Below are 71,079 nucleotides of genomic sequence, written 5' to 3' on the forward strand. Positions count from 1 at the left end.
AAAAAAAAAAAAGAAATCATGGAGGCCAGAAGGCAATGGGGTCACATATTCAAAGTGCTGAAAAAAACTTGTCAAGCAAGAATTCTGTAACTATCAAACTACACTTCAGAAATTAAGTAGAAATTAGATACCCAGATAAACAAAAAACTGATTTGTTACTAGTAGACCTGCCCTACAAGAAATGCTAGAGTCCTTCTGGTTGAAATGATAGGACATTAGTAACTCAAAGCCGTATGATAAAATAATGAGCAAAGCAAAGGTAGCTACAGAGGCAAATGTAAAAGGCAGTATTATCATATTTTTGGTTTGTAACTCCTCTTTTGATATTCTACAGTATTTAAAAGACAAATACATAACAATAATTATAAGTCTATGTTGCTGAACATATATATATATATATTATAGAGGTGTAATTTGTGACATTAAGAACATAAAGGGGGTACAGAGCTATAAATAGAAGTAGAAATTTTTACACAATTAAAGTTGAGTTGGTATCAATTAAAATTAGACTTTTATAACTTTAGGATGTTATATGTATTCCCCACAGTAACCACTAAGAAAATATCTATAGAATATATATACAAAAGCAAATGAGAAGGGAACCTAAACGTGTCACTACAAAAAATAAATGAACGAAACACAAAGGGAAATCAAGGACAAAAAAAAATCTATAAGACATGTAGAAAACAAATAGCAAAATGTCAGAAGCCCTTCCTTATTAGAAATTACTTCAAATGCAAATAGATTAAATTCTTCAATCAAAAAGGCAGAAAGATTGACAGAATAAATAACTATTGGGCCAAAGAAGAAATCACGAGGAAAATCAGAAAATAACTTGAGACCAATGAAAATGAAAACACAACATAATAAAACTTATGGGATGTAGCCATAGCAGTGCTAAGAGGGAAAGTTGTAACTATAAACGCTTAAATTTAGAAACATCTTAAACCAACAACTTTGCTTTACACTTTAAGGAGCAGGAAAAAGAAAAGCAAACTAAACCTAAAGCTAACAGAAGGAAGGAAATAATAAAGATTAGAGCAGAGATAAATAAAACAGAGAATAGAAAAACAATAGAGGAAATCAATGAAACCAAAAGTAGATTCTTTGGAAATATCAACAAAATTGAAAAATCTTAAGCTAGACTAAGACAAAAAGAGAGACGACTTAAATTAATAACACCAGAAAAGAAGTTGAGCACATTACTGTCGATTTTACAAGAATAAAAATGATTATAAGAGAATGTTATTACCAATTGTACATCAACAGGTTGGACAGCCTAGATGAAATGGAAAAATTCCTAGAAACACACAGCTGCTGAAACTGAATTATAAAGAAAAAGAAAATCTCAACAGATTTATTACCGATAAGGAGATTAAGTCAGTATCAAAAACCTTCCAACAAAGAAAATCTCTGAATCAGATGGCCTCACTGATTAATTCTACCAAACATTAAACATATTAACTCCTACATTTCTCAAACTATTCCAAAATATAGGAGTAGAAAATACTACCCAACTCATTGTATGAGTAAGTGAAAGAATCCAGATACAAAAGGACAAAGATTCTATGATTCCACTTATATGAGGTACCTAGAATAGGCAAATTCATAGAAACAGAAAGTGGAATAGAAGTTACTAGGGGCTGGGGGGAGCAGAAAATGGGAGAACATCTAGATGTGTAGGGGAAGTCTTTGTAAACATCAACACAGTCAAGGGACCTGGGATTAAATTATGTATTGGTTCCACCATTTATTGCATGTGTGACATGGGTCAAGTTAATTAACCTTTCCAAATCTCGGTTAACTTATCTGGGAAAAAAAACCTAGGATCATAGTCACACCAAATTCACGGAGCAATTGTGAGGGTTAAATGAAATAATATATACAAAGTGCTCAGCAAAGAGCTTAGCATCTAAAAGGTGCTCAATGAATGTTAGCTATTACTAACCTTAGAGTGGTTTCTGGCACATAACTCAATACGTTTCTGTTGAAGGAATACATGCAACTGCATATTTGCTATAATGATGAAATTGATCAAAGTCACAGTTGGGGGAGAGGATGGGGTCCAGAAGAACTTATTGGAAAGACAACAATATGACAGAACAGAGCCCAGAAATATATTCTGTATGTATCTGACAATATGATAATACACATATGACAGGTTTTTATCTGTACATCAGTGCTACTTCTTGGATCAGCTCTCTTCCAGCAAAAGAAACCACAATTTTCATGCCCTTTTCCTTATTGCACATTTCATCCCCTTCTCCCTTAAGAAGGGACTGGAAATCTGGCAATAAAGGAAAAATTACATATATGTACGCCTGTATCTTAAGGGTAATTTTTGCCTCTTCCCATGAAACTCTTACCATATTTTAAGCATCTAATAAATATTTAAAATCAAGTCTGACCCGTGAGATTCTCAACTAACATTTGTTGGATGATTGAATTTATACGTGAGCAGTTACTATATTCCCTTCCTCTACCTATAGGGATGTTCCCCATAACACTTCATCCAGAGTTCCATTTTTATTTATCTACTATTTATATCTGACTCTCTCTCTTACACCCAAGTGGGGCTTGAACTCAGGACTCCCAAGATCAAGAGTCACACACTCTAGTGACTGAGCCAGCCAGGCACCTCTCTGATTCTCTCTTTTAAAAAAAAATATTTTATTTATTTATTTGACAGAGAAAGGGAGCACAAACAGGGGGACCTGCAGGCAGAGGGAGAAGCAGACTCCCCACCGAGTGGGGAGGCCTACATGGGGCTACAGGATCACATGCCCCCAGGATCATGACCTCAGCCCAAGGCTTAACTGACTGAGCCACCCAGGTACCCCCCTGATTCTCTTTTTTAAAAGGTTTTGAGGGGTACCTGGCTGGCTCAGTCGGTAGACTCTTATTGTCAGGGTCTTGAGTTCGAGCCCCACAATGGGTGTAGAGATTACTTTAAAAAATAAAAAATAAAAACATTTTGAAGGAGCTTTCAGTGTTACTGCACAAGATAAAAATAATTAGGGGATTGGGAAAGAATATGGTTATTTAAGATAACAGAAAGATCAGCATATGGCAATAAAGTTCACAGTTGTTAGAGGTGGGTTGTAAAATTGGTTCTGAGCTTCCTAGCAGCTATCCCAAGGGAAGTTAATTACATAATTCACATTGTCCATATGATTCAAAACACAATTACTCAGCTATTTCAGTTACCAAAAAAGGAATTTTTCCTTTGAATTATTTTTTTAGATTTTATTTATTTATTTCACACACACACACACACACACACGCAGACGGAGAGAAAAAGAAAGAGAGAGAGAGTGTGTATGTGTGCGCACAGGCAGGGGGAGCAGCAGGCACAGGCGGAGGGAGAAGCAGGCTCCCCACTGAGCAGGCAGCCCTAGGTGGCGCTGGATCACAGGACTCCGGGGTCATCACCTGAGGCAGCTGCCTAATCAACTGAACCACCCAGGTGCCGCCTTCCTTTTAATTATTAAAGAACTATTTTGTGATACAATTCCCTTCAAGAATATACTACACTACACGAAAAATGAGTTTCGTTGGTCTATTTTGTATTACAACCCTTGATCTGAAGATCAGTGGACGGGTTCCCAAAGGGACCAAAACAATTTTGTCTACGTCTGAAACTGATAATTTAGCTTCACCGAATGAATATCTTACTCAGAAGAAATGATTGTGCAATAATTAGTCTTCCAAAAATATTTATCCCTATGATTACGTTTAGATATGTATTAGGCAGTAGAGATTTCACCGTTATCATCTTTAACAGGCACCGGTAATGTCCCTTAATATTATCCCTATGTCTTTAAGGAGGATACCTTTGACATCATTTTATGAAAGTTCTGGAACCTTCAAGGTCACATGACTATACAGGAAGCCATTTTACAAGCTCAAGCGGTAGACCATGGAGCACCCTGAGCAACGGCCTCCGGATCCGTTAGAAAATGATTCAACACCAACAGTTTCAACATCAGAAGTAACCAGCTCACGAGATCCCCAAATTTCTGTCGACGAAAGGACTGGAACCGTCGGCGACCAGGACGCCAAAAATGCGAGCTACCAAGACACCGAAACTCCTGCCGACCGTGTCACCCAAGCTGATGCCGACAGCTGCACCCAGCTTGGTGCCACGGCTCCTCAGGAAAACTTACCAGAAGGGAAAGGTACGTGGCTTTACTTTTTTTTTTCCTCACAGGTTAAGGATATTTTGGGGGAGCAAACTGCTAAAAGTTTATTTGAACTGAGACTCGCTTTAGGAGAAACAAGCCGAGTCACTTGCGTCCCTGTCTGAAAGATGTACAAGGGTGACTCTCTTGAGGAGAAGAGAGCAGCTAATTATGTTAGAGTAGTTTGGGCGCGGATTCTCGTTCTTTAATGGTTTTGCGCGGTGGCATATTTGTCACCAGGCGAGGTCGTCTCGCCATGGAACAAATCGGTCCTACCTAACGGCTTCGAGGAGCAACCGAAGGTACCGCCCCTTTTACAAATATATCACTGTGTACTGGTAAGACTCCCGCGGCCACCCCGAAGGTCGCCCCCCTGTAAAAGGAATTTGTTTTGAAGCTTTGCTCAGCAAGGTCCCCGCCGCGCTCCGCGCCCCGCGCCTTTCAAGCCTCCCTGGCTCGGGCACGCGGTGAGCCGGCCGCCTCCTCGAGGCCACCCGCCGGTCCAGGCGGCCCCGGCCGAGGAGGCGTGGCTAGGCGGGGAGGGGCGGCGTGCGCGGCTCCTACCTGTCGCCACGCCGTCGGTCCGCAGCCCGCCTCCACGCCCGCTGCCCGCGAGCCCACTCACGCCCTTGCCGGAACCCGCTCCCCCACCCAGAGAAGAGAGGCGGGTTCCCCCCGTGCAGCCTTTCCGGTCCTGGCGCGAGTCCGCGGAGGAGCGGGTGAGTCCGGCGGTCGGAGGGTTCCCGGCCGGTTCAGCGCCTGGCTCCCGTGCGCCGCGCTTTCCTCCCCAGCCCGCCTGGACGGCGAGGCGCGAAGGCTGGGGACCCTGGTCCCCGCGGGAGGTTTCCCTGCGAAATTGGATCAAAGCCTAGGAGCTGGACTCTTCCTTGGAAGCTTAGTGCCTCTGGGATAAGGATGGAGTGGTCACTGCCTCCGAAGTGCAGCCAGCGGCTATGAACTAGAGAAAATACCAATTTAGACTTGTGCTGACTTGCGCTGCCTGGAGCATGCTGTTAGGCACCCTCCAGCTAGCTATATTTCAATTCCCGATTCTGATTCCACTGAAATGAGATAGAGCTGGGGGTGAATGGTGGAGAGCGGTCCTGTTAGTTCAATTACTTATCAAAGAGTGCTTGTCTGAAAAAAATGGGTGCCTTTTTCTTAAAAGAAATACGATACACCCGGTTCATTGGGTAAATGAAGGTAAAAGGTAACAATTTTTTACAAATAATTAAACCTCATTTCAGCTAGGGTTGTCCACCTTCTCTGAAATAGTTTTGATTCTTACATTCTTTTTTTCTTAGGAGAGGAGTTGCCAGAAAGGCATTGAAATGAACAAAACGCCCTAGTCTTAGTTCTGCTGAAAAATCTAAAAGTTACTTCTGATCTGATAAAATCTTGCTTAGCAGCTAGTTCTTCATATAATCTGTATTTCTGCCCTCAACCTTGTATTTGCTACTTTTTGTTCTGTTAGGCAGTGTGCCCAGCCCCAGGATTTTTATTTAATTTACTTTATTTTAATTACATTTTTTTCCTTAAGTTCACATTAGGTTTCTGTATCTGTGTGTATGTATGTATATAACTGTATGAAGCAGGAAGATAAGAAATGACTATCACAATCAATCTCTCCCTCATCCTGGGTGTCTCCTTTTCCACTGCTGACCTCTCTTTTGCTTTCTATGCCTTTCTGGTAGTTTCTGAAGTCATACTAAAGGACTGGTGAATGATTTCACCATAATAGGGTCTCAGACTCACTTGCATGTGTTTTTAGAAATGGTTCCAATGCTATTAAGTGAGATTCAAACGGTTTGCAGAGTATTGGGAGCTATGATTAACTGGAGATTTTAATCTAACTTAAGGTATAAGATTTTATAACTTGGTGTATAGCATAAAATCCTTAGAGCATAAGAAGACCTTGTCAGGTTTCATATATGTATATTGCTTTCTTTCCACCTTTTGAGAAAAAAATTTCCTCAGAAGTGTGAGCCCTAAAACCCAACATGCAAACCACTTACAGATATATCCCAAATAGATGGAAAATAAGGTTAAAAATAAAGAATGTTATTTTTAAATAACATTTAATATAACATATATAATATAATTTAATATAAATAGCATTTAAAAATAAAGAATATATATTTTATATATAAAAATAAAGAATGTTAAGGAAATTATTCACTTTATAGAAGGGTTTTTTTTTAAATAAAGGGATCTATCTTAGGATTCCTTTAAATAACTTTTAGGGGTATTTCAAGTAAGTGGTGATTGTGAGATTAAATGAAATAATAGACCTAATGCACTCAGTGCAGTGCCTGGCATATAGAATGTACACAGTAAATGTTAATAATGAATTGATTAATTGGATTTTCCGATCTTTCATATCACCCCTTCAAGAAAGTGTCTATTCCATAAACTTAAGTATACTCATATAGCTGGCCTAGCCATAAGAACTGGACTCCTAACTTTTCTCCAAAAGAGCTCGGAGCCGTTAATACCAACTTCAGAGTTATAAAAGCTACCTGCTCTCCCATGGGCTTAATTCCTATCAATCTGTTAAAGTGAATGAAATATTAAAAATTATGCTGTTTTCTTCAAATCATCGTAGAACATGGTTTTGGTTGATTTGGCCTTTGGTTGGTGCTCTTCCCTGGAGAGGCATATAGTTTGCTTCGGTAGCCACCACTGAGTTGATGAATTTACCTAAGAGTCCAAGAATATCATTAAGAAGACTAAATCATGTTTCATAACAACTGTTACTTCATTTGTAATCATGTAATTTTGGCTATCCTTGGAAAGTCTGCATATGTTGGGAGGGGAGATAAGGTGACTTTTAGAAATAATCAAGTAACGTCAAATAAGATACTTCGGAGTGGTGCACACATCATTCCAGTGAGGGTTATGGGCGAGATCTTGTAGAATGTAACCAGTGCTACCAGAAGTGGCCAGCAGAGGGAGCAAGACGAGCTTTTGGTCACTTTCTGTCGATTTTGTTTTTGCTTTCATGAACTCAACAAAGAGATGAGTAAAAGCCAGGATGAACCTCCTCACGAACTTGAGAACCAGTTCATATTGCGTCTGCCTCCGGTAAGAAACCCTTGTATCTCAGACTTAATATCTTCAGTGCATATGTATTAGCTCTGCTTGGCTTCTGTGGCATTTCTATTTAAGGTATGCTATAAAAACTAAGAACATTTGTTTCCCAGGAATCACGTTCTATTCAACAGTCCTATCCTAGTGTGTACTCTTTTAGCAGAATTTCTTTCATCCTGTGCATGCTGCCTATCATGTGGGCTGATTTCCTGGCAAACGGCTGTGACAGTGAGGGATTCAGTCACTTACCAGAGGTGCTGACAGCCTGTTCACTGGACAGCCAAGATAAGACTCCTTTAAAATCCTTTCCGTCACCTCCAAAGGGTCAGTGAGAGGGACCATAACTATTTCCTCAAATTCATCACCATGCAAGGCTGTTGAAGCTCATCTCTTAACATTGTGTTAGGGTCTCTTCTCCCTTTGATACCTGCATTCAAGTAGTATTTAGTCTAAGAAAGCTATATTAACGACAGGTTTCAGAAAGGTATTTTCCCAATTAGGGCTACTTAATATACCCAGTAAACTGCAGCTAAGTCTTTCCTTAGCAACTACAACTGAAGGGCAGCAGTGAGAGGCAGGAATGTAGAGCTAGAAGAAGGCATTAACAGTCGGTACTAAGAAGCAACACTGAGACATCCTGACCTGACTTACATGGTGCACAGAATGTCATGGTGCATGGCATCGTTCTTAACATTTGCAAGGTTTAAGATTTTATTTAAGGGAAGACTGTCTGTGACATATCTCTTCTATTAGTTGCCAAGTAGACAATTCTTCCTTCTGATTTTTCAACCTCCCTTCTTTTTAGGAACATGCATCTGCTGTCAGGAAGATCATACATTCTGGAAGTGTTGCCATGAAGGATAAACTCAAAATTGACTTATCTTGTAAGTAGCTAATATCTGTTTACCATACATTGAACAGTAATTTATTATGGGATTGCTATGTGCCAGACACTATACTAGATACTAAGGATAGGACAAAGGACAGAATATGGTCTCTGCCTTGATAGACTCTAAGAAGTCTTTAAGAAGCCTTAAGTCACTTTCATAGCTTCTTATTGTGGAAAGGAAGTAGAAATTATGTAATTTGAGGTGATTATTATAGTGTGTGTAAGGAAAAACATGGAGGCCAGCTGTGTGATTTATATACTGCTGTTTGTCTTCTACATACAGGCTTTGTAATTTCTGACTGTCCAGGGGAATGACAGATGAATACTGTTCTTTGTTTATAGATGAGACGTATCTTCCTCTCTTTTAAATAATATTTATTAGGCATTTTAAATACAGAGAAGTATATAAAGAAGAAAATTTAAAATGGTCTATGATACCATCACTCAGGTAGCCCTTATTAACATTTTTAAAAAGATAATACAAGTTCATGGTTAGAAAATTCATGAGAGACTATAGACTCTGAGAAACAAACTGAGGGCTTCAGAGAGGAGGGGGTGGGGGAATGGGATAGGCTGGTGATGGGTAGTAAGGAGGGCACGTATTGCATGGTGCACTGGGTGTTATACGCAACTAATGAATCATCGAACTTTACATCAAAAACCAGGAATGTACTGTATGGTGACTAACATACTATAATAAAAAATATTATTATAATAAAATAAATAAATAAACAAAATGGGAAAAAAAGAAAATTCAAATAAAACAGAAGAGTTCAAAAAGGAGAGTGAACGTCTCCTTTGCAGTGCCCCCACGTTAACGCCAAAGAGAACTAACATTAATCGTTTCTCCTCGTGTTTACTTACAGACAAAATTTTTATGCACAATACCAACATTTAAATCATCTATATCTTTAAAGTTACTTTAAAGAATTAAAGACACAAAAAGGATCATGTCCAACATCATTCTACATTTTTCTTTTTCACTTACTATTAGACAATTTCACTTGAATCATCTTGTGTTAAAGGATATTCATGTTTGAGACATCTGGGCAGGAATCAGGGTTGTCAGTATATGAATATATATATTCCTACCGTATATGGATATTGTGTAGAATAAAATCTTTGTGGAGGTAATTAGAGATTATAACTTCAGATTTACTAGCACCATTCTGGGATCAACCCTTCCTTCACTCGACCCTTTGAAAATATCCATGTGCAATGACATGCTTCTAATAGTGTCAAAATGAACGGGTTTGAATGTAGTTTGCCTTTCAGGAGGAGAATGAAACACTTACCACTCCATCCTAATTCAGTTCACAATGATTACAAAGAAATTTAGCTACTTTTGATCAAGTAGCATAAACATATACCCTGCCTTCTTTTCTCTGGGAAGTTACTAATTACATACACAATTCTAGCTTTATGAGAAATAGTAGGTTTTGCTGAAAGACTAGTCTGTCCCACGTAAGTCTTCATTACTCAAACTCTAGGAATCTTAAGAATGCATTGGGAAGATGTCAACTTTACCTTTTCCTACCTCTCTTCAGCTGATGGACGTCATGCAGTTGTTGAGGTAGAAGACGTCTCACTAGCTGCAAAGGTGGTTGATTTGCCGTGTGTTATTGGAAGCCTGAAAACTCTTGATAAAAAAACTTTTTATAAAACAGCAGATATTTCTCAGGTATGGACAAGTTTTCTTAGTCTACTAGCTCTTACATCCTTCAAGGAATCCCCTTCTCCCTACTTTTCTCTTTCTTTCAGTGCTCCTTCCCTCTTGGTGAATGGCTGCTGATCATTTCTAATTCCAGCTCAGTTGCACAGGAATACAATGTCATGCTCTGGTTTGGTGTTTGATCCATAACTTTTGACTACTTAATTTCATCCAAATAGCTTTTAGATAATAAAGGTTTGTGTTTGCCATTTGTGATGATTTTCATCTGAAAAAAAAATGAGGATCTGGGATCTTCTTCTGAACTTTCTGCTAAAGCCAGATGCTGTGAACTCTGGAGATTTGTATTCTTTTTCATCATCTCAACTGTTGATTTCTTGTTTGCCTTCTAAATCAAAATGCTAAGATATATTTGTTTTTAACGTATTTCCTCTGCAGTGGTAAGCATTTGAGCGAAAACAAACAAACAAACAAACAAAAACAAAACACAGAATCCATATACAATGCTGCCGAGACAGACAGAGAAAATGAATGTGCATGTGTATTAATACTTGGTTTCCTGGAAATGCCAAGTAACATTCTCCTTACTTCTATGCTCCGGGATTTCTGGTAGTAAAAATGATCACGATTCATTACTAACCCAAGCTCTATGGCCACAGTCAACTTCTCTATCTTTGTTAAATGTAGATGCTTGTGTGCACTGCTGATGGTGATCTCCACTCTCCTCCGGAAGAACCAGTTACCTCTACTGATCTTAAAGTAATCAGGAAAAATGAAAAAGAGAAACAGAAAAAATATGTCTGGAAGCATGGCAGTAAGTCACCAGCCCCTTGCTCATTTTGGCTGCCTACATTTATCTGCTGAATCCTAATTACTTGTGAGCCAGGGACCTGTTACCACACTTAGGTGTTTGGTTCATTAGGCATCCAGACACTCTTAAAGGAACAAGTCATGTCATGAGCCAGGGGCTTATAGCATGACCTTTCTCTTTATCAAATTCAGATAGATGTGTGACTACCAACAGTCATATATACATTTCACCATGTTGAATTTATTTTAGTTACTCCACCACTTAAGAATGTCAGAAAGAAAAGGTTCCGCAAAACTACAAAAAAGGTTAGTTGCATGCTACTTCTGTGTCTCCTGGGTGGATTGGAAGAGGATTATGAGTGGGGAGGAAAGGGAGACAGTCAGTTGGGGATTAATTTGTTCATTCCTTTATATGTTCAATAAAGATTTATTGTGAGCTAAATGCCAGGCACTGTGTGGTAGCAATTGGGATTATGTAGTGAACAAAAATCAGACCTGATCATTTAGGGATCTGGATGTGTCGTGAATTTGAAACTTCTGCTAATGCTTTCAGTTTTCAATGGCAAGATCTAGCTTTAAAGTGAACGTGTCTAGAACCTGAGAATTGAGAACTGCGGTTATATTCCTAACCTTACTTCAGACTTGTAGAACCTTGGGCAAGCTACAGGATTATTGTGGCTTGGCTTCTTCTTTTTTAAATTACCTTTTTATTTTGAAATAATTGTAGGTTCACATGCTGTTGTAAGAAATAAAAGAGAGATACCACGTGCCATTTATCCAGTTTTCATCATTGTAATTTTTTGCAAAACTACAGTACATAATCACAAACAGGAAATTGATATTATACAATTCACCAATCTTATTCAAATTTCTCCAGTTTTACTTGTACTTGTGTGTGTGTGTGTGTGTGTTTAGTTCTGTGCAGTTTGATCCCATGTGTATGTTCATGTATCCGCCCACACAGTCAAAATACTATGCAGTTCCATTACCACAAGGATCCCTCATCTTGCCCTTTTTAAAAAAGATTTTTTAAAGATTTATTTATTTATTTGAAAGAGAGAGAATAAATGAGGAAAGGGGCAGGGGGAGAGATTCTTCGAGCAGACTCCCCGCTGAGTGTGGAGCCTGACACAGGCGGGGCATGATCTCAAGACCCTGAGGTCATGACCCGAACTGAAACCAAGAGTCGGACGCTCAACTGACTGAACACCCAGGTCCTTCTATAGTCACACTCATCTCCCTCCTACCCCACTCCCTCAGTCTCTAACCCCTGGACATCACTGTTATGTTCTCCATCTCTGTAATGTTGTCATTTTCAGAATGTCATATAAATGGAATCATACAATGTGTAACATTTAATACTGGCTTTCCCCCCCCACTAAACATAATACCTTAAGATCCATGCAAGTTGTTGCATGTATCAATAGTTTGTTCCTGTCATTGCTGAGTAGTATTCCATCGTATAGATGTACCATAGCTTGTTGAACAGTTCACCCATTGGAGGATGTCTAAGTTGTTTTCAGTTTTTTACTATTATAAATAAAGCTGCAAGCAGGTTTTTGTGTGAACATAAGTATTTGTATCTTTGGGATAAATGCCCAGGAGTGCAATTGCTGGGTCCTATGGTACTTGAATGTTTAGTTTTATTTTGTTTTCAGAAGGGGGAGGGGCCGAGGGAGAGGGAGAGTGAGAATCTTTTAAGATTTATTTATTAGAGCACGTGCGGGTGGAGAGGGGAGGAGCACAGGGAGAGGGAGAGACTCAAGCAGGCTCCTCACTAAGCACAGAGCCTGATGCTGGGCTCGATCCCCCAACCCATGAGACCACAACGTGAGCCGAAACCAAGAATCAGACGTTCAACTGACTGTGCCACCTGGGCGCCCCGAGAGAGAGAGAATCTTTTTTTTTTTAAAAAGGTTTTATTTATTTATTCATTCGACAGAGAGAGACAGCCAGCGAGAGAGGGAACACAAGCAGGGGGAGTGGGAGAGGAAGAAGCAGGCTCATAGCAGAGGAGCCTGATGTGGGGCTCGATCCCACAACGCCGGGATCACACCCTGAGCCGAAGGCAGACGCTTAACCGCTATGCCACCCAGGCGCCCCGCGCGCGAGAGAGAATCTTAAGCAGGCTCCATGCCCAGTGCAGAGCCCGATGTGGGGCTTGATCTTACAACCCTGAGATCCTGACCTGAGCTGAAATCAAGAGTCAGACGCTTAACCACCTGAGCCACCCAGGTGCCCCTTGAATGTTTAGTTTTGTAAGAAACTACCCTACTGTTTCCAAAGTGGCTTTAACATTGTACATTCCCACAAGCAGTGCACGTGTGATCCAGTTACTCTACATCCTCACCAGAATTAGGTGTTTGTCACTATTTTTTATTTTAGCCATTCTGATTGATGTGTAGTGATCTCATTGTGGTATTAACATGCATTTCTCTGATGGTTAATGGGGTCAAACATCTTCTCATGTTTTTTTTTTTGCCCTCCATATATTTCGCTTCAGTGAAATGTCTGTTCATGCCTTTTGCCCATTTTCTAAATGGATTTTTTATTATTGAGTTCTAAGAATTCTTTTCATATTCCAAATACTAGTCTTTTGTCAGATATGTAGAAATTTGAAAATATTTTCTCCTAGCCTATAGTTTGTCTTTTCATCTTCTCCACAGGATCTTTAAAAAAGCAAAAGTTTTTTGTTTGATTAAGTCCAATGTATTGATTTTTCCTTTTAAGGATATTCCCTTTGTATCAAGTTTAAGAACTCTTTGCTTAGCCCAGATCCTGAAGATTTTCTCCTATTCTTTTTTTCTGAAGTTTTACATTTTACAGTTAAGCCTGCAATCCATTTTGAGCTAATTTTTGAAGCTTTTGAAAATTTATTTGAGAGAGAGAGAGACAGATTGAGAGAACGAGTTGGGGGAGGGGCAGAGGATGAAGCAGACTCTCCACTGAGCAGGACGCCCCAGATTATGACCTGACCTGAAGGCAGATGCTTAACCGACCGAGCCGCCCAGAAACCCCTAGTTCAAGGTTTTTTTTTGTTTTTTTTTTTTTTTACATTTTGCATGTCCAGTTGCTCCCACACCATTTGTTAAAAAGACTATCCTTCCTCCATTGTATTGCTTTTACACCTTGTCAAAAATCACTTGAGCCTATATGTGTGTGTCTGTTTCTGGGTTCCCTATTCTGTTCCATTGATCTATATGTTGATCCTTCTACTGATATCACAGTGTAGCTATGTAAGTCTTGAAATCAGGAAAGCTTCCTTATTTTTCTTTGTCAAGGTTGTTTTAGCCATTCTAGAGCCTTTACCTCTCCACATGAATTTTAGAGCATGTTTGAAGCTTAGAAAAAGTTTTCTATGTCTATAAAAAACCTTGTTGGAATTTTGATAGGAATTGCATTAAACCTATATATAGATCAATTTGGGGGGAATTGACAGCTTTACTGCGTTGAATCTCTCATTCTATGAACACAGTCGCCTTGGCTTTTATACTGTCAGTCAACAGCATTTACTGCGTGCCTACTAAACGTAAAACTAAGTTAAGAATAATTTTAGAATTCTTTAAGCTTTAGTGAAGTAGAACAATCGTAATATAACTTCATTGTTTATTGTGTTTTATTTCGTAGCTCACTGATTGCAAACAAGTTGAAGAAATCAGCTTTCCTGAGGTAGAGCAAACCTAATATAACTTTATTGTTTACCCTTAGTGTGTTTTATTTCATTGGTTATTACTTTCAAGCAAATCAAAGAAATCATAAAGGTTACTTTTAAGCCTGCCTTCTCATCTCTAACCACTACTGCCATACACAGACACTGAATTTGATTCACTTAAAATGGATTCATCGTTTAATATGTGATAACTCCCAGAGGAAAAGATACAATTTGGCTGGTGACTCTGTATTCTAATCTGTTTTTTTCTCTGGTACTTATTTTAAAAGCCATTTCTTGGAAGCCAGGGTTCACTTTTACCAGCAGTTGTTTGCAATTGCTTATTCCCCCTCAAAGTTCTAATTTCTATTTGTGGCATGACGAATTGGTTGCTGTGGAGATAATTGTCTAAAATTGGATTTAAGGGAGAACATGTAGCTAAGACCCAGTTTTTATAGGAAAATCTTTAATAATAAAGATGTGGAGAAGTGAACTCTGGGATTTTGGATCTTTAGACCAAATTACTTCTAAATAACAAATAAGGAATTGTAGTTCTTTGTCAATATGGGTCCGGGCAAATAATTAATAACTGAGCCCTATGGGCTGTGCCTCTGAGAGAGGTCTTTAACACAGAGTTGCAGATTGAAAAGATTAAATGTCTCAAGTAATTTGCTTGAATGGGGGAAAAAATAAGCTTAACGTACAAAAACCTAGACCCTGGTCAAAGATTCCTTCGTAAATAGCATTATTTAAAGTTGAAATTTGGTTGTATGCATATTAAAGAGGCCTAATTATTTGAATTCATTTGTATGTAGGAAAAGGGCATTCCTGCAAAACACAGGGTGTTAAATGACCTTACTGGTATTCCCCCTTCCCCCACTTTGGTTCAGTACATTGAATCTCCTGATGTGGAAAAGGAAGTGAAAAGACTCCTGTGTTCAGATGCTGAAGCTGTCAGTGCTCGTATCCTTTTATACTAAATATTTTCTGTGTGATCTGTTCCACCCCATATGTACTTGCTGACAAGCCCTCACTTCTGGTATTTGTGTGCAAATTTTGATGTATAGAGCTTAAGGTTTTTGGAAATGTTACTTTCTAGCTAGGAACAGTAAATTCACATCATAGAAATGTATTTACTTGTGTACCTCAATATAAGGTACTTCTTCATACTAGGAATTCAGATACAAACAGCCTGAAGTTGGACTAAATTAAGTAGCATTTTCGGCCAGAGAGCCTCTTCCCTTTCAACTGTGCCTTCTCCTTTCTTTCTGCTTGTTCCTTAACTGACCCACCTTTCAGGATGGGAAGTCATTGCTGAAGATGAAACCAAGGAAATAGAGAGTCAGGGCTCTATCCCAGGCTTTGCAATATCCCCAGGAATGAGTGACTATAAGCAGGATCATATCTCATCAGGTATGTTTATAAAGGCAAAACCAGAGCTTCAGAGAGGGCAGGTGTTGACTGTGTGAAAGGCCAGTCTCTCTAGACTCACAGGCCAATCACAGAAAAAGGAGTCCTTTGCCCTTCTTTCCTCTTATTGGTCCCTGAGTGCGTCAGGGGTTTTAGATTGCTGTTCTAATCTCCCATTCATCCCGAGTATCCTAAATTCCTATGGGCCCTTAGATACTCTAAATGTCTTGATCATTGAACACAGGAATGAAGGTTAGTGTTTTGCATTTCCCATCATTGTTCTAGGAAGGGAATAATCTTCCTTCAAGAAAATCATTCATAAAATTCGTTGGTTGCCTGGTGAATTTGCGGGGAGGGAGAATAACTGCGGCTAGAGTGGGAGTCCTTTGGAGATTCATATAGTTTCATCTTCCTCTTCCTTTTAAACCAATAGAATACAGTATGCTCCGGGAGGTGTTCAGTGATTCTAGCAGTAACAGTGATGATGAGGATGAGGATGAGGATGAGGATGAGGATGAGGATGAGGATGATGAGGATGAGGATGAGGACGAGGACGAGGACGAGGACGAGGAGGAGGACGAGGACGAGGACGAGGAGGATGAAGAGGATGACTATGATGATGAGTACGAAGTTGTGGAAGAGGAGGAAGATGATTATGAAGAGAACCTGGAAAGGGAGCTACAGGCCAGGTTCTCGGCGTCTGGCCAGTATGAGGCAAAGGAAGGAGCCAGTTCAATAGGTAAGTTATAGAGGAAAAACCAAAGGGGCGGGACAGAGTGGGTGGCAGTGCTGAAGACTGACTCTAAACACACATTATTTTTTTTTAATAATTTTTTATTATATTATGTTAGTCACCATACAGTACATCCCCGGTTTTCGATGTAAGGCTCGATGATTCATTAGTTGTGTATATAAACACACATTAGATGCAATGCTAAGTTTGAGAAGTTATTGCTGAGATGTGTAGTGGAGGCTTAGTTGATTGTGATCTCGGTCCGCTATGTTTAATCAAATCTCTGTCTATCTCTGTTAGTCATGGATATTCAGAAGCAAATTCATTACATGGAGAAAAAGCTCCAAGAGATTCGATGCAAAGCACAAAGACAGAGGGATCTCATAATGAAAGTGGAAAACCTGACGCTCAAGGTAAATTCTTGTCGGCTGCGATAAAGGTATCTTGAAATCTCACTTTCAGAATCCCGTCTTTGTGTTTCGACTCATGTTGTCTCTGTGCAGCATTCTTACTCGTTTGCACACCATAACAACCTCTTAGAAACCCCTCATAAAACATAGCCCCAGTCCTTTTACCTGAGTAATTTTGATCATCTCACACAAGCAGTTTTGGGAAGAGACCAGGAGACCTGAGCTATAATCACCAATATTGAACATTTGTTATGTGCAAGGCACATAAAGAGCTAACCATTTTCCACATATCATCTCATTTCATCCTCACATTCCTGAAATACAGGTACTGTCACTAGTCCTATTTTATAGATAAGGAATTGAAAATTCAGAGAGGTTAAGTGAGTTACCAAGGACCACAGTAAGTGGTAAGACATGGATTGAATCCTGTTGTTTGTACCAAAATGTATTCATTGCAGTGAAAGAAAATTAACTAAATTCATTTTTAAATGTTATGATGCCTGCCTGAACAAGAGTAAATATCTTGCTTTATTTTTGTTAATACACATTTCAACCAAAGGAAAATGTATGTTTAGGCCATGTTCACATCCTTTTTTTATAGTGAGGAAAATTCTGAAGCACCTGGAAAATTCCTTGCCAGATTTCATTTTCTGGAGAACTGTAGTCATCAAAATGGAGCAATGCGACACAGAACTATACCTATTTAGAGTGTTGTCCTTTAAAATAACAAAGTGAAATGATGGATGTGGACACACTCCGGAAGATACAGTATGGTGTTATGATGATGTTGCAGGAAGTCCTAGTTAGGAACAGTAATATTCTGCCCTAGCACAGGGAAATGAATAAGTCAGCATCAAACTCCAAGCCAGCTTTTTAAATAGTTCACCACAGTCAAAGGATTTGTGCTAAAATTAGAAAAAGGTAACATGAAGGCATTCCAACCACTTATTTTAGGGCAAGAAAAAAAATGCTGTGTGTAGAGTTATAAAATGAAATTTGTAGTTGGGGGATACAGTTTTTAGACTCTAAATCCTCTAAAAAGAGTGCTCTTTTGTTGCAACTGACCGTTTTCTTATCAAATTATTTGCCAAACTCTTTGTCTCACTTGGTTCTCTTTTCCCTTGAGACTCAGCATTCATCATTTATACAATTTGTTTTCCAGAGTCACTTACAGTCTGTGCTGGAGCAGCTTAAGTTACAGGAAATACAAAAAAATGAGCAGGTGAGAAGTGTGTTTTCAAATCAACCGGGAAACATTTGATACAAAGACTCCCCCCCACCCCCAGGGTCATTTCTGGTTGTTCCTTTCACAGGAGTAGTAGTGGCCAAATCTTCTAAATTAGGGTAGCAGGTTGGAACGAGTTTTTTTGTGAAAATTCACTCGTTCAACAGATACAAATGCCTATGAAGTGAAAAGCACAAGATGTACATACAGTGTTGAATAAGACAAGAGAGCTTGTCCTCATGGAGCTAACTGTCTAGCACGGAAGACTGGCAGTGAACAAATTATCATACAAATCTGAACGTGCAAATCGCGAAGAAGTGCTGTGAAGGAGGAAAAAAATCAACGATGCTATTTGAATAAAAAGAGTTGTGAATTAAATTGAATTAAATTACAATGATCGGCCTTTCTGAGGAAGTGATATTTCAGCTCTGACCTACAGGATAAGTCCCGGTGAAGAGGGAATGGAGAGCCTCTTGGGTGGAGCATATGCCAGGTCCCGCATTGGGAAAGAACTTGGCCTCTGGAGTATTTAAAGCAAGGAAGAGAGTGACTTAACATAAGGCTGCAGGAGTAGGCAGAGGCCATAGCGTATGGTCCCTTGCAGGCCAGAGTAAGGGGGATGCGTTCTCGTGTTAAAGTGCGCTGGGAAACCCATGAAGTTTTAAGCAGGAGAGTCACATTCACACTTGATCCAGCCAAAAGGCAGAGACATGATAGGAGGGTCACATTTAATTTAAGCTTTTTAAAGATCACCCTGATTATTATCAGGAGAATGGATTATAGGGGGGCAGGACTAGAAGCAGGGAGGCCACTTAGGAGGCTGTGTGGTGGTCTAATAAGAGGTGATGACAACTTGAACTAAGGTGGTGGGGGTGGATATGGGAAGAATATAATGTTTTTTAACTGCAATGAAAACGTTTTTATGACAGCTTTGTTGAGATATAACTCACATATCGCACATGTAAATTGTACAGTGCAGTGGCCTTTAGTATATTCGCAGAATTGTGCAGCCATCACCACAGTCAGTTTTAGAACATTGTCATCACCCCAGAAAGAAACCCGTACTCATTAGCAGTCACTCCCCATTTCTTCTGGATTCCTCCCACCTGCCGGACCTAGGCAACCACGGATGTACTTTCTACTCATCTACTTTCCCTATTCTGCTTATTTTATCTAAAAGGAAACACATAATATGTAGTCTTTTGTATCTGGTTCTTTCACTTAGCATAATGTTTTCAAAGTTAATTGATGCCGTGGCATGTTATCAGTAGTTTATTCCATTTTGTGGGTGAATAATATTCTAATATTCCATTGTGTGTGTGTGTGTGTGTGTGTGTGTGTGTGTACATACCATATCATACACACCATGTTTTGTTTATCCATTCATCCATCGATGGACATTTGGGTGGTTTCCCCTTTTTAGCTATCATGACTAATGCCACCACAAATATTCATATATGAGAGAACGTATTTTAAAAATAGAATTGATGGGACTTGGGTCAATTAGTGGGTGTTGAAGGAAGTGTTAAGGATGCATGCCAGATTTCTAACTTGAACAACTGTATTATTTAAAGCCACAAGAGAGCAGACTAAGAAGAGAAGAGGGTAATGTGGGATAAGTGAGGGTCAAGTAGCTGTACAGAAAATGCATGCTGACTTCAGCCCTAAGAAATTGAGGGTAACAGTTTTAAAGGAACTGGAGGTCATATGCTGATGGGCTTAGCATGGGCCTCTTAAGATAGAGACACCATCCCTCATCCCCATTCCTCGTATCAGCAAGGTGAGGGGAATTCTTCTGTATATTCCCTTCCCCTCAGCAGATCACTTAACCAAGTACTGCTTATAAACAACCATGTGAACAATTAGTGCCAAATTGCTTTAGCACCCACCAAACGTCTTTGTTTTCACCCACGTAAATAGTATTGGGGAAGTGCTATTTTCAACACAGAAATGTAGCCGCAAACTTAATTCACTCACAGTCCTTTATGTTAGCTCATTTAGTCAGTGTAGATGGGTGCCTGCCTTATGCTAGGTTCTGCAGGGAGCTACAAAATGCTTACTACCCAGTTTCTGCCTCCATCTGGGGAGAGAGCCATGAGAGGAACAGGAATTTAAAGGAACGAGGGCTCACTTTTGTCCATAGAGATTAGGGAAAGATTTCATGGAGAAATGGTGTTTGGCTGGCGCCTTCAAAGGTGGGTAGGGTTCAATAAGGATATAGGGAAAGGAGGGCATGCTATACGGAAAGCACAGTGGCTCAGAGGGGCTCTTGGCAGGCTAGAGTTGAGATTTTTGGTGTAGGGCATAAGGAGCCATCAAAGCTTTTCTGCCTGGGGAGTAACTCAGGAAGTTTCTCTGCCAGCAGTAAGCAGGAGAAATTGGAGTCGAGAGAGACTAGAGGAAGATCCAAGTGATAGAAGGAATCAGAGCTTAACGCTCGATTGGATTTATGGGGCAAAAAGGAGAACGAAGAGGAAGGAGTCAAAAGCCTGACTGGCTGGGGAAAATGGTATGCCACTCACAGAAGACAACAGGAAGGGAATTATTGGGGGCAGGGGGTGCAGAAGGTGATGAGCTAAATTGGAAGCACGGTGCGTTGGAAGCAGTTTGGAAAATGGGAGAGTAGAGGTTGGTTCATGCAGAGAAATGATCACTGAAGCTGTAGGGATAGATGAGTTTGCCAGCTTGACTGTTTAGCAAGAAGTCTGAACCTGGGCGTGCTGCAAGAAAGAGCCCACAAAGGGGAAAGAACTGGAACAGTCAGTGGTTGTAATCATGTCAGCGTCTGAGTGTAAAGAGCCTCTAAATTACCGTAGTAAGCAATTCTAGCAATTCGGTAGGCGATGTGCAGCATAGAATCATTTTATAATGTTCCATTCGTTTCATTTCACAGAACGGAAATCTACACTGGTATGGAGGACCTAAATTGAATAATACTCAGAAACGATCTTTGTCCCAAAGATAGTACACCTCTCTTCATGTTATTGGCCACTTGGCCACTTCAAGTAAAAAAAAAAAAAATTAAATCCTATGCCACAAAGTGTTCAGGACTTCTGACTTAGAAAGAATCAAAAGAGGCAGAACATCAGGCTCCTGGTTGGTCAGGTCTTTGGCTCAGTTTCTAAGTGTATCCAGTGTGGCTACAGGGATCCCTCTGTACACTCTTCCCAGAAGCACAAAGTCTTAACAGCAAACATATTTCATTTTTAAGCATATTCAACTTTAGAGCTTCTTTTTCTAAGTTTGGCACAATAAAAACAGCACGCAGCATTGCACGTGCATTCTCGACCGTGGCACTGTTCTTTGGAACACTGCAAGGCTAAGATAACTTTATAAATACCAAGTTACAGTAGTTCTTTTTGGTTCATATAAGTAAATTCTAGATCAAGTAACAGAACTTGTGATTTCAGATGAATTTTTCATGTTTTTCTGCCTCTCCCTACAGCTCATTTCCCTACGGGAACAATTGAAATATTTTTTGGAGTGAGAGAGCCTTCAGCCTGGCCCATGAACCTTGGATTCACTGTGTAGACCGCTGAAGACTGGATGAATTGTACGTGTTTCTGTCCCTTTCATTGCCTTATGTTGAGTCATTTGTATTTGTTTATCTGAACCTTTGTTTGCTAGTCCAATTCGAAGTTTGGGTTGCATAGAAAGGGACAGAATATAAAACAGTAGTAGACCTAAAAACCCAGCTCAATATGGATCTTTGCTTCTCTTTACCAATTTGAGAATTGCTTCTACTGCTTCTGTGTCGTTGGCGCCATCAGACGATTCAGCCATGCTTGCCGAAGACACATAGTCTAACCTGAAGGCCGTACAGCCGTGGTTTGCATATGTTTTTCCAGTTCCCTTCTCCTGGTAATTTTAAATATTGCCTAAAACGTAGAACGAATCATTTCTACCAAAGGCTAGGACCTGCCACCGTGAATTAAGTGCCTACCTCGCAGCAGTTAACGCTAGGTTGCGTCCTGTCTCTGTTAAGGTAATAGGAGCTGCTTTCCTGCTCAGGGATGATTTCTTGCTGCTGCTGTCTTTGTTCTGTTGCATTTTTAGAACTGTCTCTGGTTATTATTTGCCAGCTAAGAGAATAGTTAGAGCAGAGACGAAATTCTGAGCTGTTATTCTGATTCTGAGCCTCTTCATCCTAACCCCTGCCAGAAGAGGTTAGGAAAGATCAGACGCCTGTGATGCCTGTGAAGACTCCCTTAAAAACCCTGGGTGGGTTTGTTTTTTTCTGCTGTATTGTTTAAGTTTTCTGGTCTGTGTTCTTTAAACAATAAATGAATTTCTCATTTTAAATGGATTGCTGTCACTTTATTAAACTGCTTCCATGATGAGTGCACTCTTATCCAAAAGGAAACCGGAGAGACAGGCAATAAACTCTACCATTAGGAAATGACAGAAGATGGTGTCAGTACTGGGGCATCCTTCTAAAGAGCCCTTGGGATAACTCCTAATGAACTAAGCCAATCGTCTCCTATCAACCATATAGCACTGGGATTTCGAGAAAGCGTATAGAGAAGCGATAAAAATGGCAGCTCCAGTATTCGCATCCAATTACATTGTAGTAGAAAGAACACAAGGTTAGAATCTTGGTTCTGCCTTTCACCTTGGACGAGTCCCTACACCTCCTAGAGGCTCTGTTATTTTCTCATCTGGAAATCAAGAGTGATAATGTTTATGACCAAGAGGCATCTGAGGGTTTTCTGGAAGCAGTCTGGCTAGAACCAGGTCTGGTCCCAATTGATGGAGTCAGTGCAGTCTAGGAAATGTACTCCCAAGTTTTCTGTGCCACTTTTAGTGCTCGCGTTCCAAATTGAAGTTAATAAGTCAGGAACAGTGAAGAGCAGGTCAATATGTATGGGCAGGACCTGTGGAGGAGGATGGAAGACGGAAAGAATGTTGGGGGCAGATGCAGGGAAGAAGTGGGACTAAGGGACCTAGACATGTTAAGGGCAAATGAAATGAAGATAAGTTTAGGAGAGAAGATAGAGGACAGCTTGAAAAACAAGATGATAAAAAAAAAACATTTTTTTTTTCAGGAATGTCTGGGTGGCTCGGTTGTTTGGGTGTCTGACTCTTGGTTTTGGCTCAGGTCATGGTGTCAGTGTCGTGGGATCACGACTGCACTGGCTGTGGAACCTACTTGGGATTCTCCCTCTGCCCATTTCCCTGTGCTCTCGTGGTCTCTCCCCCTCTCTCTCTCTCTCTCTCTCTCTCTCTCTCTCAAAAAAAAAAATTTTTTTTCAGAAACCCAGGCTTTAAAAGATGAGAAGGAGAGTGGGGGAAAGGAATTGAGTATCAGAGGCAGAAGGTGTGGGGGAAGAAGCAAGGTTTGAAAAGAAGACAAGCCTTTCCAGATGAAGAAAGGCAGAGGACTAGAGCAGAAAGAGATAGAAAGCACCTTCGGGACATGGCTGGAAAGACTGAGGCTAGCGAGGGCGGCATATATGCCACAGGTGGCCCCTAGAGGTGGGAGAGGTAGAAGAGCCCTACTTTAGCCTCTGTCCAATACCATAGCCCAAGAGCAGCCAGAACTGTGCTGCCGAGAGACTGGATGGAAGGGAAGACAACAGCAAAGGGGCAAGGGCAAATCCACACGTCGGCAGTGACCTTCCATTCCTTCTGCTGCCCCATCTCACTGTAACCCAGGGTAACTGCTTCACCACTGCCCTCCAGTCACCCAACGCTTATTGCCGTCCTGACTCCCCACCTTACCTCAACACACACACACACACACACACACACACACACACACACACACGCGCGCGCGCGCGTTACCTCATGAAGTTTTCTTTTTCTACAGTCCTGTGATTCTGAATTTTGCAGTTACAGACCTGCCTGGCCAATATGGTATCCACCAGCCACATGTGGGCTTCGAGCCCTATTTGGCTAGCTCAAACTGAGACGTGCAGTACATGTAAAATACACACAGCTGCTCCAGGCTGGGACCCTGCCGACCTTGCACTATAAACCCAGGCCACGCAGGCAAGCCTCCACGGCAGGCTGCCCCAGGCCTTGGCAGAATGCCCTGTGATCCTCCTGGAACACGGGAAGATAGGCAGTCTCATGAGAAGTTGCTACAAGACCATTTCTCACCTCCGTATCTCGAGGGAAGCTTCTGGGAGGCAGTTTCTCATCTGCCTCCCTCATTCGGGTGAGGCGCAGAACTTTCAGCCTGCCACACCACCCGCAAAGGGTACAGGGTAAAGGTCATAAAACCGCTTAGCTGCAGTGTGGAATTGGCCACTCAGCAATAGGGTGTCCCACCATTCATGCTGCGTGTCCTCAGGCCCCTTTCGTTTCAGTGTCATCCTGTGAGACAAGGGATGCAGGGAGGTGCTACCATGGCTGATCTTGCTTTTGCTGTCTCTATGAGTAATAAATCGTCTGGATCTATGTGGGCTTCTTGTTTTGTTTTGTTCCAGCTGAATCTGTCAGCCTGCTTGACAATTTCTAAGACTAAGTGAAAAAAAAAGGAATACAAAGTATCTCAATAATTGTTTTATACTGATAACACGTTGAAATGATGTTTTGGATATACTGGGTTAAATGTTAAAATTAATTTCACCGGTTTATTTTTTTTTAATTTGGCTCTAGAAAATTTGTGTATATGGCTTGCTGTATGTTTCATTGCACAGTGCTGTTGTTATAGATTGGTGAGAGGAAAAAAATGGTCGTGGGGAAGAGGGACTCACAGGGTTTTATTTTGCCAGAAAATGACATTTAAAAAAAAACTATTTTCATAGTTTTATCGCCATAGTTACAGGGACATTTTAACACTCCAAACAAATATATATACCCATAATAAAAGACAGACCTTTAAATTGAATAAATGTAACCCTATGGAAACTCACTGCATTGTCCTGATTTTTCTCATATTGCTTCAGGCTGGTGAAAAATCCCTCAGATTGATGAGGATGGTATTTAAGTAGCATTGCTGTAGAGAGTTCCTCCCAGGAGGGGATAACTGGCTAATTTGTGTGGGACCTTGAGAGGCAACCAATCCAGCTAACAATAGTGGATGGGGCTAGCGCAGGTGGGTTTCTTTTCTTTTCTTTTCTTTTCTTTTCTTTTCTTTTCTTTTCTTTTCTTTTCTTTTCTTTTCTTTTCTTTTCTCTTCTCTTCTCTTCTCTTCTCTTTCTTTTCTTTTCTTTCTTTCCTTTCCTTTTCCTTTCTTTCTTTCTTTCTTTCTTTCTTTCTTTCTTTCTTTCTTTCTTTCTTTCTTTCTTTCTTTCTTTCTTTCTTTCTTTTTCTTCTTTTATTTTCATCCAGCGGTGTTGAACTCATCTGGAAGCCTATGTTTTGTAGTATTCCTGTGGCTTCTTGGCCTACCCTCTCTTCCCACACCCAAATAAGGGAAGGATGTGGGATATCAGAGTCAGAGTATAACCAGAAGAAACAAAGTAAACAAATACAAATTTATTCTTTTCAAAGCAGAATTCCAGGGAAAGGGGAAAAGCACCACGGTGAGTGGCAATCAAAGTTAACCAGTTTGTTCCCAGCCCCACCCCTTTGTCCCAAACTTTCCTAGACTTGTGTGCCACCCTTGCCACCTCCCCCTCCCCTGGATCCCTTCTCCAGCTTCCATTTCTGAGACCAGTTCTTACAGCCAGCAAGCAGCAGAGCAGGCCCCACTCTGGCCTCAATACCCTGGGGACAGCAAGGACATTCGGCAGGTCCCCCCCAAATGCAGCAGCTGTGGGAGGAGAAGGAGGCTGGGAGCTGAGCCCTGGCCTTGAGCCTTTCCCTCTCCCACAGCCAGTGGTGTTAAAAGAGTAAGAAGGAGCTGAAGTATTCTTTTGTTCCCAGGGCCAGATTTTGGCAGGGAGGCCTGGAGATAGAGCTGCCCAGCTGAGCAGCTAAGTCTCCACAGCCCTAGGGCAGGGGCCCCAGTCTCTCCCCCAGGACTGTTTATCTTTAGGCAGCTTAACTTTCTTGACTAGCTGTCACCCATGTCAAGGGAACTTTAATGAGATTCTTGGCCTGAAACGGTGTCAGAGGCCACGAGTCAGCCATTGAGAATGCGTGCTCAAGGAATGTTCTAGCATGAAGCTGGGCATGGAGCCCAGATCCCCAACACACACCTCAGGCAGCACGGGTGTTCCTTAAAATTAACCTGGAGGGAAAACATCTCCCAGCATTGGCCTCTGCCTGACCTCATGGTTTCTCATTACTGTGGCCTGCCAGCCCCGTTCCTGGAGCACAAGAAACTCAAAACAGGTTTCTCTACAGGGAAATACTTCCAAAGTTTGGGCCTTGAAGGAAATGGGCACTCGAGAGCTTTGATTTCAGCCTTACCATCCTGGAGGGGAGGGCACGTGTCCTCCCGGGTAGGGCCCTCCTCAGGGAACCGTACACCAGATAGCTTGATCTACAGCCAGTCAGCCTTCTCTGACAAGTTCCCAGTCAACATGACCCCACTCTGCTCTCACTCGGAGCAGACGCACCCTCGTAACAGCTTTTTGGCCTCTGCAGATTCTGTCGAGAATCAATCGCCTCCCAATCCTGTTGCCTGATACAATTTGACAACCACCCCAGCAAACACTCACAGTCCTTCGCCCCGATGCTGATCTCACAAGTCAGAGGTTTTCTTTAGGCTGCGTCCCCAGGAACTCCCTTTACCACTCCTCCAGCACAGAGCCGTAATTGAATGCAGCACCACACACACACACACAAAATACCTCTAGGAGACACGGTACATAACAGATGCCTCACAACATGCAACACATCTCAGTAAATCTCACCCTGATTTGGCTTCATGGCACCCAAGGACCCATTTACCTCACTGCGGGCAAACTGCCCACACATGCTGCAGTGACTGTCACTGGACCCTTGAGTGATAGTACACACAGGACCACACACAAAGTGTCAGCGGCCCCATTAGTGAGAATTCAACCCTTAACCTGCTGCTTCGGTCCACCTACAGCACAAATCCTACATAGCAAGATCTACATCTTCCCTACCATGCCTAGCCCGCCGCAGCTGCCACAGGCCCTCAGCAGCCCAAGATCTCTTGGGTGAGGTGGGGGGTTACAGAAAGGGTTTTCTAGGACTTCCAGGGTAAAAGATTGTTTCATAACATCTGCCCTCCTAAGGCTGAGGCAGGATATGCCTCAAAGACCCTGAGCTCCCTGACCTATAGCAAATTTCTTCTATCCCATTCCTGCCCACAAACTAGGCCCCTACAAATATGGCCTCCCTCCGCCCCCTACTCCCCCCGCCATGGACGGATGCCCATGCTCTGTGTTTGATGCCCGCCTACTGCCTGTTCACCATACATCCAGATACCCAGTCCTCCCATCCAAAGACTTCATGAGCACTAAGGCAGATGTCATGGTTAGGTCTGATACCCCGGACCTGTGGCTTAGTGCTCCCTAGCCATTCTAGAAGGAGGCAATCCTAGGCTTCTGGACCCAAGCTGCTGCACTCCTTCCCCTGCAGCAGATAAATCTAACTTCCCAGCAGTTCTCCCCACTGGCCCGCTGCTCGACTGCAACAGAGCACCCCAACTATCTCACCCTCCTGACCTTGGTGGCAGCCACTTCTTTCTTTAAGACCCTGAGCCAGACTTAGGAACTGGAAGGGGCTGGAGGGTGTTCTCTGTGTCTTAACTTAGGCCAACAGAAGCCCATCTGTTCCTTCTTGTCTGCATGGGATGAGCAGAGCTTGCCTTTGCTCTATTTCGGCACCTGACCCGTTGTTTAGGGGAAGCCCAGGAAAATTCATCCAAGGCCCAGGTCTCAAGGGAACAAGATTTGGAATGAGTGAAGAGAACAGAGTTACTCTTCGTATTAGATTCCACTGTGGCCACAGGCTTCTGTTGCTTTGGTCTTGAGGACAGCTCACCCCAAACAGGAGTAGAGAGACATCCTAGGGGAGCAGCCAGGATGCATCTCTCTGTCCAACCAGAGGCTGGGGCTAACAAAGAGCAAGGCAGAACATTAATACTTTTAGAGGTATTAGAATTTAATGTGTGAGTGAGGCCAGGGGAGTACTGACGTACAGTAGATCTGCAGGATAGATACGTACGTATATCAACTTAGGCAAATTAAATCAATTGCAGGGCTCTAGGTTATGAAGCTCCTTTTGTAGAAAGCTGCCTAAGTGGGCTCTGACTCTGTTCAAGTTTCCCAAGCCCACTCCCCCGCCCCCCATCCCCTTCTATCTACTCTGAACAGTTTCTGGATAAAGGGATTACGGTATATGTAGCCTAGGAAGAGTTAGCTTACTTTGAGATCGGGTTCACCTTCCAGAGTTAGAAAGACCAGTTTTATGCAAAGGAAGGCCTTGCTGTTGTCTGGGTGAAAAGTGGAGGGCTTCCTGATTTGTGGCCAGCGGCTCCTAGGAAGGGACCGCTATTTAGGGTTGCCGCTTGCATCTGTCTTATGAGTAGCTGGGAACAATCAGCCACCTCATCTGATTCGGCCTGAAAGAAACAAGGGTCCCAGCCTGCAAGAGGGTTGGGCAGTCACACTCCTCCAGGCTAGTGAGTGACTTCTCCTTCCTCCACCCAAGGAGAGCAAGACCCCCTCGCTGAGCAAGCTGCTGCCCCTACCCCAGCACTGTGAGGGCAGACCGGGATGAGCTAAGGGTGGCTTCAGCGGGATTCCCAGAACAACTCAGCTGGTGTCTCAGGATGCTCAGGCCTTCAGGAAGGAGGAGAATCGGGGTTTAGGGGGGGAGCTAAGCCCATAAGTATCTCTTTAATGTTTCCCAATGTACGGTGTAAGTAAGAATCAGAATGAACTGTTCCCCCCGCCTTGAGGAAGGTCTGCCAGGGCCTGAGGCAGAAGGAACTGAAGATATTCGAAGGGGAAACAACATTTAGGTAGCATCAAGATGGCTAGAGAGAGGCCGTCAAACTAAAATAGTATGACGCACACTGCCCAGACATTTTCAGCGGCACTTCTTTTGCGGGGGAGGGTTTGTGTCTTGGGGATACCCTTCTGCCTCCCTGAGTTGGGCCAGAGAGAAGGGCTAACCCCTGTGGATTCATACTGCTGGAACCCTGGGGTCATCAGGCTTCCTTATCTCCATAATTCCATGGAGAAGGGAAAGGGGCTTATGGGCACTGCTTAGCTCTGCCAGGCGGCTTCTCTGAATGGCCTCCAAGTGCCATTTGCCTGGACTGCAACAGAAACAGACTTAAGGGACTGGTCTCAAACTTGAGGATTAAAGGGCACATTTCTAGAGTTGAGGGAACCATGCCTCTCCCTCCCCCAGCCCTGAAGCATCCACTTCACATACTAGCGGATCCCTACGGCTGCCCAGAGCCCAAATAACTCCGGCTGAGGAATGTGGGCCCGGTGGGGACTGGAAAGGTTGGGTGAAGGCTGATGGAAGACTTTGACCAGAACCGGGAGAGGACTATGGATTATAGGATGGGGATCTGGTTCCATCAAGAGGCCAACAGGGTGTTGGCAGTCACATCAGAGCTGCGCACACTGGGGAAGGCGTGGCGGAGCTTCTCCATGATGTCCTCTAAGCACAGGCTGACATCTTGGCTCTTCGACCCCACATCATCTAAGTTGGAAAAGAGAGATTTGGGAAGAGAACTAGAGAGTCCCTGCTGAGGCCAAGGGGCTGAGGTGGGATGCTGCCTACTGGAGGACAAACCCACAGCATTTGTGTCTTCCCCGCACAATGCCTGGTACATAGGAGGTGCTCAATATACACGTGCAGAATGAGCAAACAAATGCATCGGTCAGTAAGGCCACCTTATCCCTGATGCTAAGCTCAAAGCCATGAGGGGAAATCAGTCCCAGCCCTAGCAGGACCTTGGGCAGATCTGGGGCAGGATGAAGCCACGGAGGAAGGGGCTGGGAGGGGCCGGGAGAACTTACCTGCAGCCTCAGTATCTGGAGTAGTCTGTCCCTTCTCCTGGGGGTGACTGCCTTCTGACTGCTGCGGAGAGGAAGCCAGGGACGAGCCTGCAGAGCCATTGCCATCGGATTCGGTGGTTGGCTAGCAAGAGGTGAGGCACGACTTAAGAGGCTCTGCTTTTCCGACCTTACTTTGACTCCTGAGTTTAGAAGGGGTTTTAGAGACCTCATGCCCATCCCTTTGCCCTTGGACTTTAAGAGGTTTTTGGTAGTGCTCCAAACAGTGGCTTCCCCTTTTAAGAAACTTCTTAGAATACTCAGTGACCAGTTACCTTCTTCCTTCAACAACATGTGTCAAAGGTTCCCAGTTCTTATAAGGATGGCATTGCACCTAAAGGTCTCTTGCTGTCATCTCAGCTATAATTAAGCTATTTAGAACACAGCTGTCCCTGAAAATATAGAGTTGCACACCTGATCCTCGGTTCATGATATAATATATGTTAAGACCCTCCAGGAATTCATCTAGAGGCTATCCCTTGGAGGATCTGGGGAAGAGGCATTGGGTGGTATTACTTGGCATACATAGTGATAATACAGTTGACCCTTGAACAATGCAGGGTTAGGGGCACTGACCGCCCCCTCTGTGCAGTCAAAAATCCGTATATAATTTTGACTCCCCCAAAACTTAACTACTAATAGCCTGCTGTTGACCAGAAGCCTTACTGATAACATAAACAGTAAACAAACCTAGTTTGTATGTATTATATTCTACATTCTTACAATAAAGTCAACTAGAAAAAAGAAAATGTTATTAAGAAAATCATAAGGGGTCGCCTGGGTGGCTCAGTCGGTTGTGCGTCTGACTCTTGGTTTCAGCTCAGGTCATGATCTCAGGGTTGTGAGATTGAGCCCCGAGTTGGGCTCTGCACTTAAGACTCTGTCTTTCCCTCTCCTTTTGCCCCTCTCCCTCTCTTTCCCTCTATAAAAAAAAGAAAAAGAAAATCATAAGGAAGGGAAAATACATTTACAGTACTGTACAGTAAAAAATCCACAAATAGGGGCACCTGGGTGGCTCAGTCAGTTAAGCATCTACCTTTGGTTCAGGTCATGATCCCAGGGTCCTGGGATCCAGCCCCATAGCCCCACATTGGCTCCCTGCTCAGCGGGGAGTCTGCTTCTCCCTCCCTCTGCCCCTACCACCTCGTGTGTGGGTTTTCTCTCAAATAAATAAATAAAATCTTTAAAAAATCCGCATATAAGTGGACCCACACAGTTCAAACCTGTGTTGTTCAAGGGTCAACTATAATTGGTAACATTTACAAAGTATTTACTACATTCCTGGCATCGTGCTAAATTCTTTAAATACATTATCTCATTTTATGTTCACAATTCCATGAAGTTGGTATGTTATTATCCCTGTTTTACAGATGAGGGAACTGGGGATAAGTGAGGCTAAGTAACTCTCCTAACAACCTGACATTCAGGAATTGGCAGAGCCACGTTCAAACCCAGGGCTGTCTGACTCCAGAGCTACTCTATGTCATATATAGGACCTCTCAAAGACGAGAGGGACAAACGGGAATGAAGAGCTCCCTTCCCAGCAAAAATCTTTCTCTCGCCCGGCACGTCCAAACCTGCTTCTTCCCAGCAAACACCATAGTAGCGAAATCATCGTTTTGGATGATTCTTTGAACTCTGTTCTTTCGATACCAGATTTAAATGGGTTGTGGGGAAGTGAGCACTCAGACTTGGCCAAGCGCACACCAGCCCCTTCTCCCCCCTCCCCTCCTCCCCACCTACCCTAATCATCAGCCCAGTTCTCTTCAGAAAGTCATCCAACAGCCCCTGCCTGGGAGCTCTTTCTTTCCTCCCCTTTGCTGCACTCCCCAGCGCCCCACTTCTTGGAGCTGGGGGCATGGGCAGTTCTGGTCCTGCCCCCTAGCTCCAGCCTCACCTGCAGGAGCAGCTCCCTTAAGCGCTGCAGCTGAGACTCCAGTTGCTTATTGTGGTCCTCGAGGATCTGCATGCGTGTCTCCAGGCGGCTCTTGTGCTGCCGAAGGATGCGGGCCTCGGCCAGAAGCTCCTCATTGCGGTGGTCCTGTGCTGCCTCAGCAGAGCCCTCAGCCAGGGTGGGCGCCTCGGCAGCCTCCTCATGCTGCCACTTCAGGCGCTTCAGCTCTCCCTGGAGAATCCTGCCCAGGAGAGAGGAGCCAAGACCTATGGCCCTAACAGAGTACCGACTGTCCGGGTCCCAGATGTCCCCTCATACCCAGGTGTGAGCGCTCCCTTTGCTCTCCCAGCCCCACCCCAGCCACGTTCTGGCTCGAATGGCCATATCCATTCTTCTCCAGTACATATGTCATTTACTCTGCCATCCTTGGGCCTCAGAGCAGAGAGAGTTGACATTTCATATAACAAATGTCTCGGGGCTTTGATGTGCTGCTTCAGGAATTAATTCTGACCTTAAAATCAGAGCAGAAACTTAGTCTGCAAATAAATGAGGTATTAGGGCCACTGACTCACCTACTCCATTTTTAGATTTTTAGATTCCAGTGGAAGACAGACAAAAGATCACCCGTCTTGCCTCTTCTCCCCACTCACCCTCCTCTTTGGCCCAATTTGAGCACCCCTGTTGAGTCATCAAGAAACAGATTCCAAAGAGATGGTCTACTTTTCGGGACATTACTTTGTTTTGCAACAGAATCACTCTCTCACCAATGCTTCCCCCGGGCCTGCCCACAGCTGATGTAACACAGTGCTTCTCAAACTATCTGTAGCAAAAAAAAACCAGGCGAGGTGGGGGTTCAACCACTATGGACCAGTAAGTGGTCCAAATGCCTATGGCTAGTACACAGCTCACATCGCACGTGACTTGCCACACAAGTTCAACAGCATGCACATGGGTCTACGCCTGATTCAATGAAAAGTCCGCTAATTATGTGCATGGAAGACACGACAATGTCGAATGGCTATAAAAGTTTCTAGAAGCTTCCTTTCTATGTCTGTATTTATCTTGTCTTGAACCCGTAGCGAACACTTGGCAGACTGGCCCTGTTCAAAGGACTTGCCACTCCAAGTAGTCTGTTGGCCAGCAGCATGGGCTTCCCCTGGGAGCTGGTTAAAAAATGCAGAACTCAGGCCTCACCCCAGACCTGTGACTCAAAACCTGCATTTTACTCAGCTCCCCGGGTGACTTGAATGCACACTAAGCTTTGAGAAGCACTGGTCTGAGGAATACTTCGGGTTCTATCGCTTGCCCCCAAAGTGGCTTGAACCCTTTGACACGGGCCCCTACTGACACCCGTACTTTATGGAAATTAATGTCATCGTCGTAATCTTCACTTTCCCTCTTCCAGTCCTCAGATACTCCACGCAATGTGACCCTTCTCTTGTTTTATTACTTTCAGTGAGTGGTAAGTGCCTCTTTCCGTTTCCAACACTGAAAGTTCCTCGAGGGCAGAGACATGCATTCTCTGTTCTGCATTCTTTGTGTTTGCACTCTCTCTGCTTGCGTCTACTGGGTACTTGAAACTATCTGGATGAGCACTGGGTGTTACACGCAACTAATGAATAATTGAACACTACATCAAAAACTAATGACGTACTATGCAGTGGCTAACTGAACATAATAAAAAAATATTTGGGATGGGTTAAAAGAATTCAAATAATGATTACAATAGCTAACATTTGTTGAACTCTTACTATAAGCCAGGTACTGGCTAACACATTTATATGCCTGATTTCATTTGCAATTCACAAGTGACCCTAGGAGGTAGGGTCCTAGTGACCCTATTATCATCATCTGTATTTTATAGATGAGGAAATGAAGGATCACCAAATATTAAGTCACTTGTTCAAGGCCACATAGCTAGGATGTGGAAGTGTCAAGGCTCGAAATTAAACTGTTTGACTCTCAAACCCACATAGATCTGTGCCGTCACCACACCCACCGGTTCTCATCCTCTAAGTGGGCCAGGATCTTCTCTAGCTCCCCCTTGCTTTCTGTGGCCACGCTGCATGGGGCCTGCTGTCCAAAGGCTGGCTCCCGGTCTGTAATGGGGCTGGAGTGACGCAGCAGGTACTGGTCCTCATCTCTGCGTGGGTGTGGGGAGAGAAGAGGAGGTGGCCAGGCAGTGAACCAAGAAACATCTCAGGGCATGAGTTCTCAGCTCCCAGCTCTGGCCCCAGGAGACATAGGCTGGAAGATTCACTTCTAAGTCACATAGAGAGGGAAAGGCTATATATTCAGGTTTAGAGGAATGAAAGTGTTTAAAGGTGGCAGAGGTCGTAGTTGAGGGTATAGGAGGGAGTATTTTCAGGATGCTGGGGCTTCTGGGTTCTACCTAAAGCCCCCTGGGAAGCAATGAGCAAATCACTTTCCGGTCTGTGCTGTTCCCTGAACTGTGTCCTCCTCTTCCTCACCCTGCAGGGGGCTCACTGCCTGTCTAAGTTTCAATCAGGGCCAGCTTGATCCATTGGCCAGTAGCTCCTAAGCCCCCCCGCCCAGAGCTTGCCAGGGACCTCTGTAGGGATAAAGGGCCCCTTCTCTGAGCTATAAAACTGGGAATCTCTCTGGTCACACTTCAGTCAAGTCCCTGGTATCTCCCCAGGGACTGGTGGCACTGAACGGGGCTTTGGCACCTTGAACCAGAAGATAATGGCTCATTTCTGCAACTTTAGATGAGGGCATATTCTTCTTCTTTCAGAGTTAGGCATGGAAGAATGGGATATTGCAAGAGGAAGGGACCTGGGCAGTTGGCAGGTCAGTTGATAGAGGGCTTCTATTACTAAACACTGCCCCAGAAAGCAGCCTTCCTTCCTTCCTCGGGTCCTCTAGGACCCTAACCACCACACGTCCCTCCCCTTGAGGATATATCCTTCCCAAATGGTGGCAGAGGGATCCCAGGGAGAACTATTCCTGGAAGATAAGCAGCTGTGAAAACTTACATGCTGTCATCTGGGGACAGGCTGTCATTAAAGAAGGAACAATTCTGACTTTCCATCTCAGCAAGCCTGAGAAGAAAGAGCAGGAACAGAAGGGAAAGCAGGATGGGGGGGGGTCTGCTTTCATTTCAAGGACTCTAATCCCACAATAGGATCATTAGCTTTGGAGGCTGCCCCAACCACCCTTGAGTGTTGGGCCTTGCTGGCTGCCACATACCCCACGGTGCGCATCCCCCTGGTCTTGACTCCATTCTCTTTGCCCTGACTGAAGACCCCATCCCCCTTAGACTCTTTAAAATCTCCCTCCCCCAAACCTGGTGGTACCTGCTGGCAAAATGCTCAATGCGGGAGTGTGTGTCAGCATGTGGCAACATCGGGGAAGAAGCCAGCCTAGAAGAAAGCAGTGGACTCAGAGGACCCAGGAATGGGCAGCTGAGCAGTCTGTTTCCTCATCACCACCCTCTCCACCCTCCACCACCAAACTAGGGAGTTGGGCAAGAGTTGATGGGAACAGGATACAGAGACTGGATTCTAATCTATTTTTAGGGCCCGATCCCTAGTCAGGCCCAAGCTGAACTTCCTTGTTGCTAGTCAGGTTTGCCTTGGAACACTCCTCTAGCCCGCGTGGGACTCAGCCCCTAGATGGCATCCCCAGCTCAGCAGGGCCCACAGCCCCCTCACTCAGCCCCTGGTACTCACGTTTCACTGTAGTCAGCCTCCAGCACCGACTGCACAGGCAGATAACCTCGCTGAGGGTGTTTGCTGAAATAATGCTTTGAGCGGAATTTATTCTTTAAGGTTGTGGCAAAGTCCCTCATGTTCTCACTGGATGTGGTCTAGGGGGAGACAGGGCAGAGGGACTCATCCAAATGGCTTTGGGATGCTGGGAAAGTGTGGCTGCCCCCCTAGAGCAGGGAACATGACCGGTAATCTACTCTTGTTCATGCCTACCACGCCCCACTCCCAGAAAAACGTTGAGAAGGATATACTGCCAAACTGTGAACACTGGTTGCCTCTGGGAAGTTGGACTGGAGAGGTGGGGGCAAGGCTGAGGAGAGAGGGGGACTTGTGTCTTAGACTTTATACACCTCTGTGGAATTTGAATCTTTTACAGTAATTTCTAAAGTAGCTTCTTCTAAAGATACTATATTTCTAAAGTGGTCATTTCTAAAGTATCCTTAGATAAATCCTAGGGGCATAGAAGATGAGCAGGAGGTAGAGGATTATCAGTCCACCATCTCAAGCCAGTTTTCTCTGTATGTTTCTTTTGAAATGATAATAAAGGAAAAATAAAGGGCAAGTCCCCTGCTGCCACTGGGTCACACATGTTTCTGAGCTGATGGACTTTGGAGAAGAGACGACAATTTGGAGAGATGGATTATGGGCAACCACGTTGAAAGATGGGGAGGTAGGGTGGGAGAGAACAGTGGGGTGGGGAGCTGGCAATATGCTTGTGACTTTGGGAGTATCTGTGGGGCAGAAAGGGATATAAGAGTTTGGGGAGTAGGGTCCGCTCAGGGAACTAAGCTTGGAGATATGGGTCCTGAACACAGCAGAGGAGAAACTCTGAGTGGAGTTCAGGAATGCTGACCAACCTGGGCTCTGGTAGCTATGAAGGGCATAGTTTCCAATGAAAACCAAGTGGAATTTGGGGACCCAGGTAAAGAACATACTCTTTTTTTTTTTTTTACCCTCCAAGAGACTGAGTAATTGATTTGAGCACAAACTTTGGAATTGACTAGCAGGGATGGAAGAAATGACAAAGTAGCAGGTGAAGACCAGGTGACGGGAGCCATGCAGGAAGCTAGGCAGGAGAATTTAAAGTGAGCAATGGAAGGAAGGCTAGTTGCCTGGAACTGCCTTGCTCTATTTTTTCCCGAAATTTTCTCTGCAGGAAAATAGTAAATGCCTTTCAAATGGCCATGAGTGTCCTGGGCTGCTATAGCCAGGAATCCCCCAAACTCGTGAATCACCAGGATTATTGGGAGAATGCTCCCCAAAGGAGAGTGGAATATAGTTAGTCCATGCTCGGCCAAGTGGATCAAGGGCCTAGAACCTGATTGCTGCCTCCCCCTCCTGCCCCGCCCAGAGGCTCCATACCGGGGTGTAATACTCCATGATGGGGTAGTGAAGCTTGTTGCCTTTGCTGGCCCTGCCTGTCAAGAAGCAGGTCTGGCAGATGTCCACGTTAAATTGTTTCAGACTCCGGTACCTTGGGGAGACGAGAGGTGGTAGGACAGAGAATCCAATGTACCACAGTGACCTCCCCATTTCCCTAACTTCCAAATATACACACACACATTAGAACGGGGTGAGGCATGGAGTCATAATGTGTTCAATCTCCCATTCATAACAGTGGCTGTGACCTCACTAGATGACTAGCCTTATTCTAGAGACCATAAGCCACCATGAAATTTACATGCTCAGAGTCCCAGGAAGTGTGGGAGACAGCATTGCCTCGCCATCTTTTTTTTTTTTTAAGGTGGCAGTTGGGAGGGGTAAAGAACTTGTAATATCAAATAGCTTTCTTTTAAAAAAAAGATTATATTTATTTATTTGAGAGAGAGAGCCAGCACAAGCAGGGTGAAGGGCCAAGGGAAAGGGAGAAGCAGGCTCCCCACTGAGAAGGAAGCCCAATGCAGGGCTTGATCTCAGGACCCCGGGATCATGACCCAAGCTGAAGGCAGACACTTAACCAACTGAGCCACCCAGGCGCCCCTCAAATAGCTTTCTAAATGAAGATGTCTCCAAAGGGCCCTGTCTCACAGGTACCACCACCTATGTTGGAGAAGTTACACTTCTGATACAAAGGCACTTATTCTAGCAGCCCTGAGCTGGGAAGTTGCCTAAGTTATTTCCAAAACTTGTTTATAATAATAACTCAGGGCGCCTGGGTGGCTCAGTCAGTTAAGCGTTGGACTCTTGATTCTGGCTCAGGTCATGATCTCGGGGTTGTGAGATTGAGACACACATCAGGCTCCGCTCTAGGCATAGAGCCTGCTTAAGGATTTTCTCTCCCCCTCTCCTTCTGCCTGCCCCCCCCCCAGGGCTCATGTTCTCTCTCTCTCTAAAAACAAAAATAATAAATAAATATAATAATAATTCTATTAGTACTGAATATTGACTAGTCCTTCAGATCCAGTTCCAAAGCCCGGTGAACAGCCCAGACCTAGTACTACAGAAAGGTGAAATGCCTACACTTAGAGAAGTCAGAGGATCCAACATCTAGTCCTGGATCTACACTCACCAACTGTGTGAAATTGGGCAAGTCACACGCCACCAGCGTACCTCATTGGCTTATAAAAACCAGGGTGGTTGTAGAGAGAGTGACTTCATGCTTTCAAAAAGTTGAAAAACTGAGCATTTTATGATGAAATCCAAATTCAGGGTAGTGGTAGGAGGAGGGGAATGTAACCAGGGAAACTTTAAATGTATTGCGATCATGCTTTCTTTCTTCAGCCCGGTGGTGGGTGCATACCCTGGAGTGTTGGAGCTGGCTCAAACCAGTTCACGAGAGTCAGCTGTTAAAATTTCAGGGACTTTTTCCAAGCCAGTTGTTAAATACAGCATATATAAATATATATATATATATATATATATATATATATATATATATACTCACAATTAAGTAAATGATATTAAAAACAAAGGTAACAAATACTCAGAACTCATCACCTCCTGATTATTTTTCTATTATCTATGCTCTTGAGGTTCAGTCTATTGTATCTGCATGCTGTCTGTCAATAGTGTACAACCATGCATCTCTTCTCAACCTCTTGTGGGTAGTTGGACATCAGCCACGGTGGGAGCATTTACATCATGGAAATTAGCAAATACTACAAATCAGGTCTGGGGAGTCTTGCTTTCTGGGGAGTCTGTCGCGAACCATTTGCCAGCATACCATTTGGTACAGAGGTGTTCTCATATGTCAGGATGCTGGGGCTTCTGGGTTCTACTTAATGTTCCCTGGAACACAAGGAACAAACTACTTCCCTTTCTGTACTGTTTCCCCACCCCACCCCCTTTCACTTTTCTATACATTTTTTGTAGGTCTGGAACACTTTGTAATATAGACGAAAACAAAAGAAAGTATTTCACCATTTCCAGTTTTTTAAAATGTCAAACATTCTGCAGTGAATAGGATTACAACAATATATAATGGTGTGCCATAGATTAGCTGTAATTATATAATTATGGAATACATTGTTTCATAATATATGATTTTATATGTAACGTGGCCTTTTTATTATTATCAGTCCAGCAGGTATTGCCTTCCCTACCTGAAGCCCTTGATGGGGCACTGTCTACAGATAGAGCACTTGGTCTGATGCTTCACTTGCTCAGCAATGGTGACCCGATGCAGAACAGCCAGCCACACCATGGATTGGGGCTCCAAGTTGACCCACTCTAGGAACTGTGAGGCTTCAATGACTGACTTCCCAGTGCTCTAGGGAAACAAGAAACCCAATGACAATGACTGAGGCCCTTGTCCCCAGAATGGCAGCCCTCAGAGGGGCAAGAGAACTAGCAAGGCCTGGGTTGGCCTATGGCCTATTCTACAGAGGTGTCCACCTTCTGCCTTGTCCTAGTCGAGCCGGCATCCCCCCCCCAACCCCGCCAGCAGGACTCTGACCTTAAAAGCCCAAAGAACCCTCTGCTTTGTTGTTCCATCTGAACAAACTCCCTTACAGCTGAGTAGTTCAGATTGGAAGCCTTGTTCTTAGTTCTCCCTCCCTTCCTCCCACCCTCCCTCTCATCATCCCTCCCCAGTTCCATACTCACAAAACGGAAGCAACTACGGACACTGGGCTCCACATTGCTGCCCCCAAAGGCTGCCACTTCCCCCAGCTGGCGGGGCACCTGAATGGCCTCATGAAGCAGGACACCGAGGTGGCGCTGGTCACACTGGCTGCCTGAGTTGGCTACTTGGCTGAAGAGGTCTGCTGGCCGCACCATGAGTCATGGCCAACCCCGAAGCAGCAACGGCCAGAGAATGGTGTAAGGAGAAGGAGCAGAAAAGGAAGACAGGGAAAGAGCACATCGACTTAGGTAATGACTTTCAAAACTGGAATACTTAAAGGTCCATCCCTGACCTTCTAGAAGCCCGTGAGTTCTAAAAAGAGCACTCTCTGAGTTCAGAGAGAAAAACAGAGCCAGACAGAGAGAGAGAGAGAACATCAGAAACAGAGGGAGAGAGAGATGTAGACAGAGAGTAGGCTGCATGTGAGACCAACACCAGACACAGATGTGACACTGCCGGGAAAACAGATTCTCAAGAAGCAAGATGAAGGGGCTTGGGGTTTGGGGGTGCCTGAACATGAGTCCCCTCTTGTTCATGTAGGTCATGGAGCCTGACACTGCATGCAGTAGGCTCTCAATTCTCCACACAAATGGCAAGAAACACTGGCACAGATAATCCGCAAAGAGGAGATGATCACCTATGAATTACCTCTAAGTGATTGTGGAACAGACTATGGTACTTATATTTGAATATGGGCTATATCTGCCCTGTGAGAACTACCCCCACCCTACCCCAACCTTAGAAAAGCTCCTTCAAAGGTTCTTGTCCATCTCATACATCGTCTGTGGCTTAGAAAATACTCAGAAGTAGAAGGCAGACAGCCTGAGTTTTAGTTCTGGATCCTTTACTGACTAGCTTGGAGGACTTTGGGTAAGTCATGAACCTCTCTGTGCTGCGGTTCCCTCACTTGTAAATTGAGGAAATAATCACTGTAAGGTTCTTCTCAAATGAATGTTGGGAGAAATCAATAATATCATTGCTATAAACTTGCTTTCTTCTGTCTCCTTCCCTGCAAAGCTCTCCCAGACCCCTGTCATCCCTATTCTGTGATCTGACATAGCACATACCTTTTGCCATTCAGATTGTTCTAATTAACACTTTCGAAAATGCTTTCTGTGTACTTCCATCACCTCCTCTGGACTGTCAACAACTTGAGGCAGGGACCATGTCTAACTGAACCTTGTACTCACCGCACTTAGCACAGAAAAGCACAAAATGCTGTAAAGAAGACGGAGGATGAAGGGGGAAAGCAAAGGTACTAAAAACTACAGACGTACCTACTATTCACCTCCCAGTAATAATCCCGATGGGGGTTAGTGTGCTCCAACCCACCCCCCATGCAATCACATGGGAAGTTGCCAGTAGAATGTGTGACATGGCTTGAGCTTCAGACTGGGAGAGGGCTAAGCCCGATAGGCCACAGGGGAAAGGCACAAGGAAGTCGGGCCCTTGGATACCCCAGGATGCCAACTCAGAATTTGGTCAACTAATTACATCAGATCAGAAGAAGTCAACTCCTTTGGAGTGACACTGGAAATAATAACAGGCCTTAGACCCATCTTAGCCTTTGGCTGTTATGTGTTCTTTGCAATAGCCTGGACCACCATTATAATGTAGCCTGAGTTGTGCTCTGCTGAGTCATAAGACCTACCTTCTGCTTATTTCCACCCTTCCTCCACCCACTACACCTCTCCCTCTGCCCAACTCCACTCCAGACTTCGGAGCTGTACTCACACTGCAATTTTTCCTTCACTTCTGTGCCACAGAGGCATGCAATGCCGGTCTTAAAGGACAATGCCCGCATCTTCCCACTGCGACCACTAGGTTTAAGAGAAGAGACTGAGAACATGAATATACGTAATAAGTTAACATCTTCGCATTAATTTCCCTCACAGAGTTGATCCCAGCAAGGCTCTGTGCCAACCATGTCCCAAGCTGAACTAAGTCTGAGTCCACTGTGGGAGCAACCACTTCTCACCATGCCCACTTCCGATGTCCCATTGGATTTCATCCTGGAGGCATCCAGGGGTACAAGTCCTTACCTATCAAAAACATTGAGGAGCCAGTTGAGACTCATGTCCACACAGAGTGGCACGTTCACCAGGATGCCTCTTTCCTCCTCCAGCCGTTCATATAAGGCAGTCAGGCAGTGAATGACCTCCACCACGTCCATCACGTGCTCACTGGTCTGCAGATCATGCTCATTGAAAATCTCCAGGGCTGTGGTTAAAGTTACCAGGTCCACTGGGAAGGGAAAGAGACAGGGGGAAAGGATAGCCAAAAGTAGAACTCCCAAGACTAGACAAGGAGTTAACACACACCAGCATCACCAAATCTGACTCGATCTCCAGACTAACCATTTGAAAGTAGGATACGAGATTGCCCTTCACTAAGACCCTCATCCCAAACAGGGGGATGGCAGCAAAAGGCCCCCTAAATTAACCCAAAATGTGTATATACCCCTATGTTCTTTGACATCAGTTTCAAGAAGATGGTAGGATGTGAGTAAATTCACTTCCTTTGTTGTATTAACTCCTAAGGGGTCAAATTCCATTTTAAGTTTCCTTGTCTTCACACACATTCCAGTAGCAAATAGGTTTGTCTGTGAACCTTGCTCTGAGACCCTAGATACCAGTTATTAAGGCTCAGGTATGCCTGGGTAAATGTGACATACCTCAGAAAGACTTTCTCATTACCCCCAAAGCTGGAATCAGCTTAGCCAGACACGCCTGGGCTGGAAAGTTTGAATGGATAGTGTCCCTGAGAAAGGTCAGAGAGCACGTTGCCCCCTAACCACTGGCACTTGCTTCAATAATTCTGCCATGTTCAATAACTCCAAGATGGCAAAGGAACACATGCTCCTGATGGTGCCAAATCTTGGGCTGGGATACTTTCTGCCACAGAACAGTTGCTCGACTGCTCATGTTGGGCAGGGACGGGACAAGGAGGAGGATAATTATGGGTTACTTTGGAAACAAGTCTGGGGTTTGGGGACAATGGAAGGCACCTGGAAAGAGCAGGTACCCACAGCTAGTATCTCCCAGTCTTTGGAGAATTCCCACCAAGCCAATCAACACTCTGGGGTCGAGGGGGGATAAAAATGGAAAACAGCCAACAGATGAGGAAGAGTAGGAGTGGGGTGAAGGCCATAGAGAAGTGCGATGGGAAACTTACAACGCAGTGCCTTCTGGACTCTGCGTAGCTTCATGGCAGTGCGATAAGCTGAGAACTTAATGTTGTTCAGATCAGCTGCAAAGAATGGGAAGAACCACACTCAGATCAGGGCAATGCAAATTAAAACCACAACAAGATACCATATTATACCCACCAGCTTGGCAAAAAATAAAAGTCTGACAATAGCAGGTGTCAGAAAAGACGTGGATAAATGAGGAGGGCTGGTGGAAGTGTAAACTGATACAATCACCTCAGAAAACGACTTGGCATTACCTAGTAAAATTGAACATTCACATATCCCACAACCCAGCTGGCTGTGTATCCTAGAGCAGTGATTTTCAAACATTTATTGACCAAGACGCATGGTAAGAAATTCATTTGACATCACGGTCCAATATGTACACTCATGTGTGCATGTATAAATAACTGAATCAAACATTTCAGGAAACAATACCTTGCTAAATTTGATAAAGTAAAAACATAACAAATCACTAGCAAATATGACTCTTGCTAAGGATCTGTCCCGCTTTCAAATTTCCTAGTCTATTCACGATGCACTGAAATGATGTTAGACCTGTAGACTGAAAAACATGCACAGAACGTGTGTACAAGAGCTCCTTAGCAGCACTGTCCTTTTCGTAAAGGACAAATGATAAACAACCCAAAAGTCCATCAACAGACTGGATGAAGAAACTGTGGTATATATAATGGAACACTCTACGGCAGGGAGAATGAATGAACTATATTCACGGGCATCAACACAGATAATATTTGCAACCTAATGGTGACTGTCTCTTAGTAGCCAACACTAAGGTGCATTAAAGTCACACTAATCATAGCCTGGACAGTGTCTTTCAAAGCAAATCTGGTTCACATCTCTAAGCATAATTCCCTAATGTGATGGTAAAATGGTCCAGGAGGAATGTAGAGTCTCCAGTTGAGGGAGGGGGTGCAGATGGGAAAGGAAGAAAGGTTGCTGGAGAAATGAGAAGGCACTCACTTCCACCCCCGCCAGCTTGTTGAATGGAATTCCCTTCTGTTCTTATAGGAAAAAGGCAGCTGTATAGATCTCCACCCTATACAGGAACCCCAAATTCTTACCCAGGGTTTGGTATAACTCAGTCATCTTGGGATGGTCCCAGCAAGTGGTCTGAGCCTGGTGGCTACAAACAGAAGCATCAATAATACCAGGGTCCATGCCACCCCCCACGCCTCCCCACACATGCATGCATCACTCAGTGATAGGTTGGATGCAAGGAGCTGCAGGGTCCCCATGAAGATCCCAAAGCACAAGCTTTCACCTTTACCCAGGTAAAATCTTGAGCTCTTGAGATGAGTAGGAGGAAAAACTGGACTGGTTGGAGGAATCCCAACAGATAAGGAGGGACAGGGAGAGGGAGAGGGAGAAAAAAAGGCAAGGGGGGGCGGGCAGGTGAATGACACGCTTCTAATTCAGATGGTCACTCACTTGATGTAGTAGGGAACTTTATTGGGTGATATTGCTCTTTCCCAGGGAACCTGCACAGAGGCTGGTAAAGGAGAAGAGAAAAAGAAAGCAGTTGGCCATTTATGCTCTTCAGGCCCCCGGGGACTCCCCTGCTCTATCCTCCCAAATAAGTGGTCAAGCCCAAAAGGGGATGCCTGACTCGCACTGCCAGCTCTTAACAGCCCCTGAAGGTGGGGCAAAAACCGATGAACGCACTTCTCTCCTTGATGTTAGGCCAAGGGAAGAAGAAATTGTCATGGATACCCTCATGTTTCAGAGATGCGGCAAGGGGCCTGAGCAGGAACACCTGGCCTCAGCCACCCTGATGATCTCTTCCCTGAGCAGCCGGCCATTTCTACCCATTCAGTGCTGCTGTGGAGACGAAGTGGACCCTCGAAGCCCTTCCCCCACGAGGTCAAGCTTCTCAGTTCTGCAGGACAGTGGGGAATGGTGTTGCCCATTTCTCTCTGGAGAGGAATTCTGGAAAAGGATGCCCTTCTCTGCTCCGTGTCTTTATCTTCCAGATGTTTGAGGAGAGGCTTTGTGAACTGGCCAACCTCCTCACTGCAGTTTTCCTGGGTATAAGAGCCCACTGGAGGTATAGCTGCACGCCAGTGATTATAAGACAAGAGTTCTAACTGCCATTAACGTTTATTGAGTTCCTACTACAAGCCAGAGACTCTGCTGAGTGCTTTGTGCACACAGCTGATTTTCATAGCCATATATTATCACCATCTCCCCTGCTGCCACCCCGACCTGGATCACCATAATCCCTCACCTGGATGATGACCATATGCTTCCTAACAGGTCTTCCTGCTCCTGCTCTTGCCCCCAACACTCTGCCTCTGCCAGATGATGTCATCTTTCTGCTCAAACCCCTTCAAAGGCTCTCCATTCCATTTAGAGTAAAATCCCAAGGTCGAACCATGCCCTACAAGGGTCCTCAGTGCTCTGGTCTCCAGCTACCCTTCTGATCTCCCACTTTCTCCTCTCCTTATTACTTCTACACCAGCCTCCTTCCTGTTCCACAGGCATGCCCCTGTCTTAAGGTCCTAGAAGTTGCTGTTTCCTCTACCTGGTGTGCTCTTCCCTCAGATATCCACGTGGCTCATGCCCTCGTCTCCTTGAGGTTTCTACTCAACTGCCCTGCTGTCAGTGAGGTCTTTCCTGACTACCCTATTGAAAATTGCAATGCCTCCCTTATCGAGTCCAGCACTACCTTTTCATGCTTTCCTTGCTTTACTTTCTTTCACAGCACTTGTCACCAGTTTACCTTATATATAGTGTACTGGTTTGTTCACATTCTGGCTTCCCTTACTAGTGGATAAGCTCTGCAAGTCTAAAGACCTTTGTATATTTCATTCACTGAGGTAGCTCTAGTGCCCGAAAGACTACCTGGGCCCATGTTAGGTCCTCAATAAATGTTGTTGAAAGAATGAAGTTATTTAACTCCCATAACCCTATGAGTTAAGTAATATTTTCTCCTCTTTTTACATATGGGGAAAATTGATGGTCAGAAAAGTTAAGCTATTTTTTTCAAGCTTGCCCAGCTATTAAGTCAAAGAGCAGTGACTCAGACCCTGTCCTCTCTGACTTGAGAGCCTGTCCTTTCAACTGCTATACTGCTCTGCTTTATCCTTACTGCTTCTTGGATGCCAAGATATACTGGGCTCCTACCAGGCCCCCAAGGGACAAGAGTAGACTCTCTTGGAAGATATTTGAGGCTCTGCTAAATGAAGTCTAATTTGTCTCACGTACAGGAGAGGAAGTGCTGTGACCCAGGCCCGAAGTCCCGGTGGGCATCCTGGAGCTGCTTAAGCCTCTCGCCAACTGACACCTACGGAAAGAGGCAGAAAGTCAGTGAATCCATTCCAGATATTTAGTGTGGGATTTCCAGGTGCCTCTGGAAATCTTTGTGAAGTCCTTTACAAGCTAGCTCCTCTCTGGTTCTAGCTCCTCCCATGGTCGCCCAACTCCTAGCCCTTCTGTATCACTCCCAAGGGTCAGGGAAGAGTATCCTTAATTCCAGGCCATAGTCACTCCTCATCTGCCCCTGTCCACCCTTAATGCCCACATTTAGACAGGCCCCTCTCAGATCTTCATTCAATTACTCCCTGCAGCTTAGAGGTTGAGAAGCCTGTTCCCTGGCCCGAAATGCTCTACTATTCTTTTCCCATGTAGGTCCCACTCTAAAGCCCCTTCACTTCCTTTTGGCCTGAAGAAGATTTCCCCCAAGCCTAGTTATAGCAAAGCTCTTCCCTATGGCTCACTCAAGCTTCTCTTCTACCTGTAGCTGTTTCCACCGGACATTGATCTGCTCCAGGGCTCGGGAATTCTCCATTGACAAGTGTACATCAGAAATGGCGAGTTGATGGGCCAGATCATTCACCAGTTTCACTCCATCTTTCATGGGGGAGAATTCTTCTTTGAATAGCTATAGAACCAGAGCCCAAGTCCCACAGCAAACAGAGAGTAGGAAAGAGGAACCATTAGTCATTCTCCTCAATTCCTCCCTCTTCACCCAAACAGTTTCAACAGCACAACCCAGGTTCTTGCTATTAGGGGCCATTTGGACTCAAGTATGGGTGGCCACTGTCCTTATTCTGCTCCTTTCCCACTCTCAGAAAACACCAGGGAAATAGAAGACAGTGGAAGGACCGAGGAGATTCCAGCTAAACCAGCCTCCAAATCCAACACATAAACTGGGAAAGGCTCAGTTGCAAGTCTGGACCAACAATGAAGTTTCAGTAGCAGGGACTGGGAGGAATGTCAGGTCTCAGGGTGGACCATAGCCAGGTTAGGGGTCTGCATACCTTAAGAGCCTGGATGTGCTCAGGGAGTGAATCAATGAAGAGATCCCCAATGGGCTCCCATGTGGCACGGACTCCCTCAGCCTGGGTCAGAGTATTGCTTAATTCCTCCATTGCCCCTTGGATCTCCAACAGCTGCTCCAGAGTGCGCTCGATGTGGCGGTGCTGGTCCACACAGCGGGCTGTCAGCTTCTCCCATAGTTCACTGGCCACTGTTGCCTGCTTCCACACAAAGCGGCTAAGGTTCTGGATCCGCTGTCTGGGCGAGGTATCTGTAAGAGCAAGCAGGAAACCAGGTCAGGCCAACCTGGCAGAGGCAGCGCAGGGAACAACAGGGACAAAGATAGACCTTTGTAAAATGTGCATGTGTGCGTGTGTGTGTGCGTGTGTGTGTGTGTGTATTTAGCACTATGCGGTCTATCACACGTGTAGGTTCATGGATCCCCCACCACAGTCAGGAGACCATGTTGTTACTTTCCCCCTGCTATGAGGACTTCCTCATATTCTTAAAAAATGGGCAAGGTAAACAGTGAGTGAAATATTTTAAGAGGCGTGGTGAGGTAAGTCATCCAGAGTCCTATTCACATGACTCTAGAATGCTATTTTGCATTAGTGTCTGCTGCCCACTTCCAATCAAAGAAGGGAGGCATTTTATGCCCAGGAGAGGTTAGCTTAACTTGCTTAGCTTTTCCACCTAGGCACCTAAATTGTAGGTTTCTTCTTCCTTCCTCAGATTTCCCCTCAGGAGTAGATTCAGACCCCCAAAACTCCAGGCTTGTCCTGAGGCCCACTGGGCAGTAAATTGACTACTAGGGGCTGGAAGTAAACTGAGCGAGTCAACAGCTTTAACAAAGGGCTCAATTAACAAAGGGTCCTTCCAGGTTATTCATAGCCAGTCTTGAAAGGCTGAGGACTCTTCCTGGAGAAGAGGGCCTGCTGGGCTACCACTCACACCTCATCACCATGAATTCCATGCTGCTACCTTATTTGAACCTAGACCTAGAGTGGCCTACTCTACTGAGGAAAGGGACCAGAAGTCACCAGGGTCAGTAGCAAAGACCCACAGTAAATTTTCTCCTGAAATGTCATCACCCAGATTTTTAGATTTTAGAAAGTTTTTTCTTATTGATTAGCGCATCACTGCATGTCTATGTTGGAATGAAGCAGTACGTTTTTAAAGGACACACTACCATTTTTATTCACTGAGTCAGCTCAATGCGTTTGAGTCTTTTGTTGTTGTTTTCCTTTTTATGTCTTGTTAGAAGGCCACACATGATGCTCCACAGAGCCACATATACCTTTGGCCCACACATTGGTCTCCCCTATTCCAGGTTCTGTTCTCTTTGCTTTTTCCTGCAATGTGAATCTTGCTCCTTCCCAACTTTGGACCCCTAAGAGAAAATTATCCTCCTAGATAACAGCTGAGAAAATGAGTTTGGGGAAGGCAGGAAGGTGTTTAGCAGTTCATAGCTAAGAAGAAGGCAAGAGAGAGGAAGACCACCCACCTTTGCTCTCAGAGCGAGGATCCTCTAATTCCTCAAATGGGTGCTGGGACAGGAAGGCCTGAGCTGACTCCAGCACAGAGTAGATATAGGGGCCCCGACTCTTGACATCTTCCATAAAGGCCTATGAAGTTTAGCAACATGGTCAACAGGGAGGTAAAATTGTTCGATTGCTTTAAATTCCATTCTGCAATTGACAACCTTTCTTTTCTTTGGTGCAACTTGATCCTTTAGCATTATCATGTATCTTCTGGCTACCCAGAGAAGGGTGCAGTCCTCCCTATAGGCAGAAGAATGACTCTGACACTGGGAGGTCTATTTAGCACGAAATGGGTCTGGATATGCCACAAGGTAGAGAAAAATGTGGACATCTGGGGTTGGGAAACTTGGTTCTCTGGAAGACCCAGAAAGTCCCCCTTTGAGGGGCTTAGAGAAATCAAAACCAGATAGGCAGGATTTATATTATAATTTTTTTTATTTTTTTAAAGATTTTATTTATTTGACAGAGAGAGAGAGAGAGCACAAGCAGAGGGAAAGGGAGAAGCAGACTCCCCGCTGGGCAGGGAGCCCGACATGGGGCTCGATCCCAGGACCTTGGGATCATGACCTGAGCCAAAAGCAGATACTTAACCAACTGAGCCACCCAGGTGCCCCTATATTATAATTTTAATTAAATTTTTTCTTGAAATATAAAGAAGAGTACACAAATCAAAAGCGTGTAGCTTGGGGGAATTTCCATAAAGTGATTCCATATCTGTAATCAGTACTGAGATCAAGGAACAGAACTCCATCAGCATCCCAGAAGGCACACTCAGTGGCCCCTTCTGGTTACTATCTCATCCTTCCGCCTTAGGTAACCACTGTCCTGACTTGTAATGGCACTGATTAGTTTTGCCCATTTTGAACTTTGTATAAATGGTATTATACAGTATGTACTCTTTTTGTTTCTGGCTTTTTTTCACTAAACATACTGTTTTAAGAGTCATCCATGCTATGGCATGGAGTTATAGTTTATTTTCTTGCTGTACTATATTCCATTCTGTATCCACCTTTTAAACTGAGATATAATTGACATACACAATTGTATAAATTTCAGGTATACACCATATTGATCTGATACATTTATATTGCAATACGATTGTTATTGTCGCCTTAGCTATACCTCTGTTGTATCACATAAGTATTTCTACTAGTGCATTCTGTACTCATCTTTAAGAAATATCTGTTGCTAGTTTATGATTATAAGAGGCAATATATGTCACAGGAATCTTAGAAATGTCAGAAAAGTATGAAGAAGAAAATTAAAAAGGACTCGAATTTCATCACCTAGCATTAACCATTATGAACTTTTTGATATAGTTCCTTCTTGGGTTTTGTATGTGTGTATACATGTGCACACATCCATATAGATTTTTGTACAATTGAGATCCACCTGTATATAGCTTCATATCCTTTTTTTTCACTTAACATTATATTATGTTCGTTTTCCCATGACCCCACTGGAAATTGGGGCAGGATTTGAAGGGAGGCCAATTTCTGACGAAAGGACTAGGGAGAAAAGGTTTACTTACTCTGGCGGAGTGTTATTCAAAAATCAGTAAAACTGGATCCAGCCTCCTGTTACTTCAGGTGTCTAAGCAGAGGCTAAGTACTCATCTGTCAGAATCTTGCAAAAAAAAATCCCTTCCCAGCTGAGAGGCTACACACCACAGCCTCCATAACTCAAACCTACCGCATGTGTCTCCTTCTCCTGTTGCACCAGGGCCACATCCCCTCGCAAGGGCAGCTGAGCTGACAATTCCTCATCTTTTTGGCTGAGCCAGTCAATAATCTCTTGAAGAGGGAGCTGAAGCTTTCCACTGTGGTCTGAGAAGGCCTCTAGGCGAGCGCTGCACACAAGGCGTAAGACCAGTGATTTTCAATCTTCTTTTTTTTTAAGCGACAAAACACTTTTCCCCCCAAATATTTATGTGAACTTTAATACATAAAACAGATTAAAGGGGAGCTGCTCTGGTTGAAGTGGGAAGAGGCCCGGAGCCCTTCCTCCTACTCAACCACAAAGGTTCCCAAGGCACCTTCACATGGAGTGCAGCACTAAAAACCAAGGGGTAGGTCCGTGGGGGGGGGAGCATCAGTGTGGACATCCATTATTTCAGTGTGTGCCCAGCGGCCCAGCATCAGGCTGGGAAGGGGAGGAAACTGAGCAAGGGCGTTGGGGGGACAGCAATCTGGTTGCCCTCTTGCCCTGGAGGAACTCAAATCATGTTAAATTACTCATCAACAGGGGCTTCTCAGAGCCTGCCTTCTGAGCAGAAAAGGATACAGTAAGTAGAAAGGGCAAGTCAGGTGACCCGTGGGCACTCACATGTGTGAGGGCACACACAAATATATGCAGCCCAAGCGTCCCAAAGGATGATAGCATCATAGGCTAGAGATTTGACATATGGAGGGAGAAGAATGCGCGCACTATAATCATCTCACTTTACCTTCCTCCACAAATGAAACGTGAGCTGAGGACCAAGTGGTAGGAAGCTGGAGGCCAGCCTAGGTACAGCCATCAAGCCCATTTCCCTTAGCTGACAATAATAACTATTCATTGCCTCCCTACCACCTGGGCTAAGCCCTTACCGAAATGATTGCTTCCACTAATTCTCAGAGCAACAACCTTATGAAGTAGAGATTACTATTGCCTAGGGAGGTTAAGTAATTTGCCCAAGGTCACACAGTTAAATCACTGGTAGAGCTATGATTTGAGCACAGGTTTATTTACTCCAGAGCCTGCATTCTTTCAACTTCTTTATGCCGCCTCATTCCAGCCAAAGCCTACCAACAGGCAGGAGTTTGGGCTTTGATAATAAGGAGTGGAGAGGAAAAGTGTGGGCGTAGGTTACATAGAGGGGTAGGGAGAAGAGGGACAACCGATATAGGAATTGACTTCATGCTCTTACTGATTTGCCCTCAGTTTGGGGAGGAATGGGGGAGCTGATAACCAATGGATGGGAGCCAAAGGCGTAAAAGGATGAGAAAGAGAGCAGATAAGATCTACCGAGATGGAGGGCAATTATGAGAGGAAGAGGAGGAGGGAGTAATCATATCCTTCATTTATACATCAGTGCTTTTAAGTTCAGAAAGTGTTTTCATATCTTATAAGAATCCTCATAACAACACTGTGAGGTAGTTAGGACAGTTCCTTCACTCGTTTTTTTTTTTTTCCTTAAAAAAATGAAAGTGAAATTCAGATAACTCAAACCACATATCCAAGGTGACACAGCTACTTAAAACTGAGGCTCAAATCCAAGTCTCCTGACTTCTGACCCAGGGTCCTTTCCAAAGTCCAGAGAAGGAAAGGGAGCAGTGGATGATGAAGCTGACAAGAGGGTGACACACAGGCTGAGAGGAGAATGACAAATTGCAGCAGCGAAAGGAGCCCAACACTGTCCCAGCCAATTGTCTAAGGCTCCTGTTTCTAGGGGCCAGGCCTTACCGGAGGTTGTGAGACTTCTTTTTGATTTCATTCCAACACAGATTCATGGCTGGTGGTTCTAGGGGTCCAGCGGCACCAACAGACCCGTTGAAGAGCTTTGGGCTTAGGCAGGAAACCCCAGCACCATCCTGAGGAGGCGCAGGGGCGGTAGCAGCAGCTCTAACCTGGACAGAAACACAGACATCCTGCGATCCCCGGAGTGTGCCACACACTGGTCTGCACCAAGCCAAGGATGGGACAAATGTGAAAAAGGGGAGAGAAAGTCTCGTCCCAGGGTATGTTTGGGGGGGGGTGTTAGATAAAGGAAGACTCCGTGGCTCTGTTCATTGCAAGGTCCTCTCTTGGCACAGGTCAGTCACTTTGAACTGCTGACTACTATCATTTTTCTCTTATTACTGTAAATTCTACCAAGACTACTTACTGTCCAGATAGGATTGTAGAAGTACTTGCTTTAGTAAGAGCTGCTCAGAATTGCCCAAACACTGGCAACCACAGCATTCAAGGTAAGCTGTAGGCTCATGCTTCAGTGTCCCACAGTTTACCCAACCTTCTAGAAAAGAAAGCTGAGAGGCTGCCTCAAAGATTCAGGGAGAGAGTAAACCAGCCAGAGAGAGCTATTGGTAATAGATGTCCTACTTCCCAAATGAATCTGGGCCTTGGTGTCCCCTCTCCCTCTTCCCACACCTGCATTTTCCACCAGTCAGGAAGCCTAGAAATCGTCCTAAAGAGCACTGTTCATCTTCCATGGGTTGAGAAAGAGCTAAAGCCACATATTTGATCCTGATCTCCAAAGAACTCTGACCAGAGTCAGCAGCTAAGAGGATCTGCCATAGAGCCTGCAAAAGGCTCGCCTTGAGCCCTCAAGCTCAGTGCCTATCACTTGCTCGCCCTGCAGGGTATTATAAGGTTTGGGGGAATGAGGGTTGTGCCAAATAGCCCTTAAGAAGTTAGCTACCTCTAGCACAGTGCCAAGACTGCCCAGCCAGGGGCAGAGGGGGATAGAGGGAAGGAGAGTATGGAGGAGGAAATCTCAGCCTGTGCCACTCAATCCCAGCCTGGGGAAAACCACCTGCCTGCCCACCTATCTACCTGCTTGCCTTTTGTAGAAAGAACATGGTTCTGGTGGTGGCTGAGACTCTTCTAGTGTCCCTTTCCCCCCAAACCATACTTCCTTCCCACACAAGGCTCTCCAGGCAATCTAGAAAACCAATCACCCCATTAAAACCACAGCTCACGGCCACATACTGAAAGAGAAGTGAGGGAGCAACCCAGCTCAAGGGCAGAGTTCTGAATTCCGTCACCCTGTGTCCCCGTGAGCTGACCCTACCTGTGCTGCCTGGGAACTCCATTGCAGGATTCGGCAGCTCCATGATTACCCCTCAGCTCGCATCCAGAATCAGTGCCTCGCGAGCCGCAGGCAGAGTCCCAACAGGCTCTAAGCAGGCTCCCTCAGGGAAGGGCAGCAGAGCCGAGCCAGGTCAGGAGGCGGGAGCTGTCACCCTGTTTGTTTACTGACCCCCCAGGAATCTGGAGGGGGCGGCTATGTCAGGGCTCAGCCGGTGAATCAGAGCTTTGTCCCTGGGGAATTCCAGCTTGCTCCCAACTCGGCCCGCCACACCGGGGCCAGGAGGGCCCTCCCAGGCTGGCAAGGATGGCGGGAGTGGGACTGGGCATTCCATAGTGCTGAGGAAGGGCACGCAGAGGGTAGTTTTTCTTGATCTATTTTCCCTTTCCACAGAAGACACGAAGGACTCACTGCCTCCAGCCCCTCCCCCCCACTCCCCTGAGATACAAGAAAGGATCAGACCACTTTGGTGACAAACCTCTGCTAAGCTATTTCCCCAAAGCTTGGCAGGAGGATGGGCTTGGAAATAAGCCGTCTTTAACTAAGTAAGTGTGCTCAGAGGAAGTAGGGAATGGGTGTAGCACACCTGGGGACAGAGCCATGGGAAGGCAGGATCAGGAAGTTGGGACAGCAGAAGATTCATCTAAGCCCACTGTGGAAACAAGGGGGTGCTCTGCCCTGCCTTTGGGAGGCAGGGGGGAGAGGAGGGAGAGTCATTTTCCACCCCCCAGACCTCTCACTGCACTCTAAGGCTAGGGGGAAAGAGATGGGTCTATGGGCAACCCTTGGACCTCTGCAGGGGTGGGAGAGGGCAAAATGGAACCCAGCAGCTCTGTGCAGGGATCCAGTGCGAGGCAGTCTCCTGCGTCCTGCTTGTGCTTCCCTGGACCGCTGGCCTGAGGGCAGGGCCCCTTCTGGAAGTGGCCCCTCTTCTTATTCTCCAGCAGACTTGCCTGGGGGAAAGGTTAACATTCCCAAGCTAGGTCCCCACCCCTCGGCACTGAGGGAAAACACTTCGTTTTTACCAAAAAGGGTTCTGTTCCCATCTTCATTTACCTCCCACAGAGTCTTCTGGGTTTTCCACAGTTCCACATTGTTTCCATGCTCAGGCCCACCTACAGGAATAGTTGGAGCAGCTGCCTGACCCTGTCTGGGGGTCTGGGGTGGAGCCATTCTGGATGGATGGGGGATGGCAGGCGATGGCAGGCCAAGAGCAGGGAGTGGCTCTAGCTCTGGGTCACAGCTTTGCTTATGCTGGGATAATTGGGCTCAAGTCAGTCTCACAGAGTCCCCTAGACTGGGAATGCCCCAGAGCTCGAAATGGCTCCTTGTGACCCAGCTACAACCAAGTTTTCCTGTTTCTGAGAGAAGCGCCCACGATGAACTGGGCTCCATCCATATTAAGCTTTCATTCCCTTCAGACTTCTTCGTTTCCCAAATCCCCATTTGGCTCCCTTACTATACCCCATCACCCTGTTCTCCCCTCGCAGTTCCCCCTTATATTCACAAGTACCCCTAGCAGAGCCAGGCACATAATAGGCAAATAATGAATAACAAGCTTTTTTGTTCCCTACCATTGGCCTTCTATTTCTGGCTTTTGTGGCCAAGATGTTTGCTTCTCACCCCAATCCCTAGGGGGCTCTCTCCTGATCTCTTGAAACTTTAAGACAAAGTAAGGGCCATTGGGAAGGCAGAGCAGAAACTGAACAGTGGCAGAGGAGAGGGGTTGGTCTCACCATTCTTTATCACAAAATGAAGCTTCAGGTCCCTCTGCCGAAGTGGTGAAGCTTGGAGGAGGGGTGAACGACGTTCAGGGCAAGCGTTTTGGAAGGGCCCAGGCTTCTCAATCCCTTGACCCTATGTCAGTCCCACTCTGGGGAAGGGGTAGGTACAATGGTGGATGCTAAGTTGTCACTGGCTTGAGAATATGTTACAGGCAGTAATTTCTCTCTGGTTAGATGTGGGAAGACACAGCTCAGGAAGACCAGGCTGTTAGGCCTCTCTGGACTTTTCCCTCATTGTTCTCTGCAAAGTGGACTCCCCAGCATCCACATTCTCCATCCCTGCTGCTATTCTCCCTCCCTTCCTCCTCCCTGTATATTCTACTGCTGTCTGCACCCCCAGCAGTGACTCAACACCATAGCCCATCTGGGAGATACTAGGAGACATAGTACTTTGTCACACCCTCATGGCCTCTGGACCCCAAAACATTGTAAGACAAGCCAAAATATGTTTATAGTTCCCCTTTGTCCCGTTAACTTTCCCATGGACCTCCCTCATTGTCAGGAAAGGGGACTACCTTCTTAGGATTACTGCCTCTCATACGTCCTCTGCCCACCCACCAACATGCATAGGCAGGAACACACAGCACCACCATTCCATTCCTAGGGCAGAGAGAGGAAAGGAGAGACAGGTATGAAGGTCAAGGGATCCTTAGTGGGGCTGAACCAGGAACTGTAAGACTAAAGACTTGAGAGGAAGAGCCAATGGAAGGAGAGAGACTATTCTGTAGGTGAAGAATATGAAGTATGCCATAAAGAAGCTAAGGCAAAGGAAGGTCCTGCCTTGTCCTAGGTCACACCATTGAAGCGTCACTCTTCTGGGATCTCCCTTGGGAGGTTAACATGGAACTAGACCCCCTCAGCCATGGGGGCCCTGCCCAGCCCAATGCATTTCTTTGCCCTATGCCCCCTATAAAAGGCTTCATGAGTGATAAGGGAAGAGCCAGAAGGAGGTTACAAGCCCTCCAAAGGGTTTCATGTATATAGAGAGTGCCCCAGAGCCTTAGGAAGCATGGACACCTACAAGAACACACACAGATCTTGTGTCCACCCTTTCTCCACAGGACTTTGTCTTGCTATCAGCCCCTTACCTGAGGCTGGGGGCAGGTGCTTCGGAGGCTGCTGCTGTGATGGAACTGGTCAGCTGCCCGCCATTCATGACATCGTGGGAGGGTATAAGGGCATCCCTGCATGACCATAGGTTGCATCAGAACCAAGGCTCATGGAGGGTGAGAATGGGCAGTGCACTGACCGTTGACCATAAGCACCTGGAAAAGTAATAAGGAGAGATTCAGAGTCAAGACCTAGAAAAAGACTATGAACCCAACACTTACCCAATGGTGCCTTAACCAGTTATGTAAATAAGTATTCAAAGCTTGCTGGTCTACCCAGTAGTTTTTCCCAGGCTGCCATGTACCACAAAGACTTTATTTAATTATTGACCGAAGAAGTATTTATTATTTATCTATTGTGCTTTGTGCTGGAGACACCAAGATGATTTGCTGTCTGAGATCTCACAGCCTAGAGAAGAAGGTGGGGGAGCTCGGGGTGAGGGGAGGCAGTCATATAAACTCATAACGATAATAGGAAACAACTAACTCTGAGAATGTGCAAAGATTTCAGAGAGATGGCATTTGAGATGAGTCTCAAAGGACAAGTAGATGTTTGCCTATGCAGAGAAGGGGAAAAAGGGAGAAGGATGTTCCCAGCAGAGGAACCCACCTTTGCAAAAGTGCATGTCACCAAAAAAAGCATAGCATGTTCAGAGCAAGCAAGTTCCACTTGGCTAGAATTTAGGAGGCACAGAGATGAAAAAGATATGGTGCTTGCCCCTGAGGAGTTCGCATATAGAAAGAATAGACATGGGAAAAATCAAGCCATAAAGTGCTACTTGCATTAATAATAGAAGTATTTATGGGATGGAGTGAAGGCATAGATGAGGTGAATTCTACCTGGTCATGTCAGGAAAAGTCTCCCTAGACGAAATACACTTGGGGTGAGCCATGAAAGAGAAATCAAGATTGTCATTAGGTGGGGGAGATAAGACAAAATAATAAGACAAAATAATATAATAAATATAATAAAAATATTATATATAGTATATAATATATAATATAATATGATATTATTATTATTATTCCAATCAGGATAAAATGAAATGTATGGTGTGGGAAGCAGTTGACGAGGTTGGCTGTGGCCAGATTGGGTCATGCCTTAAATAATTAGCAGAGAATTCTGGGCTTTATCTTGTAGACAATAGGGAGGCACTGAAGAGTTTAAGCAGGGGAGTGACTCGACCTGATTTGAATTTTAGAAAGAGCCCTCTGGCTGCCTTGTGGCGTGATTCTCCCTGGGAAAGAACCCATTGAGAAGCTGTTATAATTGGCAAGCAGTTGCACTGAGGAGGGAGCAGAGAGCACGGATTATGAGATACTTACCGAAGAGGTACAAAACATTGAGCTCGGTGATCAATTGGATGTGAAGGGTGAAGGAGGTGGAGAAGTGATAAGTTTCTAATTTGGAAGCTGGGTGGATAATGTTGCCAACAGCAAAAGAGGGAAGGCAGGAGAAGGAGCAAATTTGGTGTGGTATGGGGTGAGGGCAGTGTTCCATAATAAGCTATGCTTGAGACACATTCAGCTTTAGATGAGCTGAGAAAAAGAAGACATGAGTGAAAAAGTTAGATGTACAAATCAGTTGACAGTTTAGTGAATGTACACAAGTGAGATGAGAATGCGTAACAAAGACAAAGTTTGCAAATGGTAAAAGCGATATCTTTTAGTGTTGGGCATGCTAACCCTGATCCAAAGAGTAGGGAGAGAGCATCTTTGATTCCTGATGTTGATGATTAAAGAGCCACCATTTTTAGTCTCTATTTCAGTGGTTCCCAACATTTTAGGTATAAAGGCCCCTTAAGATTAAAAAAAGAATCTCACTTCACCCACTCATACCTACAATAGTATCTGTACTTTTAGTACTTGCAGAGTGAGAAAAAACACATACATTTGAAAATCTGTGGACTTCTTGCATTGAGTGCCCTTCCCTCTTCCTCAGGGTTCCTTGGTCCAAGACTGTGGACTGTTACAGATCATAAAGATGCAAGAGTTTATGGTGGGAAGGACATTGTATTGTACTCTAAGTCTCAAGAGATTACACAGCCACATAGCTCCTCATGCCCAAAGAGATTCTCCAAAGAATGGTTGAAAAGATGGCTCCCCTCTTATCTGACACCAACATAAAATAATTAGTAACTCAGATAAAAAACAAAGTATTAATCTAGATGTGTTATAAGCATGAAGGCTACAAAAGTCTTGCCTTCAGACCTCTTTTTATATTAACATTTTTATTTTTGCTGATTACACAAGTAATGCACGTTCTTTATAGAAAAACTGGAAAACCCCAAAAATCATAAGGATAAACATTAAAATAACCTATCATACTACCACCCAGAAATAGCTACTACTAACAGGTGTGAAGCCCTTCAGTAGTTTTTCTATGAAAAAAATATATCCATATATCTCCAATTGTCATCCTATGATATATATCATTTTGTATTGTGCTTTTTTCATTTGCTATGTATATCATGATCATTTAAGAATGTCACTAACTATTCCTCTAAAACGTGATTTCTAATGGCTGCAAAGGTGGTAGAGCACTATGTTGAGGCTATGGGCTTTGGTATCATAGATATCCAGAGTCAGATGCACACTAGTCATCCTACTAGCAGTGCGGCCTGGAGTGCATTAACCTCTCTGAGCTTCAGTGCTCTCATCTGCAAAACGGAGATGACAATGACACTGCCTTCATAAAATTATTCTAATTATTAAAATTAATAATGTATTTAAATAACTTAGCACAGTGTCTGGCAATAGTATACTGCTCAATAAATGTTAGCTGTAATCATCGTTGTATACTATTCAGGTGAATGGATTTACCATAATTTTAATGAGTAGACATAAGTCTCACTGCAATGAACAGCCTTGTGCATATCTGTGATTCTTTTCTTATGATAATTTCCTAGAAGGGAGAATTCCTGGACCAAAGGGTATGAACCAATTTCAGGCTTGTGTTGCAAACTTCTAAATTGCCCTAGAAAAAATAGTTAGATCACTTTATACTAACACCAGCAATGTATGAGAATGCCAGTTTCCCAGCACACTTGCCAACAGTGAGTATTCTTATTTTTAAAATATCTTTGCCAATTTTATAAGAGAAGATGGCATCTTGAGGAGTTCTCTGTATTTCCTTAATTTCTAAAAATGCTTAACCTTTTCCCTACATTTTTAGTGACCAGTTGTGTTTCTTCTTTCATGAACTATCTCTGTCTCTTTTGAGGTTCCCCTCTCTACAAATTAACTTCCTTCCTTCTTATTCCTCTACTGGTCTGATGTCAGCTTGATGCTTCACCAAGAAAAAAAAAAAAAGAAAAAGAAAAAAAAGAAAGAAAGAAAACAAATACAGGAGTCAGAGAATTCAGATCTTCTAATCCCAGCGCAGGCAGAGAAGGAATAAAATCCTTCTGGTCCTATCTTGACTATCCTCTGCTGTTTTCAGACCTTGCCACTGATTGTCACGTCAAGTCACTTCACCTCACTAGACCTTGGTTTGCTAACCCGTAAAACATTAATGTGTAAGAGTTGTCAAACATCAAAATCCTAGCATCCCTGTGTTTGTACAGCATGTTTTGTAGCCTGCTGTATTGTCTTTCTTGATCCTCAGTGCAACCTGGTAAGGTTGGCCCAGCCAGAATGACGATCCTATTTGACAGATGAAGATGCTGAGACACAAGTGAGCCTGGGCCTCCTGAGTCCTGGCCAGTGTTCTTTGTTCTACAAAAAGATTCTTCCTTCTGCCTCTCTATCTCCATGATGTCCCACATTACCACCTGTACATACCGATTCTCTTCCTATTCCTCCTTTTAATTTGCAGAGGCTGGGTGGAATTGGAGATGAATCTTAGTCCCCAGATGGCCAAGTGTAGGAAAGAAGATACATTTTTAAAAAGTATAACTTAAGGGAAAAAATGATTCATACCTTATGTGGGACGCAGAAACCATGCCATGAGAGGTCGCAGAGGAGGAAGTGTTCGCCTTAAGTTGGAGGGATTTAGGATGTATTTATGGAAGAGATCCTTTTGCTAAGGTGAGAGAGAAGATTTGTACACACAGAGTAGTGTGAAGGAGGCTTTGGGGGTGGAGCTAACTCTTCTGTGCTCTCCCCTAGGGATCCTGCTAGATACCAAGCTGTGGCTCTTTGCTACTAGGAATGCTCTTCCTGGTTTTCAAAGCTACACACAGGCCCTTCCAGAAAGATTCGGGGGGGTGGGGGGAAGACGTTATTTCTCTTGGGCAGAGATAAAAGCTTTAAAAACATTTGGGAAATACCAGGATTCTAACATGAAAGCAAAATTATTGGCTATTGGAGGACAAGGTCTATGTCTGATATTTATTTCTATCCCACGTATTTTTTTAAGACTGTGCCAAGTACACAGGAGGCACTCGGTGAATGTTTCCTGCCTTGGTTTATGGACTTGAACTCCAACTAGGTCAGTGTACAGGTCCTCAACTTTGTAGGTACGAATCTCAGAAGGCACGAAGAAAAACACTTTGGATACACGTATTTATTTGCATTTGTGTAAAGTGATGTATACAGAATGTTAGCATTTGAAGAAAGCCTTGAAATGGAAAAAAAATGCAAACAACCTAGATTTCCACCACTTGGGGGCTAGTTAAATAAATACTGGTATATCCATACAATGGAATTCTATACAGCGGTTAAAAACATAATGAGGAACACTTTATATGACAATACGGAATAACCTCTTAGGACGTAAATTTAAGTAAAAAGAAGAGAAGAAAAAACAAAGTAGTTAGTTTACATTTGTGTAAAACCAAAAGGAAAGTATGTGCTTATAGATGCAAAAAAATTACACGCAATAAAATAAAAGCATACAAAAGAATCTGTTAATATTGATTGCCTTTGGAGAAGGGAGCCAAGTGGCTACCAGACAGAAGTGGAAGAATTCCCTCCATTCTTTTGGGATTTTCTCTTTATAAAACTGAGAAATATAATGCACTTACAAAGAGTGCATAAAGCAGATGTGTAAAATGTACTGAAATATCATAAAGCAAATTTCCATATAGTCACTGCGTGGGTTGAAAAATAGAATAATTACCCACACCCACAAAAGCCCTGTGCCACCAACAAGAGATGTAGTTTTTACTGAATATCCTTTTGTACCCTGTCAATATATTAGCTATTTAACGGCCACTTCCTCCCTCCCTTCCCACTCCTCGCCAAAATGCCACGGACATCTTCAGCTATTTTCTGTAAAGATTAGGGTAGAGGCTTTTCCACAACCAAATAAATAATAAATTTATTTTGTGGAAAATTTATTTGGTTAAAATTTACTGTATTCCATAATTAATCAGTCTATATAATCAAGTCATTTAATCTTCACGACAACCCCATGAAGTGGTTGCTTTTGTCTTCATTGTGCAGATAAGAACATGCAGGAACAGAAGCAGTAAGTAACTGGTTCAAAGCGATATTGTGAATTATGGGGTGAGAAGCTGGGATTTGTATCCGGGACAGATGGGTCCCAGAACACAAGTTCTTCACCGTTACACTATTCTGCCTCTGGAACTTCTAGAACCCAGGCCCTGAGGCATCGTGGTCACTGATCCCTAGCAAGCAGAGCCTTTTTTTTTTTTTTTTTTTTGGCTATGGGCCACCAGGTGGGAGCCCGAGCACTCGAATCAGTCATGCCGCACCCAGGAGAAGCCACAATGAAGAGGATGCAGTGTGTCTGGGCTCTGGGGGATCACCCAGCTGGCAAACTCTACAGAACATTTCAATTTCTTTCCTAGGACATCTGAGAAGTAAAATTCTGGTCAGCTCTCCTAGTCTGACCTCTGAGCTCCTCCCGTGCTTTAGAATTCAGTAGATTTTTTTTTATGAACGAATAAAGTCTTTCTACCTAGAAACTAGAGAAGTCTAGGCACCTATCCTACGGAAATTCTTTGCAGAAATGGATGAGGATATCTGCTGCAGTATTGTTTGCAATTGCAAAACTCTGCAATCAACTCAAGTGGTCATTAACAGGGGACCACTTAAAGGGGTCATTGTCAGAGAGGCAGCCCAGCGGGACAGTTAGGGCTGTGGGCTCTGAGCCAGGACACCCAGGTTTGCACCCTGGCTCTACTACTTATCAGCACAGGTTTGGACGAGCCCCCTGACCTTACTGCACATCAGTCCCTGCATCTGTAAACCAGGAATAACGAAAATACCTCATAGCCTGGTTGCAAGGAGTTCATTCATGGTTTCTGACATCTAGTAAGTACTCAGATCTTACCTATTATTATACCCACTCATGAAATGAAATATTAATGTAGCTGTTAAAAAAAGTATATTGGGCACCTGGGCTGCTCATTCAGTTAAGCGTCTGCCTTAGGCTCAGGTCATGATCCCAGGGTCCTGGGATCGAGCCCCATGTCAGGCTCCCTGCTCAGGGGGGAGTCTGCTTCTCCCTCTGCCTCTGCCTCTCCCTCTGCTTGTGCTTTCTCTCTGTCTCTGTCTCTCTCTCAAATGAATAAATAAAATCTTTAAAAAAAGAGGTAGATCTATATACACTGATGTGAACAGATATCGAAGGTATATATTTTAGCTAAAAGGAAACAAGTTCAGAATTATATGTCTGAGAGAACACCAATTATGTAAAAAAAGCTTTTGGGAAAAAATCTACATGCGTATATGCATCGAAAGAAAGCCTGCAAGGAGACACAAAACTGCTCAGCAACATTATTTCTGGAGAGTTGTGTGAGGGGGATTCTCCCTTTGACTTTATACACTTTGTGTATGTGTGTATATATAGATATATACATACATTTATATGGGTGTATTTTATACCAACTATTTATTATTCTTGGAAGGAAAATAAATAGAGAAGACTTTAATCATGAGAGGCTTGGCAAAGAACAAGGCAGTGGGGAGAAGACCCCCTTCCCATGTGTTATAGATTCCTCTCTCCGATCCAAGGTGACACTGAATGATGGCACCCTCTCTCACAGCATTGCCTTTCTACCTGACAGCATGGCACTAAGGGAGAAGACACACATCTCATTGGTGCCGAACCTTGTTATGTGATCCTAAAATAATTCTTGCAATGTAGCCAAAACCTGAGGTTCTGCTTTAGATGCTCTCACTTAATGAATAAATCACAGAGACTCGGATTGTCAAACTGGAAGGGACCTTTGGAGGTTATCTAAGACAAACCACCTCATTTATTTTTTTTTTAAGATTTTGTTTCTTTATTTGACAGAGAGATAGAGAGAGCCAGAAAGCACAAGCGGAGGGAATGGCAGAGGGAGAGGGAGAAAGCAGGCTCCCTGCTGAGCAGGGATTCGGATGCAGGGCTCCATCCCAGGACCCTGGGATCGTGACCCAAGCCAAAGGCAGACGTTTAACGAGCTGAGCCACCCAGGGGTCCTCAACTCCCTCATTTACAAACAGAAAGAATGAAATGTGTTCCTGAGAAGTTAGTTGTCAAGCAATTCCAAGAAATGAAGTTTATTCTCCAGTGAAAAGAATCAGAGATGCATCCCTATGGGGAGCATTTTATTCTAAGGGCAATCAATGCAAACCATCTTCAGCCTTTATACACTGCTGGTGGGAGTATTTTGGACAGTGATTTGACAATATCTCTCAAAGGTGAAGATTCTCATACCCTGTGATAGGACGATTCCTTTCTAGGTACATACCCCAAAGCAACAGTCACATAAGAATATCTATAAAAGTGGGGTGCCTGGGTGGCTCAGTTGGTGAAGTGTCTGCCTTCGGCTCAGGTCATGATCCCAGGGTCCTGGGATGGAGCCCCGCATCGGGATCCCTGCTCAGCAGGGAGCCTGCTTCTCCCTCTGCCTGCCTCTCCCTCTGCTTGTGCTCTCTCTGTCTCTCTCTCTCTCTCTGACAAATAAATAAATAAAATCTTTTTTTTAAAAGAAGAATATCTGTAAAAGAATGATCCTAATAGCCCTAACTGTGAGCCAAAAACTGGGAACAGCCTAAATGCCCATAAACAGCAGAATGGATAAATAAGCCGTGGCATACTCATGAAATGGAATGCTACACACTGTGAAAAAAATAAGTGACCTAGAGTCACATGTCACAACATGGATGATTCACAAATATAACGTTGAATTTTTAAAAGTTGGACAAGAATACACCCCATCGATATCAAATTTTAAACCATGCAAAGAAGTGGTATATGCTGTTTAAAGACACATGGTGTGTAGTAAAAGTACAAATAAATACATGAGAATCATAAACACCAAGTCCAGGAGACCGGTTACTTCTGAGGGAGACAGATCAGTGGTGCGGAGAAGAGGGAGTTTTAATCCTAGAAGGGTAGGCAGAGGGTTTCAATTCTACTGGTGTTTTTTCTTAAGCTGGGTGGTGGGTATTCTGATTCGCATTATGTTATTCTTTGTACCTGTTTGAGCATAGGAACAATGTTCACAGCAAATTGGTTGAAAGAAGGCAACAGATCTCATGCTGACGAGAATCCACACTTTTCGGACGTAACCAAATACTAAAAGAAACGTGTAAGATACAAATGCTGCCTTCTGAACGACAGGATCATTCCTTAACCCTGTTTCCTTTTCCTGGGACCTGCCTCGCGGGAGGGCGTCCGCTGGAGAAGCGGCAGTAGACTGAGAATCAGGAGATGAGGGCTCCACTCTCTCAGACACTCATCAGCTTTGGAAAGGAGAACAATCTGATTACTCTCTCAATTTTTCTCACATTTGAAAGTGCAGAATTGGACTAGATTATCTGATAAGTTTTTTTCCATGTGACAATTTCTCCCAGCGTTTTGTTTTGTTTTGTTTTGTGGTTTTGAGCAGCAATTCCCACGACTGTGTCTGCAAGATGCTAAAGTGTTTTCCATGTAGAAAAGTGTTCCCTGGTCAAATCTGTTTGGGATATACTGGGTTAAGTGAAATTAAACGGATTTGTTTGTGGCAGTCCGGCTCAGAGCCTTTTAATATGCTTATATACATTGTGACTCTCTGAGAGGAGAATTCGGTTTTGAAGCATCTTCAAAAAAAAGGTATTGGACCACAGAATGCACCCCCACACTACCACCACCACTCCTTATTTTAAAACAGAATCTATTAACATTCTCTCGGAACAGTGCTCTGTGAGGCATCAGTCTGGTAAATGCTGTCCTAGAAGGGATTTGTCTCACTTGCTATTTTAGTTGCGGACGTGTGTTCAGAATCCCTTAGAAGGGAGGAATGTCGTCTCATGCTACAGCTCATAGAGTGGGTTCCTTCTGAGCGTCCCTGGCAAGTTGAGAAGGATATCTGCTTGGGCTTCATGAGTGAGAGCCCCTCCTATCTGGCACTGTGGAAGACTGAACACCAGAAACTTCTGGGTATCTATACTTAGAAGTGCTGCATCCCAGATACGCTCTCTAATTCTGGCTCTTGGGCCTTTGTTAAGTTTGCTCTTCAAGCCATACTTCCTCCTCTGGGTGGTTTTGGAACTGAAGGGTGCTCTGGCACAGAGCTCCAAAGAGACTTGGCAAGAGAGTGCTATGCCCGGGGGAACAACTTTCCATGTGTCTTCTTCCCCCCAGTGAGAGTTTGCAGGAAGCAGGACTGCAGGGAAGAGGCGGACCCACCCAGGAAAAGAGGGGCTCCGTGTTCTTTCAGGGACAGGATACTTATCACTTTCACTCGCAGCACCTCCTTTTCAGGGAGGGTTTCCTGAGAAGGCTGCCAAGTTCTCTGGAACCACCTCCCCACCCAAATCCCAGAAGGGAAAAAAAACTTCTCCCAAGGTTCGTGGTTCCCACAGGGCCTTTTAAAAGGTGATTTACCTGAGGGCCTCTAATCTAGAAACAAGGATTCCTTTGGAAAAGTCAGGAACTCAGGTGAACTAGACCTGGAGCTTTTTAAAGGCTTTCGTTCTTTTGAACAATCAAAAAGAAAACCTAAGAGAAAAGTATGTTCTCTTCCATTCGGCATGCCTCATGCTCTCGATGGAAACAGGCTGCCGTCGATTCCACTTCACCTCGGCCCAGCCCAGCTACCTGCTTGAACCCAACACCCAGGAGGCCTAGCCCTGCCTGCCTACCAAAGGCGGGATCAACCTTAGCTACCCACGTGGTCTCGGGCCCACTTATCAGGCTGGGGCGCTGGGCCCGGTGTCAGGAAAGGTAAGGAGCCCAGAAGGAACAGGGTGTTTGACTCCAGGAGCGGTGAGCCCCATTGCCAAGCACGCCAAGCTATGCTTTCTTTCGGGAGTAGAGACGTACCTCCTGATTGCGCGGGGTGGGAAGGAAACCAAGGGAAGAGGCAAAGGGGGAAATGCCACGGGGAAGACGAACTGAACCAGGAAGTAAGGGCAGAGATGCGGCTGTGCCTTCGGCCCCAGGCTCCTGAGGCAGAGCCCGGTTTACTCCAGGGAGGCACTCCTGTGTCCCGTCTGCTGCTGACTAGACATTCATTTGCTCAGGAAGCCTGCTCCTGCTCGGAGGTCCCACGTTTCCTCTCTCCTCCCTTTTCAGCCAGTGCTTTCCACAGCCCTTCCCTTCCCTCCCGCCAGGAAATCCACCCTTGGACAAAAAGCATGTCATTGAGACCAAACACAAATGAACAAACAAACAAGCAAGCAAAGAAAGAAAGAAAGAAAGAAAGAATAGCCCTCTCCTCTCTAAGAAGCAAACTGTGGACCTTCCTCTTATTCATTAGTTGCTCAGATCGGCTTGAGTTTCTGTTGTTCCTGGGCACCTTTTCTTTTCCCCTCTCAATCCAAGCAGGAGCTGCTTCATTGTGGGCATTTTTTTAATGCAAGTTTTCCCCCAAAGGCACATGCAGGCAGCAAGCAGGCAGACACACACAAATAGACACACACACACACACACACACACACACACACACACACACACAGAGTACCTCCAGACCTTCCCTTCCCTCGGTCATTTCCCCTCAGCCAGCCGAAAAAGGGCGAGGCTGGGGAATCCTTTCTCCGTGGCCTACCTTCTGATTCCGGCAGGTCTGAGGAGCAGGCTGCAGCTGGGAGCTGGGAGGCCGGCGCTGGGCTGCCCCTGTGAATCAGCAAAGAAGTCCCTGAGACAGGGATGCCGACAGCTGCTGTGTGCACACTCTCCCTCGGTCTCTCCCACCTTCCTGCCCTCTTCTCTTTCTCCTCCTCCTCCCGTCTCGGAGCCGCTGTGTGTTGCTATGCAATCACAGCAGGACTAACAGCATCACTAACAGCATCACTCCGACCTCCGGCAAAGATACCCTTGACTGGGCAAATGCAGGAAGAGCAAGGACAGTTTTGTGAAACTACCAGAGCCTTAGCGGCTCACTCTCGGAGATTTCAATTCATTAGAAGCAGAGGAGGAAAGCGGAAGAGGCTGAGAGGCAGAGGGGGAGAGGGGGAGAGGGGGAGAGGCTTCCACTGGGGAGGAGGAGACAAAAGAGGCCCGGAGATCAATGCAAGCGGCTGAGTGAGGAGCCTGGGCCCCAACTTCCACAGATTCAGCCAGAGCCAAAGCCAACTTGAAAGCCAGCAGCTGGCAGGGTCGCTCAGCAGCCAGTCCAGGATTCGGCTTCTGTGTTGGAGGTGGAAACACTCTGCTCTAGAATTGTCACTGGTACCCGAGGTACAGTCTTGGGCCAGGGCAGACCTCCGGTCACCCTGAAGTTCTCTGCTCACCCCTGTTGGAGCTATGTGGAGAAAAAAACCCTCCACGATGAGGGAAACAAAGTGGACCTTGAATGATTGGAGAAAACACATTTCCTCTGTGCTTTGCCTCAGCAACCACCTCAGTCATTCTCCCTGCTTCTGTCCATACCAGCCCCTTACTCCTCTATCACCCCTATTGAAGAGAAGAGGGTATAAGCCCCAAACACCCTGAGAGAACTTGGAAAATCCACTGAAGGGACAGAGGGGATCATATCCCTTTACAGAGTGCCCGGCACACGGCAGGTTACTTAATATTTGTTAAATGAGTAAATTGGATGGATGGATGGATGGATGGATGGATGGATGAATGGACTGAACAGCAGTCAAAAAGTCACCATCACCAGGAGGGCCTGGGTGGCTCAGTTGTTAAGTGTCTGAGTTCAGCTCAGGTCATGATCCCGGGGTCCTGGGATGGAGCCCCATGTTGGGCTCCCTGCTCTGTGAGGTGTCTGCTTCTCCCTCTCCCTCTGCCCCTCCCCCTGCTTGTGTGTGCTCCCTCTCTCTCTGTCAAATAAATAAACAATCTTTAAAAACAACGTCACCATCACCATCCTCCTACACAAACATACTCATATGTATAGCTCCAGCAGCTCCAGGCCAGGGCAAAGGATCAGACAAGCATTGTTTCCTCCTTCCACTTCTTTTTTTTTTTTTTTTTTAAAGATTTTATTTATTTATTTGACAGAGAGAGACAGACAGCGAGAGAGGGAACACAGCAGGGGGAGTGGGAGAGGAAGAAGCAGGCTCATAGCGGAGGAGCCTGATGTGGGACTCGATCCCGGAATGCCGGGATCACGCCCTGAGCCGAAGGCAGACGCTTTAACGACTGCGCTACCCAGGCGCCCCTCCTCCTTCCACTTCTGAGAACAGGGTGCATGAAACAGAGAAACAGACTGGTTTGGGGGGCGGTTGGGGGTGTTGCTTAACTTCAATGATTTTCATTAAAAATTTATAAGCTCTGATGGTAATGGAATGCAGAACAGAACATATTGCCTGGCCCAAAGGACCCGGGTCTAGTGTTTACAAAGTGTCTACAGGGACTGAGAATTATTATTATTATTATTATTTTTGAAAATCTTAGGAAATAATTAGTGTGTAAGTGTATGTGTGTTTTCTTTTGAGATGAGATTTTTAAAAACTTCAGCTGCTGGTTTCAGTACGAGTTTAACCATAAGGCTTACTCCCTATAAAACAAGCAAACAAAATGGGAACCAAAGGCCCCCGCCCCCCCATCCCAGATAGGCTTTCAGAGCTGTGTGAGTGGCCCCTCCTGCTTGGCCAAAGCAGCAGCAGCCAGACCTCCGTGCAGGCGCAGAAAGGGCCTTTGATTTCTGAAGGAACTTTTGGAAGCACATCCGGCTTCCCAATCTACACACCCTCGATGGGGCATTCCCTAGCTACCCAGCCTAGTCTGGGACTGGCCCTGAGTCCCAGCCCCAGTCTTAGCCCTGGCAGTGCGCAGGGCTCCTCAACACCATCCAAGCCTAGGGCCCCAGGAGTCCTTTACAACTGACTTGGAATGACCTGGAGGGGAGAGCTGGCCCGAAGAAATCCCAGAGGGAACACTCTGAGAAATTATTTGGGCTAGCACAGATGCAGAATGACTGCAACAGACGTACACCAAACACGTGAGACCCTGACTCACTACTCACCCTGGCACCAGCTCACCAGTGGGCCGAACAAAACCAGAGTCTAGGTCTAGAAGGAGGAAGGAGAGTGAGCTGGATGGGGTACTTGCTCCCGCTTTGACTGCCGTTGACCTTATCCGGATCACAAGGGGCACTTGGAATAATCCTTTTCTTTTTCTACCTCAAGAGAAAGCATTCAGGCAGCAGACACAAAAGTACCTGCCTCCATGCAAATAAGCCCACAGAGTTTGTTTGAGGGGTATGAGAAAAGGCTTCCGCAGATCTCTTTCCCACCGACCTCACCATGATGGAAAAGAACTCCCCTCCTCATTGCTCTGTGTAAGGCACCAACAGTTCCTGCGACAATGGGAATGTTACCTATGAGACAAAAAACGTTAGGCCATTGTCAGCTAGCTATTAGGTTATACTAATAACAATAATAATGGCTAATGTTATTGAGCATATACTACAAGCCAGGCGCTGTTTGAAGTGCTTTGCACACAGTATTTGCTCATTTTATCCTCACAACACACTTAAAATCGCTTCTCTTATTGCCCCCACTTTACAGATAAGGCACTGACATAGTGAGGTTAAATGACGTGTCCAAGGACACACGGCTAATGTGTTATGGAGGTTAAGACTTATCCTAGATCTCTCTGGGAAATGTGCACACGATGAGCCACTGCTCTAGTGCTTCCACTCATCTAGTAGGGGCCTGAACAGATACCAGGTCTAGCTAGGTCACTGAGACAAATGTGACTAGGGCAGAAGAATTCCCCAGTTTTTCCATCCCGTGTGCCTTTCTCGAGCTATTTCCTCTGCTCAAACTGCCTCCCTTCCTTTAGTTAAAAGATACAGGGACCTTAGAGGCCAGAGTTCTGTCTCTGAAGAATTCCAAGTGAGCAGACCCCACAAAAGAAATTGGTTAAGGGGCACCTGGGTGGCTCAGACAGTCGAGCGTCTGAGTCTTGGTTTCAGCTCAGGTCATGATCTCAGAGTCCTAGGATCGAGCCCCACATCGGGCTTCATACTCACATGGAGTCTGCTTGTCCCTCTCTCTCTCTGCTCTTCCCCCTGCTCTCTCTCTCTCATAGATAAATAAAATCTTCAAAAAAAAAAAAAAAGAAAGAAAGAAAGAGGGGTGCCTGGATGGCTCAGTCAGTTAAGCGTCTGCCTTTGGCTCAGGTCATGATCTCGGGGTTCTGGGATTGAGCCCCATGTCAGGCTCCCTGCTTAGCAGAGAGCCTGCTTTTCCCTCTCCCTCTCCCCCTCCTTGTACTCTCTCTCTCTCTGTCAAATAAATAAATAAAGTCTTTTTTTTTAAAAGAAAGAAATTGGTGAAGGCCATGCATGGAGTATGAAAAGGAAAAGACAAACGACCTTGAGACGAGGTAGAGTTCTCCAGTTTGCCATGCTTCCCACATAGCCGACAATACTTCTCTTCTTTCCCGTATTTGGTCAACTTGCTTAGC

At 44.7% G+C, this 71,079-nt stretch overlaps 2 protein-coding genes across 3 annotated transcripts; one reads left to right on the forward strand and one right to left on the reverse strand.

The window, feature by feature from the left end:
• Positions 1-3,919: 3,919 nt before the first annotated feature.
• On the forward strand, positions 3,920-22,320 carry TAF7L (TATA-box binding protein associated factor 7 like). The gene is made up of 13 exons (XM_087859401.1): positions 3,920-4,178; positions 7,198-7,265; positions 8,077-8,155; positions 9,708-9,841; positions 10,517-10,643; positions 10,890-10,945; positions 14,267-14,308; positions 15,104-15,251; positions 15,588-15,701; positions 16,132-16,437; positions 16,732-16,844; positions 18,004-18,063; positions 21,512-22,320. The coding sequence occupies exons 1-13, from the start codon at positions 3,920-3,922 to the stop codon at positions 21,551-21,553; spliced, it is 1,548 nt and encodes a 515-aa protein (XP_087715527.1). The 3' UTR covers positions 21,554-22,320.
• Positions 22,321-25,471: 3,151 nt separating this feature from the next.
• DRP2 (dystrophin related protein 2) lies at positions 25,472-56,481 on the reverse strand. 2 transcript variants are annotated; one of them, XM_087859485.1, is made up of 22 exons: positions 56,313-56,481; positions 52,096-52,280; positions 50,344-50,500; positions 48,615-48,735; positions 47,113-47,381; positions 46,587-46,733; positions 46,058-46,136; positions 44,282-44,342; positions 43,915-43,976; positions 42,814-42,888; positions 41,682-41,883; positions 41,374-41,459; positions 39,621-39,778; positions 39,119-39,285; positions 36,939-37,050; positions 35,538-35,674; positions 35,163-35,228; positions 34,842-34,907; positions 33,845-33,988; positions 31,849-32,086; positions 29,916-30,036; positions 25,472-29,595 (listed from the first exon to the last, which is right to left on the reverse strand). In XM_087859485.1, the coding sequence occupies exons 1-22, from the start codon at positions 56,427-56,429 to the stop codon at positions 29,471-29,473; spliced, it is 2,895 nt and encodes a 964-aa protein (XP_087715611.1). In that variant the 5' UTR covers positions 56,430-56,481; the 3' UTR covers positions 25,472-29,470. The 2 variants fall into 2 exon arrangements, with proteins under 2 accessions (XP_087715611.1, XP_087715608.1); XM_087859482.1 differs by lacking the exon at positions 56,313-56,481 and adding an exon at positions 53,423-53,530 and having other exon boundaries at positions 52,096-52,259.
• Between the last annotated feature and the right edge of the window lie 14,598 nt (positions 56,482-71,079).

The sequence above is a fragment of the Ursus americanus genome, chromosome X (genome assembly GCF_024610735.1).
Source record: "Ursus americanus isolate L20-20 chromosome X, mUrsAme1.1.p, whole genome shotgun sequence".
NCBI classification, from domain to species: Eukaryota; Metazoa; Chordata; class Mammalia; order Carnivora; family Ursidae; genus Ursus; species Ursus americanus.

What these genes read in the sequence shown, in the direction of transcription:
- DRP2 (XM_087859485.1), bottom strand. Translation starts at nt 56,429, where the DNA reads ATGCAACCTATGGTCATGCAGGGATGCCCTTATACCCTCCCACGATGT. An exon ending in GTCACAGCACTTCCTCTCCT is followed by an intron (nt 44,343 to 46,057) that starts GTACGTGAGACA and finishes CTCCTTTACCAG; the next exon opens with CCTCTGTGCAGGTTCCCTGG. An exon ending in TCATGGAGTATTACACCCCG is followed by an intron (nt 35,675 to 36,938) that starts GTATGGAGCCTC and finishes GTCTCCCCCTAG; the next exon opens with ACCACATCCAGTGAGAACAT.
- TAF7L (XM_087859401.1), top strand. Translation starts at nt 3,920, where the DNA reads ATGGAGCACCCTGAGCAACGGCCTCCGGATCCGTTAGAAAATGATTCA. An exon ending in AAACTTACCAGAAGGGAAAG is followed by an intron (nt 4,179 to 7,197) that starts GTACGTGGCTTT and finishes AACTCAACAAAG; the next exon opens with AGATGAGTAAAAGCCAGGAT. An exon ending in AAATACAAAAAAATGAGCAG is followed by an intron (nt 18,064 to 21,511) that starts GTGAGAAGTGTG and finishes CTCTCCCTACAG; the next exon opens with CTCATTTCCCTACGGGAACA.